The 72089-nt window shown below is 36.4% G+C and overlaps 1 protein-coding gene across 1 annotated transcript; it reads right to left on the reverse strand.

Annotated features, from left to right (window-relative positions):
- Positions 1–18490: 18490 nt before the first annotated feature.
- LOC149181626 (putative polygalacturonase At1g80170) lies at positions 18491–22034 on the reverse strand. Its single transcript, XM_089414270.1, has 5 exons — positions 22002–22034; positions 19381–19515; positions 19109–19273; positions 18955–18978; positions 18491–18565 (listed from the first exon to the last, which is right to left on the reverse strand). Exons 1-5 carry the CDS (start codon positions 22032–22034, stop codon positions 18491–18493), a joined length of 432 nt encoding a protein of 143 aa, XP_089270396.1.
- Between the last annotated feature and the right edge of the window lie 50055 nt (positions 22035–72089).

Below are 72089 nucleotides of genomic sequence, written 5' to 3' on the forward strand. Positions count from 1 at the left end.
GGAGGAAAGAAGAAAGATAGAGAGGGACAATGGTGGAGAGAGAGAGCAATTGACAAGGGAGAGATGCAGAGAGATTGAAGGAGAGAGTAGAGCATGAGGTAAGAGAGAGGGAAAGAAGGGGAAGAGAGAGAGAGGGTGTGAGGGCCTTGAATTGGTGAGTACCTAAGAGAGTAGAAAAACCGACGATCACAGTTAAAGGCATGCAAGCAAACTCAAGATGTACAATGGGTGCTCATGTTCGATTAAAGGCAACTCGGGTTGATGCATGCAGTTAAAGCCAAATTGAAGCTAGATGTCTGGTTATGCGTGGAAAAACGTCGATTAAAGTGACTCATTGTTAGTTAATGGTGACAGGCGAGCGTGCACGTTGTAGCAGACATGGTGGGTGATCGAATGTAAGTCACCGAGTATAGGCATGTCGGGTGACCTAAGTTAGGAGCCCGAGTGGGCAAGTGCCCAGGCGGATGAAGCGCCCAATTGTGTTAATGAGTTGCACGAGTCAAGTTGCAAAAGTGGACATGGTTGGCAAGTCATGTGGAAGTTTGATGGGAGAAACACAACAGACGACATGGCATGGGCATCAACGAGTTGATAGGAAACATGGGTGAGCTAACCTGTGACCCATTCAAGCAACACGATGGTCAGTGATGGGAGAATTACATGGAATTTTGGTTGCACATTATGGAGAGTTAACCAATGGAAGAAAGCAAACAGATGTGATGGTTCATGGGGAGATACCACACATAGGCATATAAATAAAACATGGCATGGATTGAGAGGCATCATCCAAGCCATACACAAAAACATAAATTTAGAGCGATCTAAAGGGCGAAGGTCGAGGCATAAAAGGCAGAGGTGTGACCAAGGGGAGCCAGACCGAAAGTGTTGTCGAAGGTGAATCTGGGGTTCTGCAGAGCGCTAAATGAGTGAACGAGCAAGTTGCAGTGTGATGGTAATCCCAAAATGAGAGCATAACTCGACTGTGTATTTTGGCAATTCAAGCGGGCATGATTGGGTGTCGTTGCATGCTACCACGCGACAAGGTTGAATGACGGTGTGGGTGAGTCACAGCGGCACTAAACGATAGTGTTGAGTAGTGTTGTGATATGGTAGTATGGGCATGGCCAAACGATAGAACTGGGTGGGTAGAGTACTCCCACATGGTAGGTAGGGTGGAGTGACAGTGTGGGTGACCCGCGCTACATAGAAGGCAGTGCCGAACAATGCACAAGGGTTGTGTAGAATGTGCAGGGCGTGCATGACAACAGTGGTAGGTTTGGGTAAGGCATGCAGGGGTACATGACGAGCTAGTAGAGGTGCACGAACCTTGAAGGAAGTGTGCAGGTCGATATTTTGAAGGTTACATGAACTTTGTAAAGTTATTTTGTACAATTGAATTACAGAATATTTATATTGGGCAGACTCAGATTAATTGGGAGTCGCTCCTCCCACATATAGTGCATATGTTTATGTTGTTGTGATGTTTTATTTATACTATTATTGAAGATTAAACTAATGAGATATAATTGAATGTTTTCCACTGCATAATAAACACTTGTGATAAAAATTGGCTAAGGTGTGGGTTAGGTGTAGTCTGAGTACTTGAGTATTGGTGAAAAGAAAAAGAACAGTGGTGTTGCACCCCCTATGCATGGTTGAAAGACTACCACAAGGGTAGGGGCATGATAGTTGGTATCATAGCTTGGCTCAAGGCATGCCCAGTTGATTTAAATTTGGAGAAATAAAGGAATATGGCAAGGAGTGGTTGGAGTTGGTATTGAAGCATGGGCACTATGTAGTTGCTCGTAGTGGAACATTAAGAAATTTGGCAGGGTAAAGGCTACAGGTTAGCGCTAAAGATGAACTAGGAAGTGTATGGTCATAAAATGTTCTAAGGCAAATATGATGGCGGACAAAATGGAGGAACCACAGGTTACATGCAAGTCAAGCATGAGTCCCAAGACAATCTTCATGAACAATATGTTGGATCACTTGGATGAGATAACTTCAAAGATGAGTGCATTGGAGGTCGAGAATTTCGAACTTAGATATAAGTTGACGAAGCAAGAAGAGTCTCGAGAACCTCAAGGTACGATATGAAGATATCACGAAGTTGCGGAAGAGTCTTGATGGGGATCTTAATTAGATAGCCATTTCGAAGAAAGCAGTTGGGCAGGGACCAATTGGAGGAGCTGCCCACATCAAAGTCAAGGAACTCGATTCTTATGATGGGGTGAGGAGCACGAAAACACTTGGTAATTTCTTATGGGATATGGAGAAATACTTGGAATGCTTGGGACTTACTAATGAGGAGGCCAAGGTGAAGGTAGCTACTCAATTCCTTACAAAGGATGCCAAGATGTGGTGGAGAAGGAAAGCAGACCAGATTGCACATGGTGAAGCTGAGGACATCTCTACTTGGGAAGAAATGAAGGAAGCATTGCAAACTCACTTTATCCCACAAGATGAGACTTGGGATGCAAGGATGAAGATTAAGTACATTAAGCAAACAGGGAGTCTGTAGGCATATCAACGAGAATTTGCGAGTGTGGTCTTGGAACTACCTGATATGGTGGAGAAAGACAAGGTGTTCAACTTCATCATTGGATTTAAACCTTGGGCACACAATGAAGTGAAGAGGAAAAATATTGAAACACGTGAGGAGGAATTTGTTGCGGTTGAGAGGATGGTAGACCATTATGATGAAGGGATTGAAGAGAAAAAGAATAATTCTGACAAATCGAAGGAGAAAACTACAAAGGAGGATCATTCAAAAGTAGGTGGCAAACAAAAAATGAAGAAACCTTTGAAGTGTTGGTTGTGCGGAGAAGAGCATACGGTGAAGAAATGTCCTTCAAGACTGACTATGGAAGCTTTGGAAAGATCTTCATAGAAAGAAGAAGGAAGAACCAACAGTTGTGATGATATAGATATTGGGTCTTGCAACAACAATAGAGGCTATCTCAAGGTGCGATCCTGAGAGGAAAAGGTTTGAGTGTGTTGACATGAAGGTTGGGGAAGGAAATTTACTCACTATGGTGGACAGTGATGCGAACCATAACTTTGTTAGAGAGGATGTTTCAAGGAAAATTGGGTTGAAATTTGCACCAACCCAAACTCATCTTAAGGTAGTGAACACTCCACCGAATAAGGTCATTGGCATTGCAAAGAATGTGGATGTACATATTGGTGAGTGGTCTGGGAAGATCGAGTTCACAATAGTGCTTATGGATGACTATGAGCAGTTCTAGGGATGGAATTCATAAATAAGTATGAAGCTATGATAGTTCCACATATGAAGAATATTTATATTTATGATGGATGGCAGGATGAACCATTGGGGATACCTACAATGGAAACTATGACAGCTAGGTGTAAATTGACAGCAATGAATGTGAAGGACATTAAGCGAGATGAAGAGGTCTATGAGAGGTTGAAACATGTGGAGGCAAAACTCATGGGATAGGGACATATTACGAAGACGTTGTCTGATAGTATTTTCAACTTGACAGGAAGACTAGAGGTAATGGAGGATAACATAGATGTGAAGTCAAAGACTCGGGAGGAGATTCAGGAAGCATACCTAGAGAGATTGGAAGAGGAAGATCCTTACAGGTGGATTGAGTTGTTAGAGAAGGAGGATGGAAAGCCTTCAGATTTTACATCTCCTCCCTCTTTCTAGACTGTCATGGGGATGAGGCTCATTGTCTTTTACTCAAGGAGGTGAGTCCTCTCTTCAACATGATGAGAAAACATTTGGTGCAAGATGGATGTGATTGATAACAGGATGCGATGATAGTCTTGATGATGTGAGATGCATGTGTTCTTGTGGAGTAGATACTACAGTTGGATTAGCTACCCAACTCATCATCATCAAAGGGGGATCCAACACATAATGTTCTTGTAGAGTAGGACAATATTTGGGCATAGTGTAGGTCATGGACAAAACTATCTACGTGCCGATATATGGATATATGTCTAAGTGATGGAGGTTGCTAAGATGGGGTTGTCAAAAACAACAACATTTTTAGAGTGGTGGAGGATGTTAGGACTTTGATTTGGCAAGCACCCGAGAGAGTCAAAAAACTAATTATTGAGGTTAAAGGCATGCAGGAATGCCTGAGATGCGAAATGGGAGCTTGTGTTCGATTAAGGGTGACTCCAGTTGAATCATTTGGTTAAAGATGACTTAGAGGTAGATGTTCAGTTATGTGTGACAAGTCGTCAGTTAAAGGTGACTCACCATCAGTAAAAGGCGACAAGTGGGCACGCACGTTGTAGCAAACATGATGGGAAAGCGCAGGTGAATCACTGGGTAGAGGCACATTGGGCGACCCAAGTTGGGCGCCTAGGTGGGCGAGTGCCTGTGCAGGCAAAGCTCCCATGTGTGAAGATGAGCTAGGCGAGTTGAGTTGCGATGGTGGACATGGTGGGCAAGTTGTGTGGAAGTACAATGGGAGAAATGTGACAGATGACACGACATGGGCATGGGTGAATCGACAGGCAGCATAGGCAGGCCGACCCATGACCCACCCAAGTGACACGCCGAGAAACAATGGGAGAATTACATGGTAGGTCAGCTACACGTTATGGAGGAGAGCCAACCCATGGAAGAAATTGAACAGGCATAATGGTTCGTGTTGAGGGACCACATGGAGGCATATAAATAAAACATGGCATGGATGGAGAATGCACCATCCAAGCCATCAAACATACACAAAAATGGAAATTCAGAGTGAGCTGGAGGGAAAAGGTTGAGGCAAACAAGGAGAAGGTGTGGCCAAGGGGAGTAGGATTGAAAGTGTTGATGAAGGTGAATCTAGGGTTTTTCATGGTGCTGAATGAGTGAATGGGCAGGTCACAATGCAATGACAGTCCTACACCAACAGTGTAACCTGAATGTGTATTTTGGCAATGCGGGCGGGCATGATTGGGTGTCGCTGCACGGTGTGACACGGTAAGGCTAAATGGCAATATGAGCGAGTCACAATGAGGATGAATGGAAGCACCTGGTAATGTTGCGATACGGTAGTGTGGGCATAGTCGAATAATAGAACCGAGCAGGCAGAGTACTGTGACACAGTAGGCACGGTGGACCAACAATGTGGGTAACCTACGGTACACGACAGGTATTGTCGAACACTGCACGACAACGGTGGTAGGTTCGAGTAAGGTGTTTAGGGTTGCACGACGAACCGGAAAAGGTGCATGACAGGTGCACAAAGTTTGAAGGAAGTGTTCAAGCTGATATTTTAAAGGTTGCACGAAGTTTGAAGGAAGTGTGCAAGCTAAGATATTGAGGGTTGCATGAATTTTGTAAAGTTATTTTGTACAATTGAATGACCTAATATTTATATTTGATAGACTAAGATTAATTGGGAGTTGCCCCTCCCACACATTGTGCATCTGTGTATGTTGTTGTGATGTTTTATTTCCACTACTATTGAAGATTAAACTAATGAAAGATAATTGAATTTTTTCCACTGCAAAATAAACACTTGTGATGAAAAATATCTAAGTGTTGGGTTAAGCATAGTCTGAGTATTTGAGTATTGGTGGAAAAAAAAAGTACAGCGGTGCCGCACCCACTTATGCATGGTTGAAGGACTACCACAAAGGTAGGGGCACAATAGAGGAAGAGGAGGGAGGGAGAGAGAGATAGATATATATGAGGAAAGGGTGTGTATGTTTGGGGGGTGAGATAAAGAGAGGGAATAAGAAGTAGACACATAGATACAAATATAAATATTATATAGTATTATATAATCATCCTTGATCCATCTTAATCTCGAATCTATCAAGCACTAACAGGGATCAGATATCTCAAGGTGCACCCTTTCATCAAGTTTTTCACTCCAAAAAGAAGTTTACACCTCGAGATATTTGATTCCTCTCGATGCTTGATACATCCAAATTTAAGATTGATCTAAACTGATAAATATTTTAACTAAAATGAAATTTCAATATCATGATTTGAGAAAAATATTAACTTTACTCCAAAATTATGGTCCTTTCTTAAGCATCCTTCTAATAATGGTTAGAATTGTAGAAAAGAAATTTAAATATTTTCTTAGAAAATATGTGTTTCAAGTGGAACTAATATATATACTCAAGTTTTATAAGTATTTATAAGATCATCAAATTTTGGGGCAAAAGTATATAACACTAAGATAATCTTCAATATCTTAATAATTAAGGCTTTCCGTTAACAAAACTTGGAAGCTAAAGGAAAAAATGAATTCTTATAAATCAGTTCTTTAGAGAAATGGGGGTTTAAGAAAACGGAGGTTGAGGAAGAAGACGCACTACTGCTTTAGATTTATTTTTTTAATTTCTTTTACGTGTTATGATAAATTTATTTTTTAATCTAAAAATTAACAAAATTTAATTGAGAAACAATTTCTCTTTCATTTCGGATTTAAAATATTAAAAATAAATTTAGATATTTATATTGTAATTGAAAAATTATTTAACTTAACCCATCACAATAGCTAACTTAATAAATGTGTAGGTTATTGATTCGTATCAATCATCTATTTTAAAGATGGTATCAACCGTGGATTTTGCATTAACATTGAATTCGTTTTTGTTAGCCCCAGCATTTAGATTAAAATTTAATTATTCTTTATTTAAAAAAAAATTGTCCTTGTAATTATTTATTATAATTTATTTATTTAAAATAAATTATTATATTCATTGCGTTGAGATAAAGTTCAATAGGAAGGAGGGGAAATTTGTGAACTTTGTGTTGAAGTCCATTCATTTTAAAATAAAATATTTTTTTTTTACAAAAAAAAAATAAGTTTTTTATTATTAAAAAAAATGAGTATATATAATTAGTTAAGATTTAGATATTTTAAATATTAGTAATTTTATTATACTTTGCTACCCAGGTGCATTGTTGATATTAAAATAATTATGAAGAGTATATAAAATCTAAAAATATCTCATTTTCATTCTGAGCTAAAAATTAAAATATTCGGATGTTTATGTGAAGAAATATAACTTATAAAATAATTAAAATGTATATATATATTTTTGAAGTATAAATAAAATGTATTATTTTTAAGCTTGCATATATATATCATGTTTTTCTAAATACAAAGTGGAAAAATAATTAAAAGTCAAAAAAATTAAATACTTTTTAACATGAGGAAGATGTATAATTCATTTAATTTTTAATATGAAATTAATATTTGAAACTAGAAAGTATTAATAATAATTAAAACATTAAATGTAGATTACAAATTATCTTTTTGGATATCAAAGGCAAAGTAATATTATTTTCTATTTAAAAATATATCGATAACAAAACAACATAAACATTTTTATGTGTACAATGTGAAACACAATTAAAATATCTCAACATCAGCCATGTATGTATTAAATATGGTTGAATAAAATATGTATACATCATACTTTTATTCAAATTAGGAACAAAATTACATTTTATAGATGTTGAAAGCATTCAATCATATGAGCATGTTGGCTCATTGGGAATAAACTGGAAAACTGTAAAAATTACATAAATAATGTTGAAGTGAAGTGTGATAAAAATCACTTAGCTTCTCCTTTTTTTCCTTTCTTATTTTGAATATCTTGTCGACCCTAAGGGATGGGATCAACTGTTATCATTGTTAACTCATTTCCATCTATTTGCAAGAGAACTTCTTTCTCTGAAACTGAGCTCTCAAAGACATGTGCTCCCTTTCTATCCCACATTCCCTTTTAGTTGTGTGTTTCCTCTTTTTCTTGCTCTAACTCTTGGATCTCTACTAATTTTGTGCCCTTCTAAATGTGGGTTTCTATTATGAATATATCCACAACACCCCCATTTTCTTTGTTACTGTGTTGAACCTATGCATTTGTATTTGGATGGTTCTTTGTGGTTTTTTCTCCTTCTTAATGATAAGGGTTGGATACGTATCATCCCTTTGGGTTGTGGTCTTGTTTCATTTTTTTTTTGGGATCTATTTTTTCGTGTGGGCATGTTTTCTGCAAGTGTCCTTTTTCAAAACAAATTTTATATTTAAATGTTGTGTTCTCGTAATCTAATACTTGGGTCCATTAAAAGATTTTATGTTTCTATTGAATGTATTAAAGAATACCATTGTTTAAGTCTATCTCTACCCAAATATGGAAAAAGTCAAAATATCATTTTTTGTTTTGTTAATGTCTATCTTTTTTAATTTTCCTAGACTATTTCCAGTATCCTTTAGAATCTTATGGTGGCAAAAAGGAAGAGTGAGATTGGGTAGTCTCATCAAAAATGGAATTGTTGAAACTACCATGCTTGTAGCATCAAAATATAGGAACCATGGAGTACTGAAGAGTCAAACTCTATCTGGAAACCATGACCCATCATTTAGGATATATTTCAAATATTTTTGTGTATCAAATTGAACAATGAAGAAACCTTTGGAACATAATTATATATCACATTTTGAGTCAAAGCAGATAAATCCCACAAGTTTAATTCATAATATATGGGTAAAATCCCATTGAATCTACATATAATGTCCCTAGATTGGAGATAGAAAGAAAGAGGAACTACCTCTTGAAGATTAACTTACATGTCTTATGTTTGTTCCATTTTCTCTACAATGTAGGATCCCGAGTTGTTTTGGATCTGATCTGATGGGATGTGAGCCTTCCCTTGCACTACATCCTTGAAAGAGAAATATCATCCACGGTTTCCAGAGCAAGAAACCTCCCTATGAAATATTATGTCTAGTTTCCTGGTACCCATAGCTGCACCACATAGCCTCACAACCATGACAGTGGTAGAGTTCATTAAAATACCATATATGTGCAACGAGATAAATCCATTAATTGCCTCACTTCACGTAATAGGCACTGCAAAGTCATAGGGGTGCCAATATGATGCTCTATTTGTTGTTTTACATTGACCACAAGATAAAATCTAGAAAACCTTAAAAGGATTGGGTTCTTACTAAGGGTCATAAAGAAAATATGAAAAATGCCTCTCCAAATCCATGTTTTTAATTTGGGATCCTTCAATATGAGGATAAACAAGGTTAAGGGAACAACAATGGATATAAAAGGCTCACTACATTAACCATGCACTCCTAAAATCCTACCCTGCAGAGACAAAAACCAAATCCCATAATACTGTGTAAGTGGGAAATCCCCAATCTGGTGGGTAAGGTGGTTTTGTAAAATAACCCTGAAAGGTTAGGCCCCCACCACAATGCTAATCAAAATTGTGCCACCACCAAAGATACATATTATAGATTCCTTTTTCTTTTAAGTGTTCATTGTTTCCTGGAATGTCAGGAACCTGTTTGCATGTGTGATCGGCAAAAGGGCCCAATCTCTTACCTTCAAAATATGATTGCGATAAGCAGCAGGATGCCTCATCATCTCCCATTGTTCATTGCCTAGACGGATGCAGTGGATTACATTTCTGCTCCATGTCTTACGATCGACAACGAGCCCAGAAACCATAGTGTGACTCATGTTCACCATCTCTCTCTCCTTCTATCAATTTTCAAACATAAAGAGTAAGCCAAAAATATGTATATATTATATATAATAACTGGCGAAAATATCTTACACTTGAAAATATTTCAAGTAGTCTTACTATTTCATATTTTGACTCTTTCTTTATTAGATTTTTTTGTTAGTCAATTTTGTTTGAAATATAACAATTTCTTTTTGAATTGTAGGCTTCATGTGTCTGGTTTATATAACGAAAATGTCCAAAAAAAAATTAAGGTGTTGAAACCATTTATAAATTTCAAAATGCAATTCAAACAACAAAAGATTACACATGATATATATATATATATATATATATATATATAATTGTTACAAAATTAACCAAATGTGATAATTAATCCAATTAAATCATTAAATTCATTTTAGCGAAGTATAAAAATTAATTTATCAATAAATGTTTAAAATTTATTTATTATAAATATATATTAAATTGAAATTTAATTTCTAAACATAACTAGATTTTATTGTTTTTTTTAAGAGGATAATAATAAATATTGGCTTAGTTTTAGTTTCATTTTATTAAATGTTAAAAGCGGTTTTTTTAAGGGGGTAAGCATAGATATCTTTGAATATAAAAGTTTGAGGAAAAAATTATTACTGAAAATAATTTAACTTTTAAAATGATAAATGAGTAGAACAATATTTCATATCTTTTTAACTAATAAAATAATTATATATTTTTAAAATATAAAAAAATTTCTTTCATGGGGTGATGAACGTCGAGATCTTCTAGACGCGCATGTTATAAATGAGAATATCTGGCAAATGGTAAGGAGGATAGTTACCCTATCTTCCCATTATGTATGGTGTACAGTGAAGTTAATGCTTTTGTGTGCGGAGTTTGATTCTTTCTCTTCAAGATTGAGTGCGGGAGACAGAAGTGGGTTTATGGTGCCCATCGGGTTTCAAGATTACTATTTTGTTGTGGTAGTTTGGTGGTTGGTTTGTCATGGTCCCAGCTCTGGTGGTCTCACGGGTTTCTATGGCCTTTGGTTAGTTTGGGAATGGTGGATATTTCGATGTCGTTGTCTCCTCCACCAAGTGTGGTTCACAAAAACATTAACATTTTCTCTCTTAGCATTGTTTCTTGCTTTTATTAGTGGCTTGAGTCATTTTGTATGGTAATTGGGTCAGACTTAGAGCCCACTCATGTGTTGCTTGCTAGCCCACTTCCTCGATGTTATCTATGCTTTGGAGGGTGTCTGAGTCTCCTCTCTGTAGGATATATTTTGGGTCCTCCAATCTCTTGGATTTTATGTGGATTCCTTATACCCGTTACTGGGTGAGCAACAATTGGGTTCGATGGTGGAAAAATAGTATGAAGACATCTGCGGTGACTCGTAATTGGCTTGGGTTCATATCTCGCCTGTTTGTGCCTAGGTGTCAAGTCTTTCTGTTAGTGAATTTTTTCCTAGCCGCTTCCTCTAGTAGAGGTGAAGGAAGGGTCTCATTTGGTTGGTGTGTTTCTTATAAATGGTTTCACGTGCAACTCCTCAGGCTGGAGAGAGGTGGTCTACAGTTATGAGAAGTAGGAGTCTCGTGGATAATTTAGGCTGCCTATTGCTCTGCTATGGTTCACGGTGTGTTAGAAGGTGTTGTTTTTTGTTGTTGATCCTCTATTAGACATGTATCCCTGAGCCTTCACCATGCGACCAGTGTCGCATAATTCCTGCTGCCAACCCATGCAGAATGGAGCTTCAACCAACTAGGGAGGGTGTAGATATGACTCGAAGATAGCGTTGGCGAGTTGGGTTACCGCACGTCCATTGTGGGGAAGTCGAACTATTGAAGGTATGATCTGGGCAGCGTCAAGACCCTGTGGTGGTAGGATGGGACGAGAGCAGTGCGAGGTAGTCATGTAGCTGGGAATGCAAAGAAGGGTTGTGTGGTGTGTGGGGTAGGAAAAGTGTGCGAGGTAGGAATCGATGGCCAGGTCGTGTATGGGTTGTTTTCCAGAAACGGTAATCGAAGGCTTGTTACGACCTCTTCTAGCCTTTTCTGGATCACCTAGAAGCATACGATAAGGTCAGGAAGGAAGAACACGAGGTTTTTATGGCTATGCTTAATCAACTGCATTACTTTTAATGTCAAGTCAGAGAAAGGATAGTGGTGGTTTGTCGTTGTCAAACTGCTATCTGAAAATGTGGAAATTCTAGAAACGTGGATGGCTCTCTCCGAGAAGCATGTTCAGTGTACCTATCATCCCCCTCCCCCTCCAGGGATTGGGCCATACCGCATGCCTATTAGTTCTGATGATTGAGCATGGTCATAGGTGTTTTTCTGGTTATATTTGTCTTTTGGTGCTTTTGGCGTGTCAAGCTGTGGATTGTTCCTTTTATTTTTCTACTGTTTATTTGTCATATAGTGCTAGCTTCATTCAACAATCCTGCTCGAGGTGAGAGTATTTGCATTTTGATATCTATATACTTTCATTTTGATAAATAAATAAAACTTTGATTTACGGAAAAAAAAAAAAAAATATATATATATATATATATATATATATATATATATATATATATATATATATATATATATATATATATTATTATATAACGCATGCATATGAACTAAATTTAGATACCCATATAGCAAAATTATATTATATTTTACACGCCTTAATATTGAATAAAGGCGATAATTCACGCAAAGAATTGAGCGAGATTTTTCTAATATTGAATCAAAAATATAATATAATGCTAATAAATAACTAATCATAATACCTTTAATTATCATTTTAAATTTTAATTTTAATTTTTAACTCTTTCTCTTATTAAAAATATTTAATAACAATGAATAATAAATCGTTGTTCTTGTCTTTTTTTTTTTTTCGAAGGTGGAAAAACCTATCAAACTCAGGTGTCAAACCAACAATGAGGACAACCATCTCTCGCTGCTATCCGCGAATGTCGGTTTGACTCATCACTGTTATCAAGGAAAACCACGCCACCTGTAATAACCCGCTGGTGGTCCGTAAGGGAGCAGGCTTTCACTCCTGCCAGATGCCTCTGGGTCTTGGGCCGTTAACCTGTTTCCTTACGTCCGAGGAAGACGAGCTCTTAGCCAAGCAGAAGCAGTTTTACGGCATACTCCAGGCCGATCGTTGTTCTTGTCTTATTCATTGACAAAGTTAACAAATATATGTTTTTTATTTAATCCACAAAACAACTTTCTAAGTTGATTTCTTAATCCGTACAGAAACGACTTTTATTTTTAAAATGTTTTCTTTATCTAATCTTAAGTCATTAGAACCATCACGCTTTTCTGAAATTAAATTAAAATACCATATTTAACTTTTATAAAAATGATTTCGTTCTAAAAACAAGTGCTACATGCAGCGGGTAGTCTCTGCCGTAAGCGAATGGCCTCCTTCAAGCACAAATGAAGCCCTTTTTTTATTTGTGCACCATTTCTCATGCTTTTGGCAAAGAAGCTAGCTGACATCATTCATGTGGGTGCTGCTCAGGACGATCATACTATCATAATGGTGCTTGAAAAAGTCTTGGATAATATTTTACAGGCGCTGTGGATTGTTTTGATTCTTTAATGATAGTTACACCAAGTATCAAATAAACAAATCTAACACAGTTGAATCCCAAAAATGATATCTAATATAATGCACTGCGTAAATCCCCCATATATAAACAAATCTAACCAGTGAATAGTTGAATGATATCATGCAGGACTTTTCGTTTCATCCAAGATGGGACGACGATGGTAAGAGGAAACATAATGCACAAGTCGATCACTCGAAGAAGGTTGGAATTTTAAATTTATGTTAATGTAAATTCGATAACAGTGATTATTTTTTAATACACTCGATTTTAAGTTTTGAATATTTTAGAAACTGTTAAATTTCTTTGTATTTATATATGTAATTTTTTTTATAATAATTTCTTTGTATTTAGATATGTAATTTTTTTATAATAATGGATTGAAAGCAGTTATTTTCAGAAGAAGAAAAATATGACATTCTATTTATTTTAAATTTTCATTTGCAATTAAAACGAAAACTATTCTATATTCAATATGACCTAAAATTTTTATTTACAATTAAAAAAAACTATTCTATATTCAATATGACCTAATATATGATAAAAATTAAGCTTGTTTAGGAAAATAATCAATTATTAACTAACTGAGATCATAAAAAATGTTATGTTTGGTTTTTATAATTATTTATTTCAGGAATCAGATATGATGTAAAAATCAGAAAGAAATAAAATTACTAACTTTTATATTAAAAATAGTTTTTTATATGAACCTCCATTATATACGTCATTTATTACAGATATAAAGACACCGAATATAAACACAAAATAGTCCACGACCCAAATTAAAATTTGAGTCTGTGGTTCCATCCCCGCTCAAAGCTCTGTTTTCGGCGCGGGGTGACTTTGATGGAAAGCTCATACACAAATCAAGATTGAAGTCACCATGCTCTTCATTTTCAGAAGCGGCGGGCTCGATCGGCGAGCTTTCCGACTGGTCATGTAAGGCCTCCAAGCTGCAGTGCGATGGGCGCCGGGCAAGGTCGTGCACGCGGGTGCGGGCTGGCATGCGGACAAGCGTGTGGGCGCGCTAAACGGCGGAAGTGTGACGAAGTTGCGATGGACTGCGGAAATAATGCGACAATAAAAGCGACGAAAGGAGAACAGTTCGCGACACTTAGGAGAACTACGTGGAACGTTTGGACAACTTATATGCGACTTGGAAAGGAGACTTGTATTGAGGCAAGCCAACTTGCAAACGATGCATATGGGCACGTATGATGGATGGTTTTGGGGTCGGCCATGGGGCTGCACACCCCATGTAAACCCATGTACATTGCATATATATAACATGTGAGGAGAGCTCATTTGGAACAAGACATTCGCTCATAACATCTTCGCAAGGAGGACAAGAGGAGTGCGCAGTTTGGTGAAGGAAATGCGCATATCTCATGCGCATTAGTCTTGGAGATTGCGCAGACTTGTATCTTGGTTGATGGTTGGCAAGTGTGCCATGTGATGGGTGAATTTTAGTGTACAGTTCTTGGTGTAATACTTGGCAAGGATTTTGGTGGCTCGGGTGAGCACCGTCCTTTATGCAAGAGGTGCACAAGATGTTGTAAAAGGCAGATTGCCTATCTATTGTAAAATTTGGTTAAGTGTGAGACTTGGTTCAGCCAAGACACACTGGTGTATTGTAATCTGATATTCTTAATAAAATTGTCAGGCAGACTCACGCTACGGGGAGTTGCCCCTCCCCTTTATACTTGTTGCAATTGTTGTTGTTCTCGGTATAATTGCATGATGGTATTGAATGAGTATGGGCTTCATTAAGTATAAAGGATAGTTGCTTTTACTTAGTTGCGAAACACAAGCTAAGTATGTTAATGTGAAAGTAGGCGTAGTCCACGAATGTTAGTATTGGTGAAATGAACGCGTTCGATGGTGCCGCACCTTGCTACAAGCGGTTGGAAGACTACCGCAGGTGTAGGTGCGTGACAGTTGGTATCAGAGCTCGGTCTAGAGCTGATGAGCAAGGTTTGCTCGTGAAGGTTTGAAGTTGATGACAGGTATTGAGACTTGAACAGGTTCAGGTGTTGAAGCATTTGAAGGTAGTTTCAAGACTCAGTTTGAGCAGGGTTGCTTGTGACAGTGGAAGCAGGTTTAACAGAGGTGAAGCTTAGTGCTTGGACCAAGCTGAACGACAAGGCATGGCAAGTTTGGGAGAAGGTGAAGGGAAGCTCTTGCTTACCTTATACAGGTTGAAGAGGTTGAAGGAAGAGAAGCCTCGGATCCGAAAGGAACTTGAAGTCTTGGAAAGGAATATTAAAGAAGAGCTTCTTCAACTTGGTTGGACAATGGAGCAAGGTGAAGTTGCAGATTGTGCTATCAAGGAAGAGGGAGTCGTGACAATTGAAGATGTTGCAGACATGACCATGATGGAGAATGAACTTGAGGATGATCAAGTTGGACCAAGATTGTGCAGTTTGTGAACATGGATGAATGAGGATACTCATATGGAGGAACCTCATGATGATGAAGTAAGTATTGATACTTGTGTTCTATTTGGGCATTTGGTGGATGGACCGTGTGCAGGGAAAGGCAAAGCCAGTTTGCCTATGCTAGGGAGGATCTTACCATGGATGATTATGATGGAACCTTGTATGTAGAAGCAAGGATTGTCGGTTGTTGCAGGACTTGTTGGGGTTATTTGTGACCTTATGGTAGAAGGTACAAAGGCCCTTGACAAGGGTGGACCTTGATGATCGTTGTGGATGATTGGGTCATGCTTTAGCCATATGGGAGAATTGGCTAAGTGCCCAGCATGACTCATGGACAGATTGGAGGGCACACATGAAGATGCTTGGGTGGACTTCTCATGGGCGAGACCAAGAGATAGTCTTGGTGGACACTTTGGTGGAGGAGCTATGATGGAAGGGACTCATGATGACATGATGATATGGTTGGGTGACTGAGTTCACTAAACCGAAGATTGAAGACTTGGATGAGGATGATCGATTGTTGTGATGAGTCTACTTGATTGGACTACATGGGCAACATAGTCATGGTCATCAGGTTGGAGGCATCGAGCATGGCAATCTTATGCAGGGACATTATGTGGAAGCACTTGTAGAGGTGTCATGGACATCTAATGAGGAGTGCCAAGGCAAGGATGTTGTGCAGATGGATTTTCTAGTGTGACATGGAGACTTATTACTTATGAGCCTATGGAGAGCTTGTACACTCTTGTACAACAAGGCCATGGACTTGGTTGGAATTGTGAGCAGACTATGGAGCATTCCTACTACATGGAGATGTTGGTTGGAGATGACTTATGGAGCTCATGATGACATGAGATTGTTGTGACTTTTAGGGACTTCATACATGGTGGACTTAGAGGATTCGATGCATTGAGGAGCTGAGGTTGAGGGACTTTGATGCAGTATGGGATGCATACTTTCAAAGTACATGTATGGTCATGGCTTGGAAGAGTGACGTGATGTGGAGGATCGATATGAGACACTTTGGAGTGATGAAGTTACAATGATGATGATGATGCCTTGGTGGCTGCACTTGGGCATGGGTTGAGCCGAGACTCAACTACTTTGACACATGGATAGATGAGACAAGTGCATACTTGTTTCTATGGCAGACTTGAGGGATGACACATTGTAGATATGATGGAGATTGCTTCATGGACCTAGATGTGGCACATCGAGAGTCGGTTTGAGGAGATGATCTCTTCATATGGAGGAGACACACACACATGATGATGTTGGGATAGATGTGGCTGATTTCATATAGCACATTGACACCAAACATCATGGACAGCATGTTGCAGATGAGGTGGATGGAGTTCCATGGACCTGAGCATGGATTGTGGAGATAGATTCTTGATGAGTCAAGGATGTGACAGGATGTTTTGAGAAACGACTAATGGTGGCATGGGGATGTTCACTCTCATGATTTGAGCGTGGCAGTTGGACTGGCCATCCGACTAGTTCAGACATGGGATCGCGAAGTGTGCAGAGATGTGTTAGCATTGTGTTGGAGTATCATGGCAGCAGTTCACATGAGGACACATGATGAAGATAGGGGGTTAGTAATCATGGATCGAGATGACATCTGATGAGGTGCATACCTTGGTATGGTGAGCTTGGTGGCAGTTGTTCACTAAGTCGAAGCATGATGGAGATGAGGCTCTACACATGTGCGAGGATGTTGCTTTGTGTGGAGGATTCGACATCATGGATGATGATGATCTTGGTGGATGGCTACCAGGATGGTATGTTGTCGAGGACGACAACGATTTCAGGTGGAGGAGGATGTAAGGCCTCCGAGCTGTAGTGTGACGGGCGGCGGGCAAGGTCGTGCACGGGGACGCGGGCAAGCGCGTGGGCACGCTGAACGGCAGAAGTGCGACGAAGTTGTGACGGACTGCGGAAATAATGCGACAATAAAAGCGACGAAAGGAGAACAGTTCGCGACACTTAGGAGAAGTGCGTGGAACGTTTGGACAACTTATATGCGACTTGGAAAGGAGACTTGTATTGAGGCAAGCCGACTTGCAAACGATGCATATGGGCACGTATGATGGATGGTTTTGGGGTCGGCCATGGGGCTGCACACCCCATGTAAACCCATGTACATTGCATATATATAACATGTGAGGAGAGCTCATTTGGAACAAGACATTCGCTCATAACATCTTCGCAAGGAGGACAAGAGGAGTGTGTAGTTTGGTGAAGGAAATGCGCATATCTCATGCACATTAGTCTTGGAGATTGCGCAGAATTGTATCTTGGTTAATGGTTGGCAAGTGTGCCATGTTATGGGTGAATTTTAGTGTACGGTTCTTGGTGTAATACTTGGCAAGGATTTTGGTGGCTCGGGTGAGCACCGTCCTTTGTGCAAGAGGTGCACAAGATGTTGTAAAAGGCAGATTGCCTATCTATTGTAAAATTTGGTTAAGTGTGAGACTTGGTTCGGCCAAGACACACTGGTGTATTGTAATATGATATTCTTAATAAAATTGTCGTGCAGACTCACGTTACGGGGAGTTGCCCCTCCCCTTTATACTTGTTGCAGTTGTTGTTGTTCTCGGTATAATTGCATGATGATAATGAATGAGTATGAGCTTCATTAAGTATAAAGGATAGTTTCTTTTACGTAGTTGCGAAACACAAGCTAAGTATGTTAATGTGAAAGTAGGCGTAGTCCACGAATGTTAGTATTGGTGAAAAGAACGCGTTCGGTGGTGCCGCACCTTGCTACAAGCAGTTGGAAGACTACCACAGGTGTAGGGGCGTGACAGGTCATGTTGGAAGAAGTCTGTTATCTCTGTCGTTCTCGAGCTCCGCGAAGCCGAGATTTCGTGGTCGTCAGCAAACGGAGAGGTGAGGGTAGTGTTGCCATTGTCAGGCAGCCATAGGGAGCGATGGGACTGGGGGTCGAGTTCTCTGCTCAATTTTCTTTTCTTAATGTGGGTATCCCAATAGATCTTTATCTCGTTTTCTGTCCGCCCCGGCAATCGACCTGCGATAAGAGACCACCTGCACAGTTTGACAGACAAATCAAGATAAAGTCGATCCATAACTGAAAATTCAATTCAAAATGAAGATCGGCATTTCAAGGAATCTGAAACATATGGGCCCAGTAGAGATCTAGGTTTAAGATGAATATCATTGGGAATTGATTGAAGCAATAATGATGATTTTGAAAATATGGATTAATGGTTAGGTGCGGAGATTTAGTTTTGTATATTTTTGAATAGATCTAAATCTTTCTTTTTCTATTAAAAAAAATAAAAACGATAAAATATCATACTTGTCACCCAAGAGGTTGTGGAGTTTGATTATGAGATCATCAGCCAAAAACTAAAAAATTGAGTTCATACTTTTAGTTTCATGGTCAATTGAAGCAAATTTTTGGCGGAGCTTACCAGTGGGGCTTTCCTCACGCAACTCTGTGCAGCAGAAAAATACATGGTTGTCAATAATAGTGGTGATAAATCAGCATCTTAAATGACTTTATTAGTTTATATGAAGATAAGAAGAATAAAAGTATTAATTTTTTTTCTATGAGAATTGTCTTACTTGGCTGTTAAAGTTGGCGCAAGAATATGCCCACCATTTCTGGCCTGACCCATCAACAATGCCTCCACCTTGGATTGTTGTTTCTTGCAGATAGGAGAATTGAAGCCATGCCCCTTGTTCTTCTGAGTTCCATAGGTCCGTTGGCGCAACTATTGTCCCTGATATCTGTTAGACATTCACCGATATGACATGAAAACTCTGATAAATTAGGCCTTGGACAATGCTATCAGAAAATAGATTTTGCAAAATGATAACATCTTGATTATACTTACAAGAACAGTCAAACCAGGAGCGCTGCAAGGACCCTTGAAGTTGATAGGATGAACAAGATACTTCTTTCCCTGTGGAACGAGGAAAACAGAAGGCAACGCACTCGTGCAAGCTCCTTGCCAAGCTGCCCAGAAGGCCTGATCAAAATAATTAATATAATTAGTATTCCATAAAGAAGTTTAATACATGCTTAGCAACCAGAAAGAAAGATGAAATTGTACTGCTGCTCAGATTAACATTAATAATGGACATAATGTGGGAACTCAGAATGACCACTTGCTGAAAGACTCCTCGCAGGGTTCTCTACTTGTGATATAAGCTTTGACAGGGTTCCATACGCTGACAGGTGGTCAACATGCAAATATCTCTATGAACAAATGTCTAAATTAGGTGCTGGCTTAACGTGGAATAGGCCCCAGAAAGAACTTAGGATAAGATGAGATTGCCTCAATATTTTTGCATCGGGCAACGTGAAGGCTGTAATAAGACCTCAATTGTTTTCCGAACCAAAAACTTTGGATAAAATTTTATCTTGTAATTCAGAAAATCTATGATTCCTTTACCAAAATCAAATTTCTACTTTAACAATTACTACATAGTAGATATTCTATGTTGTTAGTTTAAGTAAAAGTAAATTAAAATGAAAAACAATAAAAGAGTTATATGATATTGGTTATGCACATATATATTTAATTAAGATATACCTATTAATTAATATATGATTAATAAAAATTATGATATCTTTATGTGTAAAACAAAATTATTTTATTTAAGAATATTAATATATTATAGTTTCGTTTAAATGTCAACTTAAATTATATTTAACTAAAGTAAACATAATTGAGTTTAAAAACTAATCTAAACTAAATTATGTTAATAATAAAAGAAAATAGTAAAATTTGAACAATTACTTAAAATATCATAAAACCAAATATCACAAAATAATTTATATAATATAAAAAAATCAAATAATATTTAAACAAATAAATAAACATTATCCTCCTAATCAAATAAATAAATATAATAAATTTCATTCTAAAAATACACTCAATTTTACATTAATACATTTTTCACATAATTATTAAAATAATAATTATGTGAAATAGTAAAAAATAATTAAATATAATTAATAGCTTTAGCCCTCAGCCATCTGATAACTTTATGTTTACTTATGTCCATGTCTTTATGTCATTCAATATCAACGGTCTTGCATTACCACTGATTCACTAGTAAAGTAGAATGTATTATCAAAACATGGAAAAAATAATTTTTAGCCTACCACAGCGTACTTTGGATAACATAAGATTGCCTCAATATTTTTGCATCGGGCAACGTGAAAGCTGCAATAAGATCTCAATCGTTTGCCGAACCAAAAACTTTGGATAAAATTTTGTTGAATAAAATTGGGAGCATCAAACTTAGGTTAAAATGTGAAAACACCGAAAAAAAACCAGTTAAAGTATCAAGTAATGGCTATTAGTCCCAGACAGGAACTAATAATCAAACCAATCTATAATTTGGGAAATTATTTTTTAAAGAAAAATAAATCTTCCTTAATCTTATCTAAAATCAATATGGTATTTAAAATTATAAACTAATATCAAATATTCTTCTGACAATATTTTTCTCTCTTTAAAATTAATTAATACGAACGTTTTATATGGAAGATTAACAATCGATTTAAATGGAATAATAATTATTGTGATTTAAAGTAATAATAACGGTTAATTTTAAGTATTTTGATTGATAAATCAAGTAAAAATGTTATTTAAAAAGTGAAAATGTTTTTAGTTCCAGCTTCAAATTAAGTTGCCTTAAACATAATCAAATTTTACTAATTATAAAAAAAAAATATAATTGTAATTTATAATTAATAAAAAAAAATATTTGACTAAAACGATTCAATAAGTAAATTTGACTGATATTTTTTCATCAGTCATTTTTGTCTTTTAAAATTAAGGTTTTTAATATAATTAATAGATATAAATTATGGGATGATAAGGAGTTCTACTGGAAAAGAAAATTAAAGTATTATGAGAAGGTAATTAATTTTATTTTTACTAATGAGAATTATCTCTTTGTTTTGACTAGTGTTGATAAGAAAATGAATATTGTGAAGATAATAACTAATTCTGAGGAGGTTCAAGTGAAAGTGAGGGCTAGTCTATCCCAAAAACATTATTGGAAAAAAGAATCTATGAGTTGTATGATACTAAAAGAATTGAAGATGAAAAGCATTTTCTCCTAGATTGTTCACTCTCACTCACATCTATTTTTATTTCCAAAACATCTCATGATGATGGTGGTGGTTAACGTCCACTGGACCTATATTTTTCTTAGTTCTTAATTGTCTGGCTTCTTGTCTTTCTTGACAAGATTGGTGTTGTAGCTTACTTTTTTTTCTCTACGGTCTTCCAACTTCCTTTATCTTGCATCTTCTTCATCTCTTCTGGTTCTTGGGACATTGATGTCTTAGCTTCGCGATCTGTTGTGTTCATCCTTTTGAAGATAGTCAAAGAAGAAGTTTGGTCTGGGAGCTTTGCTTTGCTGTTAAATGAAGATTTATTTTGTGTGGTATTTGAATCTTCATAAATGTTGATGCTTGAGGCATTGTCGAGTTCACTTTTTTGCTATTGGGCGGGGCTTTTCCCGGCATTGTCGAGTTCACTTTTTTGCTATTGGGCGGGGCTTTTCCCTTGCTTGTCTTGAGAGTTGTTTCTTTCTTGCCCGATTTCTTGCGATTCAGAGGTTTCTAGAGTATTCTCCCTTGATGATAGTGTAATGTTCTTTTTGTGCTCCTTTCCACCATGTAGATATATGGTGATTCTTTCTAGCAGAATTTTTCTAGGAGGCTTTTGGTCAATCTTCAGCTAGATTGCATGTCTCAAAGTAGGATTGAAACCTAAAGAGGACACTTTCATAATCGAGTTTCTCGTTCCACACAGTCTTTTACCTGTTAGGTTTATTTCAGCTGGGAATTTGGCGCTGAAGTCCATTTCCACACAAATGCGTGCATAGGTGGTTCTCGCATATTCCTCTTTTTCTGGGCACCTGCAGTGAAATTTCGCAATTACATTTCCAATGGCTTTTAGTGAGGAGAAATTCCAGAGATGCAAGGGTAGGTTTGGCAATCTCACCCAAACTAGTGTTGAGGTTATGATTGTTATTGAGGGATCGAATGATGGGTTCCATGGCTTCATGAATAGGCCTGAGTTTTTCCAAAACCAAGGGCAGGGTTTTCAAAATATATTATAAAGAAACCCCTAGCACAGGGGTAGATATTAATTTCATCAGAAATGACAGGCTTCCATAGGTCCGAGATCCAATTGTGGAGAGCTGTTAGCCACGACAAAAAACCATTGAACAGACAGATTAGGGCATTTTCAGAAAACTTCAAAGCCTCATTGAGTGAGAACTGGAACACCTGGATAGTGGGAGTTGGGGCTTCACTGACGATATGGGTAGGAGCTTGCCCCTAGAGGTGGACAAAATTGAGCTAGTAGCTATCTTTGCGAAGATCGGAGCCATCTGGATCAAGGCCGATTGATGATTCCCAACCTTATGTATGCCCATGCAGAAGAATGAAAAATCCATGCGGAAGAATTCGAACCTGGAAGATAACCATGCGGAAGATAACCCTGTGGAGGATTCACTCGGGGTAAAGAGGAAATGCCTAAGTCAGGAGCGCAAAGCGATGGCGAGGTATAACTACTTTCCTTGCGTGATCGGTCTGTTTCAAACTACAGATCCATCACTCGTGTCCTCGCCAAGACCCGATCTCGCTGCTTGCGGATCTGATAAAGGAATTTTCAATAGCCTAAAACTCTGGTATCGAACTCTTGGATGGGGATGGAGAATGATAACCAAGACTTACCAGAGGATCAATCACCAGTGCATGAAGGCAGACTTTATGCCCTCCATGGAATTTTGCAAGGGTTCTATAGTGCCGCAAACATGATCGGAGCCTATCCCAGGAGCATGGTGGATCTAGCTCAGAAAACCTTATCTCTACCCGCTCATAGCCATGAGAGCTATATCAGTCAAATCTAAAGGAAAACTCTGCGTATGATAACCCTGCGGAAAATCCTGCAGAAGATAACCAAATCAAATCTTCTTATAAAATGGTAGTGAACGATGCAGAAAAAATAATGAGCAAAACAGGGAAGATAGTGAATCCATCTTAACACTCCACGACTCAGTCACTTCCAACCTTCCTGACTTGTTCACCCATAATAACTATATAACTATAATAACACTCCTCTCAACTTTCTTAAAGTCAGATACTCATGGGTCTCAGTGCATGTTTAATAATCATAATTAATATTACAAATTACATCAACAAAAATAAGAAAAATGGAAGATATCTTTCACTTATAGAAAACAGATTAATTAACGACTAATTCAACATCATAGGATGATGATTAGAAATTGGAGCGTTGAACTTTCGATACATTTTATTTCGAGTTACAGCATTATCACGTAGAAAACGTCGAAGCCAAAGAAGCCTACATTAAAAAATTTTCAAAGCAGGAGACGTCACAGCTATGAAATACCCCGAAATGGAATCAGGAACCAGTTGGAAGGGAAGAATATGCGGTAGGTTTGTAGGTGGAAGGGTTGACCAGGACTCATTATTTTCTTAAACAACTTGCCAAAATTGGCCGCCATTGTTAGAACAGATAAACGTTTTGGCACGTTTGTGGCCATGGGAAAAGGACATACAAATGATTCGGAAGTTGCAGGGTTGACATTTCATTCTTTTCGGTAATAATTTAATAATTTGATATACTTTGGGTGAATCAGCCGTGTTCATGTTTGAGATCGTTTTTTTTTCTTCTTGGTTCAAATCCTTCGTTTGTAGTTGAAAGAATCCATTTGGGACAAATTTAGTTTATTCTAGGCCGTGGAAATGTGTTTTCAGTGGTATTTTGATAATTTAGACGTTGTAGATGTAAACAAAGGCCACTGGCGAATCACAATCTGCGAAAGAAAATGGCTATGGAGGAAAGATCTGTCTGTTCGGCTGGAAGAAGAAAATGATGAAGAGGATGAAGGCCCTGTGTCAGATTTCAGGGAGAAGATTATATCACCCTTGGAGCAATATGAGTCTCCAAGGACGAGGAAGCAGAGGCTGCTGAGAACTCTAAAGAGATCCATGATAGTTATTATCATGATAAATTCGCTTACTTAAGGGTTTCTACAAACGTAAGTTCTACAATACATGGACAAATGAAGGTAATTTTCGTAGCTCTTCGTTGTTCCCTTCCTATTTGCAGCTATTAACTGGGCTTAGATCATTTTTATTATGTTTTCAAGCACAATACTATTCCGTTTTATGTGTTCGTGAGCTGTACACGGTCTTTGGGTCGCAGTCAAGATCTGCGTCCAAATATAGCACTACCAATTGGGTGAAACCCTAGAAGACTCGAAAAAGAATCTGAGTTACAAATTCCAGTGAAAGAGAGAATTATAATTTTTTAGGTGGAAATTAGAAATATTCAGTACCATTTACATGACAATTGTTCCTTCATGCATTGATAGAAAGGGTTCTCTGCTTTTTCTAAAAACATCTTTGGCAGAGCAATATTATTATGTAGAGCGCAGCCCTTAAAAACAGACATTTTAAAGTTCTAAGCATCTTTGGTACCGCGATCTTCCTGTCTCCACCTTTAATTCGGTGTTTTTAATTTACTTTCTCTAGCACAAGGTAATGCAATTACAGCACGACCACCTGACCTTGAAATTTTCCTTTCTGCGCCTAAAGCGAACTTAAGTTGGCTTTGAGTTTTTACAAAAAAATTTCATCCGAACGGTTACTTCTGCCTGCCCAGATTCGAATCTAATCCATCCTTCTCATTAAAATCACAAATCTCAACCAGAGGATAACGTGTGAATTGTTTACTCTGTATTTCAACAGTCTTAGCTTCTTGCGATATAGAGATTGTATGGGTGAATTATTTATTCGATCGTTTACGAACAGATTGAAACTTTGCTAACAGAAATGTGCCGACCCAAAGAGGAGAATGATAATGATATTTTGAGAAAGGATTTGTGTCGTTATTATTATTATTGAATTGATTCTTCCATAATATCATAATAGGTGATCAATAATAAGTTTATAAGAAAAGTTTTCTGTTATAATTATATCAAAATTTATTTGTGGACGAGTTTCGAAATAGCAAGTGTGGTTCATTGTGAAGACAAGATGAAGAACCAGACCATAGCCATAAATTAAATAGAGAGATCCTCATTCAAAAGGCTAGAAAAAAGCAACTAACTTTTACCACGGGTGAATTTTAATGTAATTATCACTGAAAACTTTTTCTTATAAATTATCATTATTTCAAGACGGATCTGTTGAGAGTTATGCAGCTAAAGAAAACTACCAAGTGACACAACAGGTGAGTTTCAAGACGGATCTGTTGAGAGTTATGCAGCTAAAGAAAACTACCAAGTGACACAACAGGTGAGTTTGACAAATACTCAGGGTTGTTGAGATTATAGTTACCAAGTTCCAATTCTAGTTCAGATTCCGAAAAAGTTGGACTATCTAAAATTCAATGCCCAAAAAATTCTGGAGTATCTTTCTTACCAAAAAAATATGTTTTTTTTTAACTTTTAAAAAATTTAAATTTACAATCTTGACATTCAATACCTCACTCGACAAATATTGTTTCTAATCAAATTATGGACGTTGCAAATAAAATTAGATATTGAAATCAATAGCAAAAAATCTTGTTGAAAAAATCTACCAGCTATATTATCTATTTTGTCAAATAAATTTTAGAAAAGAAAAAATTAAATTATAACCAATTTTATAATAAATCTTATTAAGATTAAACAATAAAACATTATTGATAATACTCATGCTTATTAATATTATATTAAAAACCTAACCTTAAAAATGACTATTCTAATTCATAAATTAATATCCACAAAATTGTTCACTTTAATATAATGACTTTTTAAATATTTGACTTAAGGACGAAAGTTTTAAATATTTCACTTTGACGTGAAAGTTTAAGTTGCTTGAATTTTACGTTCTTATATTCGCGTTTTGAATTTTTTTAATTAAAGTATTCGCTATGCCCTTTTTATTTCACTTCATTGTGAGGATGATTTATTTTAGGTTCTTACATTCAATTTTTCCAAATTTTTAATTTAAACACTCTTGGTCCCCGATTCATTTCACTTCATGATGTTTTTAATAAACATCTTGTTCCCGCTTTCTTCAATATTGTCCAACTCAACATAATGGGTAGCTGTAGCGGTCGATCATAACCTTACACACGCTTTAAAAAAAGGTCAAAGGCCACTATGACGGTATGTTACCGTCGTTGTGTGAGGGAAAACGGAGGTTGAGGAAGAAGACGCACTATTGCTTTAGAATTATTTTTCCCTCTTTCAAATCGGATTTAAAATATTAAAAATAAATTTAGATATTTATATTATAATTGAAAAATTATTTAACCCGTCACAATAGCTAACTTAATAAATGTGTAGGTTATTGATTCGTATCAATCATCTATCTTTTACTTTGTATTTAAATGGTTAATTTTAAAGATGGTATCAACCTTGGATTTTGCAGTAACATTGAATTTATTTTTGTTAGGCCCATCATTTAGAATTAAAATTTAATTATTCATCATTTAAAAAAATTGTACTTCTAATTATTTATTACAATTTATTTATTTAAAATAAATTAATATATTTATTGCGTTGAGATAAAGTTCAGTATGAAGGAGAGGAGAAATTTTTAAAATTTGTGTTGAAATTCATTCATTTTAATACAAAATAATTTTTGTTTAGAAATAAATAAATAAGATTTTTTACTATTAAAAAAAATCAGCATATATAATTAGTTAAGATTTAGAAATTTTCAATGTTAGTAATTTTATTATACTTTGTTGGGAAGGTTCATTGTTGATATTAAGATAATGATGAAGGATATGTAAAAATATCTCACTTTCATTTTCAGACCCAAAAAAAATTCCGATGTTTATGTGGAGAAACATAATTTGATAAAATAATTAAAAAAAATATATTTGTTTGTGTATGAAGAAAATGTACAATTTTTATGCCATTTTTTTGTTTCCGTGTAAATAAAATATACAATTTTTGAACTTTTTAATATATATATATATATATATATATATATATATATATATATAAATATAAAGTGGACAAATAATTAAAAGTAAAACCAATCAAATACTTCTAATATAACGAAGATGTATAACTCATTTAATATTTAATATAAAATTAATATTTGAAATTAGAAAGTATTAATAATAATTAAAACATTAAATGTAATTTTTTTTGGATATTAAAGGAAAAATAACACTATTTTATATTAAAAAATATATCAATAACAAAATTAAATTTTAATGTGGACAATGTGAAACACAATTAAAATATTTTAACATCAGCTATATATGTATTAGAGATAGTTGAATGAAATATGTATAAATCATAATTTTATTCAAATTAGGAACCAAATTACATTCTATAGATGTTGAAAGCATTCAATCATATAAGCATGTTGGTTCATTGGGAAGAAAATGGAAAACTGTAAAAGTTACATAAATAATATTGGAGTTAAATGATAAAAATCACTTAGCTTCTCCTTTTTTTCCAGATAATATTGAAGATAAGTGATAAAAATCACTTAGCTTCTCCTTTTTTTCCTTTCTTATTTAGAAGATTTTGTCGACCCTAACAGATGGGATCAACTGTTACCATTGTTAAGTTAACTCATTTCCATCTATTTGCAAGAGGAATTTTTTCTCTGAGACTGACCTCTCAAAGACATGTGTTCTCTTTGTATCCCACATTCCCTTTCAGTTGTGTGTTTCCTCTTTCTCTTGCTCTAACTCTTGTATCTCTACTAATTTTGTACCCTTCTAAATGTGGGTTTCTGTTCTGAATATATCCACAACACCCCCATTTTCTTTGTTATTGTGTTGAACCATCCATAACACACCCATTTTCTTTGTTACTATGTTGAACCTATGCACTGTGTTGCACCTGTGCACCTGTATTTGGATGGCTCTTTATCATTTTTTCTCCTTCTTCTTAATGGTGAGGGTCGGATACCTATCATCCCTTTGGGTTATGGTTTTGTTTAATTTGTTTTTGGGATCTATGTTTTCGTCTGGGCATGTGTTCTCCAAGTATCCTTTTTCAAAAAAAAAATTACATCTAAATGTTGTGTTCTCTAATCTTATACCTAGGTCCACTCAAAGATTTTATGTTTCTATTGAATGTAGGAAAGAATAACATTGTTGAAGTCGATCTCTACACAAATATGGAAAAAGTTAAAATACCATTTTTTATTTTGTTAATGTCCATATTTTTGAATTTTCATAGACCATTTCTAGTGTCCTCTAAAATCTTATGGTGCCCCAGAGGAAGAGAGAGATTGGGTAGTCTCATTGAAAAAGGAATTTTTGAAACTACCATGCTTGTAGCATCAAAATATAGGAACCATGGAGTAATGAAGAGTCAAAATCTGTCTCAAAACCATGACCCATCATTTAGGATGTATTTCAAATATTTTTGTGTATCAAATTGAACAATGAAGAAACCCTTGGAACATAAATATATATCACATTTGGGGTCCAAGTAGATAAATACCACAAGTGTAATGCATAATATATGAGTAAAAAACCATTGAGTCGACATATAATAGCCCTAGATTGGAGATAGAAAGATGAATTACCTCTCGAAGATTAACTTGCATAGCTTATGCTTGTTCCATTTTCTCTACAATGTATGATCCCGAGTTGTTATCAATCTGATCTGATGAGATGTGAGCCCTCCCTTGCACTACATCCTTGAAAGAGAAATATCAACTATGGTTTCTAGAGCAAGGAACTTCCCTATAAAATATTAAGATGTCTAGTTCCCTGGTACCCATAGCTCCACCACATAGCCTCACAACCATGACAGTGGTAGAGTTCATTGAAATACCATATATGTGCAATAAGATAAATCCATTAATTTCCTCCCTTCGCGTAATAGGCACTGCAATGTCATACAGTTGCCAATTTGATGCTCTATTTGTTGTTTTACATTGACCACAAGATAAAATCTAGAAAACCTTAAAAGAATTGCATTCTTACTAAGAGTCATAACGAAAATCTGAAAATGCTCCTCCAAGTCCATGTTTTTAATTTGGAACCCTTCAATATGAGGATAAACAAGATTAAGGGAACAACAATGGATATAAAAGGCTCACTACATAAACCATGTGAACTCCTAAAAACATATCCTGTAGAGACAAAAACCAAATCCATAATACTGTGTAAGTGGGAAATCCCCAATCTGGTCGGTAAGGTGGTTTGTAAAATAACCTTGAAGGGTTAGTCGCCCACCACAACGCTAATAAGATTGTGCCACCACCAAAGATACATATTATGGATTCCTTTTCTTAAGTGTTCCTTGTTTCCTAGAATGTCAGGAACTCATTTTCATGTGTGATCTGCAAAAGGGCCCAATCTCTTACCCCCAAAAAATGATTGCGATGAGTAGCACGATGCCTCATCATCTCCGATTGTTCATTGTCTCAATGGATGCAGTGGATTTTATTTATTTTTCCATGTCTTGCGATCAACAACAAGCCCAGAAACTATAGTGCAACTCATGTTCACCATCTATCTCTCCTTCTATCAAGTTTCAAACATAAAGTTTAAGACAAAAATATGTATATATCAATATAATAATTGGTAAAAATATCGTTCACTTGAAAATATTTCATGTAGCCTTACTATTCCATATTTTGATTATTTCTTTATTAGATTTTTTAGTTAATTTTGTTTGAAATATAACGATTTCTTTTAGAATGGTAGGTTTCATGTGTTTGGTTTATTTCATGAAAATGTCTAAAAAGTATTTTTTTAAGGTGCTAAATCCATTTATAAATTTCAAAATGAAATTCAAACAATAAAAAATACACATTATTTTACATATATATAACTAGTACAAAATTAACCAAATGTAATAATTAATCCAATTAAATCATTAAATTCATTTTAGTGTAGTATAAAAATGAATTTATTAATAAAGGTTTAGAATTTATTTTATAGTTTTTTTTAAAGATGATAATAATAAATATCGGTTTAGTTTTAGTTTCAATTTATTAAATGTTAAAGTGATTTTTTTAACGGGGCTGAGCATAGATATCTTTCAATATAAAAGTCTGAGAAAAAATTATTACTCAAAATAATTTAAATTTTAAAATGATAAATGATTAAAAATATATTTCATATTTTCTTAAATAATAAAATAATTTTATATTTTTTAAAATATAAAATTTTTATATTTGGTGGGGTCATGAATATCGAGATCTTCCATACGCATGTGCTGTGAATGAGAATATGTGAGAGATGGTAAGGAGGATAGTTATCCTGTCTTTTTATTATCTATGGTGTACAGTGAAGTTAGCGATTTTGTGCGCTGAGTTTTATTCTTTCTCTTTGGGATTGAGTGAGGGAGAGGGAAGTGGGTTTATGGTGTCCATCAGGTTTCAATTCAAAGATATCTATTCTGCCGTGGTATTTTGGTTGCTGGTTTTTTGTGGTCCAAGCTCTGGTAGTCTCACATGTTTCTATGGCCTTTGGTTAGTGTGGGAATGGTGGATGTTTCATCGTCGTCATCTCGTCCACCAAGTCTGGTTCACAAAAACGTTAACTTCTTCTCCCTTACCATGGTTTCTTGCTTTTATTAGTGGCTTGAGTGAATTTTGTAAGGTAATTGGTTCAGAGCTAGAGCCCACTCCCGTGTTTCTTGCTATCTCTCTTCCTAGATGTTATATGTGTTTGGGAGGGTGTCTGAGTCTCCTCTCAGTAGGATATTTTTTGGTCCTCCTATATCTTGGGTTTTATGTGGATTCCTACGACCCACAGCTGGGTGAGAAACAATTGGGTTCAATGGTGGAAAAATAGTATGAAGACATCTGTGGTGACTCGTAATTGGCTTGAGTTCGTATCTCACCTGTTTGTGCCTGGGTGTCAATTTTTTTTTATCAGTGACTTTTTCCCTAGATGCTTCTTCTAGTAGAGGTGAAGGAACGGTCTCAATTTGGTTGGCGTGTTTCTTATCTATGGTTTCACTTGCAACTCCTCAGGCTGGAGAGAAGTCATTGATAGTTTTGAGAAGTAGGAGGCTCCTAGATAATTTAGGGTTTCCTATTGCTATGTTATGGTTCACGGTGTGTCGGGAGGTGTTGTTGGTTGTTGTTGATCCTGTATTAGAGGTGTATTCCTTAGCCCTCACCATGTGACCAGTGTTGCATAATTCCTGCTCCCAGCCCATGCGAAGTTGAGCTTTGACCAACTAGAGAGGGTGTAGCAATGAGTCGAAGATAGCATTGGCAGGTTGGAGGTGTTGTTGTTTGTTGCTGATCTTGTATTAGATGTGTATCCCGGAGCACTCACCATGTGACCAGTGTTGCATAATTCTTGCTCCTAGCCGACGCGAAGTTGAGCTTCGACCAACTAGGTAGGGTGTAGCAATGAGTCGAAGATAGCGTTGGCAGGTTGGGTTACTACACGTCTATTGCAGGCAATCGAACTATTGAAGGTATGATCCGGGCAGCGTCAGGAGCCCATGGTGGTAGGGGTGGGGTGAGAGCAGTGTTGGGTGGTCATGTAGATGGGACTCTAAAGAATGGTTGTGTGGTGCATGGGGTAGGAGTAGGTGTGCGGGGTAGGAATCGTTGGCTAGGGCATGCATGGGTTGTTTGCTGGCAACGGTACTCGGTGACCTGTCACGACCATTTCTAGTCTTTTCTGGATCACATGGAAGCATAGCGTAAGGCTAGGAAGGAAAAACATGAGTTTTTTATGGCTATGCTTAAGCCACTGCATTACTTTTAATGTCATGTCAGAGAAAGGATAGTGGTGGGTTGGTGTGGTCAAAATCTGCTATCTGGAAAGGTGGAAAAGCTAGAAATGTGGATGGCTCTCTTTAAGCAACATGTTCACTATACCTATCGTTCCCCTCCACCTCTAGGGATTGGGCCACTACTCGTGCCTATTAGTTCTGATGATTGAGCATGGTCATAGGTTTTTCCTTATTATGTTTCTCTTTTGGTATTTTGGGCATGTCAATTTGTGGATTGTTCCTTTTATTTTTCTATTATTTATCCATCATATAGTGCTAGCTTTATCCAACAATCCTTCTGGAAGTGAGACTATTTGCATTTTAATATCTATTTACGCTCTTTTTAATCAATAAATAAAACTTCAATTTAATATATATATATATAAAATATTGTAACCAATGCATATAAATTAATTAAATTTAGATACCCATATAATAAAATTAAATTATATTTTACACACCTTACTATTGAATAAAGGCCATAATACATGCAAAGAATCGAGGGAGTTTTTCTAATATTAAACTAAAATATAATATAATGTTAATTAGAATTTTAATTTTAATTTTTAACTCTTTCTCTTATTAAAAATATTTAATAACAATGATAATAAATCGTTGTTCGCGTCGTATTCATTGACAAAATTAATAAATATATGTTTTTTATTTAATCCAGAAAACAACTTTCTAAGTTTTTTCCTTAATCCCTACAGAAACGACTTTTATTTTTAAAATGTTTCCTTTGTCTAATCCTAAGTGATTAGAAACGTCACGCTTTTCTGAAATTAAATTAAAATACAATATTTAACTTTTCTAAAAATGATTTCGTTCTAAAAATAATCAAAACAATCTATAATTTGGGAAATTATTTTTTAAAATAAAGTAAATCTTCCTTAATCGTATCTAAAGTCAATATGCTATTTAAAATTATAAACTAATATCAAATATTCTTCTGACAATATTTTTCTCTCTTCAAAATTAAATTAATACGGACGTTTTATATGGAAGATTAACAATAGACTTAAATGGAATAATAATTATTGTGATTTAAAGTAATAATAATGGTTAATTTTAAGTATTTTGATGGATAAATTAAGTAAAAATGTTATTTAAAAGTGAAAATGTTTTTAGTTCAATCTTTAAATTAATTTGTCTTAAAAATAATCCAATTTCACTAATTATAAAAAAACTATAATTCTTGTGTAATTTATAATTAATAAATATTAAAAAAAAGAGTATAATAAAAAATACAGGACTAAAACGATTAAATTAGTAAATTTGATTGATATTTTTTCATCAATTTCACTAATTATAAAAAAAAAATATAATTCTTGTGTGATTTATAATTAATAAATATTAAAAAAAAGAGTATAATAAAAAATACAGGACTAAAACGATTAAATTAGTAAATTTGATTGATATTTTTTCATCAGTGTCATTTTTCTCATTTAAAATTAATGTTTCTAATATAATTAATAGATAAATGAAATTATGGAAAAGAAAACTAAAGTAATATAAGAAGGTAAATAATTTTATCTTCACTAATCAGAATTATTTCTTTGTTTTGACTAGTGTTAATAAAAAAGAAATAAACATTTTGAAGATAGTAATTAACTCCTACCAGGTTCAAGTGAAACTGAGGGCTGGTCTATTCCCATAACACTATTAGAAAAAAAAAATCTATGGGTTATATGATACTAAAAAATGAAAATAAAACACATTTTCTCTTAGATTGTCCAACTCTCACTCACATTTAAGTTATATGATACTAAAAAAATGAAAATAAAAAGTATTTTCTCCTAAATTGTCCAACTCTCATTCACATTTATTTTCATTTCCAAAACATCTCCCAAATTTCCAAACCTAGTGAATTATTCAGCCATAATCACTATATAACTCTAATAATTTTTAAACACTCAGGTCAACTTTCTTAAAGTCAGATAGTCATGGGTCTCAGTGGATATTTAATCATCATCATTAATATTACAAATTACATCAGCAAAAATAAGAAAAATGGCAGCTATCTTTCACTTATAGAAAACAGATTAACCAACCACACAGAGTAATTAAATATCATAGGGTGAAGATTAAAAATTGGAGCGTTGAACTTTCGATACATTTTCTTTTGAGTTACAGGGTTATCACGTAGAAACTGTTGAAGCCAAAGAAGCCTACATTAAAAAATTCACATTAAAAAATTCTTAAAGGAGGAGACGTAACAGCTATGAAAGACCCCTAAATGGAATCAGGAACCAGTTGCAAGAGAAGACTATGCGGTAGGTTTGTAGGTGGAAGTGTTGACCACGATTCATTGTTTTTTAAAACAACTTGCCAAATTGGTCGCCATTGTTAGAACAGGTAAACGTTTTGGCACGTTTGTGACCATGGGAAAAGGACATACAAATGATTTCGGAAGTTTGCAGGGTCGACATTTCATTCTTTTCCGTAATAATTTAATAATTTGATATACTTTGTGTCACATACTCTGGTAACCTCGCAGGTAAAAGTAGGGAGTTAGAATTAATTTATACAATTACCACAAGTAATTAATCAATTAACAACTCCACAAATCATCACTAACCATTAGATATAACATTCACTAATACATCAAGTAAATTGCAGTGAAAGACAATAAGTTATATATCCATTTTCATAACCGTTAACCATCCATGTGGTAGTGTTCTGACATAAGCTGTCTCATGAATCCCTGCATCCATTACTTGATATCCTTAACCATATTAAATAATCATGCACTAAGACATTATGATTGTCACAGCAAATAAAGAACCATCATCATCAAGGACCCATTATCAACAACGGACACATAAGGCAATCACATCAATCACACCATTGAACACGGATATACCCTGGAAACCCCGTAGGGTGAAAACCAGCAAACGTTTAATCTTCTTATTAAACGCTCGTGAGGGTTTTCACCCCTCACTCAATGGTTTATAAGGGATTCCATCCCTTAACCATTGTCTTAAAATCTTTACAATGAATTATTATTAAGCTATCACATAACTAGCTAACAGCTAATACAGCTTACATGTAATCTCTTATTTACATACCGCCACATGCAATAATCCTTGTGGCATAATTGTTCTAGCAAAGGACAATACTGCAATTTGGACTCCTCTGCATGGACAAATAATCCTTATCCTGCCAATATTAAACATCACGTTCCTTTGGCACCAACCGCCATCGTTTCCTGTCCATGCTGTTGACAACAAGCTTGGCAACAATATTAGATACATTATCAATAATTCATTAAACAACCTTTAAAAAGGATCTTTTATCGTCTACTCATTTGCATGAGCAAGCATGTCATAATAACAATCTTGGCAACAAGATTAGCTACAATCTTATTCAATCAATAATCAACATCTAAAGAAATCTTTTCATTAGTTTTTGCCAGTCCATATTTCCTTTTTTAAACATATAACACATTGCTTATGTTTACATACCAGGTAATAACTATTGTACTGCTCCCTTGCGCATGTATTTCCTTCACAAAGTTATATCTCAACAGTTTCACATAGTTTTGCTATCATGCAGACAACATGCATAGAACACAAACCTGAAGTATGCACTCTATAACGAGATTTTCCAAACATAAAACGCTGCCTGCTGCAGTAATAATAGACATCCGAGGGATTGAAGGGCTGGAAATCTTGTACCAGCGGTTCATTTCAAAGTCAAAGGTGCATGAGAACTTACCTGTTTTGCAGAGGAAGAACCACGCAGGTCTCTTCTTGATCTTGATTTTCACCCATCCGGTATCTTCTTCTCCAATACTGGACGGTGCTGGCCAGAGGCAAACACAACAAGATCCTTTCTATTACGTTCTTTTGGAAGCCCACTCCATGGCTCTGCGTTTCTAATGTTCAGGTAAACTGCCGAGAGAAGCTACTTCTCATTTGGGTTTGGACTCCGCAGTATTTGTCTGGTTTGGAATCTTAAAAGCTCCTATGGCCCGTGGAAGGATGAAGCCGGAAAAACCTCAACCAAAGTCTCATCGAACCTCAAGGAGATGCTCGCTGCGTTTCCGAGGATGTAAGTAGAGGAAAGCAACCCCAGGATGCGTCCATGTTGCAGAAATCGGCATGGCTCACAAGGGTAACAAACCCAACTCTGCTAACATCTATTCCTTACCATTACGTTGCAGTCATAAGTAATGGATAACAGAATCGGAAGTGGCGACCTAATGTTCAGGAAAGTAGAGTTTCCAGATTAACTGGCCCTTTTGCAACTCGTAAACAAGGATATCGTTCCGCCAATCGTTGCACCACATGAATCTGAGCACTCCCTTCCGATGCTAATCCCCCCAATCTCCTATTGCAATACGCTTTCTGCCTTTTTCCTCCCATCCCCTTGCGGCCACCTTCTCGTTCCGTTTTACCATCCGAGAATCGGTTCCCATGCCAAGAATCAGTTATTACGCCTGGCACCGTCGTTAAAGGTGGGTACATGGTTATTATCGTTACATGGGTTGCGGGTTCAAACCTGCGGTCGCACGTGGTTTTGCTTTGACATATAATCATCACGTTGATTGTCAGGTTTATCACCTCTTACCCACCGTCGGAAATCATCAACTATTATAGTTATCGCATTGTTCCATTTCTCGTGAAGTTTGGCTACCCGCCACTCTACATTGGTCTATTCACATGTAACCGTTCGGTTCTGACCGCTTGACCCACCACGAGTTTGGTGTTTGTCAGTCATGATATAGTTTGCCAAAATTCCCCTCAATTAGTTTTCCGCACATCGTGATGACATCCACGACACGTTTCCTTTTATCACGATCCTCTGTCTATTATTTCAATTCCGATATCCAAATTCAAGAATTAGTTCCGAGTGTTAAGGATCAGCTCCGATACTAAGTAATTATTCATAACTGTTAGTTATGATGAGTTACCCGGTAGGGATGTTACATACTCCCCCCCTTAACAGGAACACCGTCCTCGGTGTTCATCTTTCATTGGAACTTTAGACTTTACTCATGGTATTATCATCTAAACCACACCAAATGTGATCCTTTCTCTTTGAAATCAACGATTCCATTCCAAGAAAAGACGACAAACAAAATAGTAACGATATAGACATAAGAAATATCATCAGTTATAAGCATCAATAGTTGCAAAAATATGCAACTTCTAATCGCCACCACTTCCCTTATTCATTTATGATAACAATTCTCTGTGTTAACTTACCATTACTTACCATCTATTCTTGAAAATCATGAATACCTTCATGTAAACATTTAATAGTGGTTGGACAACTCTTCAACCTTCCATGGTAAGTAACTCCTGTAATATATGACTAACAATTCAATCACATTAGTCACTATATTTTGAGTCAAATGAGATACTTTTGACTAGCAATCAATTGTGCAATGTTAGATGCTTCTAAATCACAGTACTTTTACAAGTACTTAAAGAGCACTAATACTAATCATCAAATGATAAATTACTGTTCCACGTGCATACTGAACGAATTCTCACTAAAGACATCCGCAAAGTACTTCGAGAAGTACCAAAAGAGCACCTAGCTCTCTAAACATCAAAATAGTCAATCACTACATTAAGCAAAAATTGTCTTAGCTCTCACTAAGATGTTCACAAAATTAATAATACAATAAAGGAATTAAAATTCCCAATTACTCCTTATTGAGCACTAAGCTCGTTTCTTGTTAAATGTGCATAACATATTTTACACAACCATATGTAAAATTCATTTTTAACGTAACATATAGCTGATTAGTTAATTCCTTTAGCCATGAAACCACAATGGACTAAAGAATTCCCAACCCATGGGAACTGGTTTCCATAACCAAACCGAGTCATTTTCACATCCAGACAGTTTCTTCGATAGAGACCTTACCAGGTCTAACATAGAATCCCACTGGCCAACCAGCTCAAAAATTCTAGGGAGAGGAGATCTGGGCAGACAAGTACCATCAACCCTTCCGGGCAGGTAGCTGCCATCAACCCAACTCCGGGCAGACAAGTACCATCAACCCCTCCGGGCAGGTAATTTCCATCAACCCAACTCCGGGCAGACAAGTACCATCAACCCCTCCGGGCAGGTATTGCCATCAACCCAAGCACTTGCAGGTCCTACTCGACCGCAATTACACTGGTCTCGCCAGTAAACGCTATCTGATCCTAACCAGACATAGCGTACACAGGAAAATTCTTTTCCTCTTATGCCATCTGATCCTAACCAGACATAGCATGAATATTTTCTCTTTTAATACTCTTTCTCAAAGTAATTTACACAATGAACCATATGAACATTATCATTAGCACAACAGACATGCATGTATACCATGCATTTACACTTAACCCCAACATGGGTCCACAACATCAAGATTGATGGGAAACATATACATCATTCACGTTGTATGCATGCAAATTTTCCAAATAACATAATTCATGCATTTCATATAACATCATTCTTTCTCATTTATAATTGTATTTCACATTGCAGCAATTTATGTGATGAGTTTTCTTGTTGCCGTTAAGCTACCACTACTTAATCTCATCAGCAACGTTAGTTATAAATATGCATCAGTTAACACGTATTCCATTTCCAAGAATGTTCATGCATACAATATTGTCATGTATAAAAGCATATGCAAATACTCATTAATGTATAAATGTCAACAACAGTTGAGTTAATACTCTCAGCATTCCCAATTTTGCCATAGTCTGTTGTTCCAATTCAAATCATCATTAATGGAGTATTATCTTACGTTTACTATGGCTAGCTTTAGTCATGCATTGTTAGTGTAATTAAACATAATCTCTCTAACATACAAAGATCATAACTCTATATCATAATGACTAATCTTTGTGCATACCATTGCTTATCATATAAGCCTTTCACTAGCATACTACCATCATCACATACAACAAACCACACACCTCTTTCTTAAAGGAAGTCATTTTAATCCTCATTTCTCTATCCTCAGATGTGAGGGTTTCTCAAGATTCCCTTTCCAGAAATTATTAAAGATATCTTTCTTTAGGCATAAAAATCAAGATACAAAAACAAGGATTAATTATCCTTTATGCATCAAAATCAAGCAACCAACACAGCTCATCCAACAAGACAATCTCTCCAAGAGATTATTAATTTCAAAGAAGCTAACATGACCACTTTCTCTAAGTACACACCGACTTACAATTCCAAAGTCACAATAGCTATCAATATGCAACATGTGTTCTCCTAACACAACTACCTTACTTCAATGCTCATAGTTCTTTTCATGAAACAAGTAAGGATTTTGGTTCTTGCATGAACACTATTCTAATGTGTCTTTAAAGAAAAGAACCTCTATATTCCATTTTCAAGAACTCTCATAAAATCCTGCATCTTCATACATGAAATATGCATACTCTTTCCTCAAGAAATTAGGGATAAATATCTATGTGCCTAGAAGCACATCCTTAGTTATCTTTTATCATGCATGTAATGCATAATCATTTCACTAGAACTTAGAAACTAACTAGAATCATAATGCAATTAGCATATAAAATAACCAATTCTTTTACTGCAAGTATTATCATATTTTCTCTACCAAGAAAACATATAAACAATCAATCTTTAACTGCATGCCTTAACCCATTTTCTTTACCACGAAAATCTATAAAAGAACCATTCTTTTATTGTATGCATTCAAATACTTCCTCTACTAAGAAATCATATAAAACATTCATACGTGTTCTTCAAGTAAGTGAACAAGACACTTATCTTATCCTTGGGTCAACATGCATAACTTAACAAGTTAAACTACCCTTACCGGAAGCAATTGCTCTGCTTATGCAATTAGAAGCATAATCTCCTAAGTGTCACACACGCACCAGAGTTACCACTTGATGCTAGATGCAACAACTATCATAACAGTACTATGTATCCATTTCAGAATAATGACTTCAAGGAGACATTACGAAAATCATTAACAGCAACACACTATAGTTATCATTTTCCAACTCCTTAAGCATGGTCAAGGGAATACTCACATGCACATCAAGCGCTATCTAGTCATTCCCAGACTCTTTTTCCCATCTCCGTCTGTCCCTACAGCACGGTCTTCTTCCTTCTCCTTGCTTCCTTTTCCTTTGGAAGCATCTATAGTTGGGGAAGGTAGTTAGAGTTCACTGACAACTGTATTAACACAGGTAGTCTATTAATGAATAATTATCACATGTAGTTATACCATGAATGGGTCCTAGAAATGTTACCCACTGAACATGCCTCTACAATTAACTTTACCCTGGAATGCAACATGCATAAGAAATCCATCATTCCCATAGTAGAGATAAATTCAACCATCATTAAATCGAGGCTCCAATGGTTTTTATCTCCCAACAAGTAATGATTAACATAAACAGATACCATGCTAATGGATTTCAATTAATTAGAGGGCAATCATCTTTAAATCTATTAGGACATAAGCATATACTATTCATCATGCATTCCCATGGTGAATAAAATTAAGAACTCTTCTCATAAACAACTAGAACTATAGCACAGAGAGAGTAAGAATCTTCACACACACATTCCATGCATGCGACATCAATCAACTTCACTTGTTTACGGATTGTAGCAATCTTAGTCCAATTCAATTAATGCATATAAGTTCTATGGGTTAGTCATACAACACTAACCAATCTCAACTACCAATCATCTTCATGCATCCATGACAAGACTGAATCAAAGTTAGTTATGACAATCAAATCTCGCTGCTTGACTCATGGCATGTTTTCAATATCTAAGGGGTTCTTCTAATGTCCTTTTTAAAACAATTTTTCATCCTATTCAAGGATGTTCCCCCTGATTTATATTCATGCATTGGCTTATTAAGTTTCGTTCATTGTAATTTCAATCTAGTTCAATTTATGCATGGTTGTTATGGCCATATGTGCAAATCAAAAGTTGGTAGTTGGTTGTCACTTCCTCAATGAGTGTTCAATATTGTTCTTAAGTGTAATGAGTGTTCAAATTTTGTTTGTAAGTGCGACAAAAGTTTTCATTGTCTTTTCCTCATCAGGAATCCAATGTTATGAATGTAGTTATGCAACAACTTATTACCTACTTCTCAAAGAAGTTATAAACATGAATCACACCCGTCATGCCAAAAGTAGTGTACGACATAAATGAATATGCGAATGATTAAACTCATACCTGAGTTAATGCCTACTGATGGCGTACCTCAATATCCTTTCCGCTTACCAATTCCCAAAGGCGCCAGTGCTGCAACCTTTAGCTTTGATACCACTTGTCACATACCCCGGTAACCTCGCAGGTAAAAGTAGGGAGTTAGAATTAATTTATACAATTACCACAAGTAATTAATCAATTAACAACTCCACAAATCATCACTAACCATTAGATATAACATTCACTAATACATCAAGTAAATTGCAGTGAAAGACAATAAGTTATATATCCATTTTCATAACCGTTAACCATCCATGTGGTAGTGTTCTGACATAAGCTGTCTCATGAATCCCTGCATCCATTACTTGATATCCTTAACCATATTAAATAATCATGCACTAAGACATTATGATTGTCACAGCAAATAAAGAACCATCATCATCAAGGACCCATTATCAACAACGGACACATAAGGCAATCACACCATTGAACACGGATATACCCTGGAAACCCCGTAGGGTGAAAACCAGCAAACGTTTAATCTTCTTATTAAACGCTCGTGAGGGTTTTCACCCCTCACTCAATGGTTTATAAGGGATTCCATCCCTTACCATTGTCTTAAAATCTTTACAATGAATTATTATTAAGCTATCACATAACTAGCTAACAGCTAATACAGCTTACATGTAATCTCTTATTTACACACCGCCACATGCAATAATCCTTGTGGCATAATTGTTCTACCAAAGGACAATACTGCAATTTGGACTCCTCTGCATGGACAAAATAATCCTTATCCTGCCAATATTAAACATCACGTTCCTTTGGCACCAACCGCCATCGTTTCCTATCCATGTTGTTGACAACAAGCTTGGCAACAATATTAGATACATTATCAATAATTCATTAAACAACCTTTAAAAAATATCTTTTATCGTCTACTCATTTGCATGAGCAAGCATGTCATAATAACAATCTTGGCAACAAGATTAGCTACAATCTTATTCAATCAATAATCAACATCTAAAGAAATCTTTTCATTAGTTTTTGCCAGTCCATATTTCCTTTTTTAAACATATAACACATTGCTTATGTTTACATACCAGGTAATAACTATTGTACTGCTCCCTTGTGCATGTATTTCCTTCACAAAGTTATATCTCAACAGTTTCACATAGTTTTGCTAACATGCAGACAACATGCATAGAACACAAACCTGAAGTATGCACTCTATAACGAGATTTTCCAAACATAAAACGTTGCCTGCTGCAGTAATAATAGACATCCGAGGGATTGAAGGGCTGGAAATCTTGTACCAGCGGTTCATTTCAAAGTCAAAGGTGCATGAGAACTTACCTGTTTTGCAGAGGAAGAACCACGCAGGTCTCTTCTTGATCTTGATTTTCACCCATCCGGTATCTTCTTCTCCAATACTGGACGGTGCTGGCCAGAGGCAAACACAACAAGATCCTTTCTATTACGTTCTTTTGGAAGCCCACTCCATGGCTCTGCGTTTCTAATGTTCAGGTAAACTGCCGAGAGAAGCTACTTCTCATTTGGGTTTGGACTCCGCAGTATTTGTCTGGTTTGGAATCTTAAAAGCTCCTATGGCCCATGGAAGGATGAAGCCGGAAAAACCTCAACCAAAGTCTCATCGAACCTCAAGGAGATGCTCGCTGCGTTTCCGAGGATGTTAGTAGAGGAAAGCAACCCCAGGATGCGTCCATGTTGCAGAAATCGGCATGGCTCACAAGGGTAACAAACCCAACTCTGCTAACATCTATTCCTTACCATTACGTTGCAGTTATAAGTAATGGATAACAGAATCGGAAGTGGCGACCTAATGTTCAGGAAAGTAGAGTTTCCAGATTAACTGGCCCTTCTGCAACTCGTAAACAAGGATATCGTTCCGCCAATCGTTGCACCACATGAATCTGAGCACTCCCTTCCGATGCTAATCCCCCCCAATCTCCTACTGCAATACGCTTTCTGCCTTTTTCCTCCCATCCCCTTGCGGCCACCTTCTCGTTCCGTTGTACCATCCGAGAATCGGTTCCCATGCCAAGAATCAGTTATTACGCCTGGCACCGTCGTTAAAGGTGGGTACATGGTTATTATCGTTACATGGGTTGCGGGTTCAAACCTGCGGTCGCACGTGGTTTTGCTTTGACATATAATCATCACGTTGATTGTCAGGTTTATCACCTCTTACCCACCGTCGGAAATCATCAACTATTATAGTTATTGCATTGTTCCATTTCTCGTGAAGTTTGGCTACCCGCCACTCTACATTGGTCTATTCACATGTAACCGTTCGGTTCTGACCGCTTGACCCACCACGAGTTTGGTGTTTGTCAGTCATGATATAATTTGCCAAAATTCCCCTCAATTAGTTTTCCGCACATCGTGATGCCATCCACGACACGTTTCCTTTTATCACGATCCTCTGCCTATTATTTCAATTCCGATATCCAAATTCAAGAATTAGTTCCGAGTGTTAAGGATCAGCTCCGATACTAAGTAATTATTCATAATTGTTAGTTATGATGAGTTACCCGGTAGGGATGTTACACTTTGTTTGAGATCTGTAAGTTGCAGGGTTGACATTTCATTCATTTCAGTAATAATTTAATAATTTGATATACTTTGGTTGAATCAGCGGTGTTCATGTTTGAGGTCGGTTTTTTCCTTCTTGGTTCAAATTCTTCGTTTGTAGTTGAAAGAATCCATCTGGGACAAATTTAGTTATTCTAGGCCGTGAAAATGTGTTAGTAGTGTTACTTTGAGAATTTAGACGTAAATGTAAATAAAGGTGTTAAGTGTGAAGCCAAATTTACGGAGGATTCTAGATCAGATATTTCTAGATCTTCAGGATTCTAGATCTTTCTACACCATCATTAGTTTCTAGAATCACATGTAAGATTCTAGATTCTCCTACACCGTTAGTGGTTTCTAGGTCATTCCAGATCTCCATCCGAATCACACACAGGATTCTAGATCTTTCTTCTTCCTCTATAAATTTGTAATTTCTTTGGCCAAGGAAAGCAAGCCAAGGCCCAAGCCTGTTATGTAATGCAAAGTGATTTCTGTTCCCCAGTGATTGTTTTATCTATTCCATTGTTTGTGACTAAATAATTTTGTTGTTTCTCAAGTTGTCTGTCTCTGTGAATTATTCTCTGCTATTGCTGTCTAATTCTCTGAGTATAAATCTTGTGTTTTATGTATGCTCTGGTCTAACAACTGGTATCAAATCTAGGTTTGAATATCCACTGTGCAAGCCGCTTAGTGCCATTGCCTTGCTCTCTGTTGAAGGACTTGTCCAGGAAATAGTTGAGGAATGAGTTTTTTTTTTACATAAAGCTTGCATGTATATATCAAGTTTTTTTTTAAAACGAACATATGTATGTGTGAAATGTGAAAAGTTAAAACATTATATATGTTTTTATATTTATTATGAAACATATATAATTATATGTTGGAATTTTGAAAAGTATATTTTTAAAAAGAACAGGAATTTTGAAAAGGATATTTTAAAAGGAGGAAGGTCATTATTACTAAATTTTAAAAAGTAATAATTAAAGTTTTATTTCTAAGTGGAGTTTTTTTGTGTTTTGGGGTATGAATTGATTGAAAATGGAGACAATAGTTACAGATATGGAGAAATTGAGTGGGGCTAAGTTTTCCCTATGGAAATCACAGATGAAGGATATATTGATTTTAAAGGATCAGTATTTGCCGATTGAGAGCACAAAAAAAAACCCTCATCGATGACAAATGAAGAGTGGAATAAACTAGATAGAAAGGCGATTGCAACAATTCACCAATATTTAGCAAAGAATGTTTATTTCAATGTGTCTGGAGAAAAGATGGCTAAAGGATTATGGAAGAAGCTCCATGATCTATATGAGAAGAATACGGCATCAAACAAAGTGTTCTTGATGAAGAAGCTTTATAATCTCAAAATGAACGAGGGTTCTTTAGTTCTTGAGCACTTGAATGCATTTAATATTATTACTAATCAACTTGCCTTTGTTAAAATCATTTTAGATGATCAAAACAGAGCTATTTTGCTAATGTGTTCTATGCCAGACAACTCGGAAAATTTAATTGTAGCTATGAGAACTTCAACAACTACAGGGACCTTGATGTTTGATAATGTCAGTAGCAATTTAATGAATGAGGAACTGCGACGCAAGTCAATTGCGGAAAACCATGGAGGAGAGGCTCTAGCTGTAGTTGATCATGGTAGGAGAATGGATCGAGGCTGGCAAGGGCGATCAAGATCGAGAGGCCAATCAAAATCAAGGAGAGGAAGGATCATCTGCTTTCATTGTGGCAAACCTGGGCACATGAAGAAAGAATGTCAATTCTGGAAGAAAGGACAAAAGGATCAGAGACCATCTAGTACAAATCACAAGTCATCCAACACAAATGAAGGTGAGACTACTGCTGTAGCCACAGATGGTGATGTGTTGTTTACTGTTTTAGTAGAGGATGCATGTGTATATACATCTAGAAGTAGCTTTGATTGGATCCTTGACTCTGAGGCATCTCACCATGTAATCCGATGCAAAGATAGTTTTGTTTCATATAATCCTGGTGATTATGGTAGAGTGCATTTGGGGAATAATCGTTTTTGCAATATTGTTGGAGTGGGAGATGTCCAGATTAAGATGAAAGATAGACATGATATATTGTTGAAATAGGTCAGACATGTACCAGAAATGCGCATGAGTTTAATCTCTATGGGACGACTGGATGATGAAGGTTGTTCGACAAGATTTGGAAAAGGACGCTGGAAAATTAGCAAAGGTGCATCGGTCGTTGCCAAAGGACCCAAGACAGGAACATTATACACATTGAAGACACTGATAGGAAAATCAAATTTGGCTGCTGTCACAAAAGAAGGAAATTTAGCAGATTTGTGGCATAAGTGTTTGGGTCACATAAGCGAGAAGGGCTTAAAAATCCTTGTTGGTAAAAATTTATTTCCAGGTTTGAAATCCTACAATCTTGATCTTTGTGAGCATTGTATATATGGTGTACAAAGAAGGGTTTCATTCCTTAGAGGTGGCCATGACAAAAAGAAAAATGTGTTAGAATTGGTACACTCGGATGTGTTTGGGCCTATTAACATCAAATCATTCGAAGGAGCATCATATTTTGTAACATTTATAGATGATGCATCCAGGAAAGTTTGGGCATATCTTATGAAAAATAAAATTGAAGTGTTTGGAATATTTAAAAAATTCCATGTTGCTGTTGAAAGAGAGACTAACAAATTGCTGAAGTGTTAAAGAACAAATAATGGTGGAGAATATTGCTAAAATGCATTTAAGGAATATTGTGACAGGTTTGGCATAAAGCATGAGAAGACTGTGCCTGGTACTCCTCAACAAAATGTTGTCGCAGAAAGGATGAATCACATCATTATGGAAAAGGTGTGAAGTATGTTGTTTAATTCCGGTTTGGAGAAGAATTTTTGGGCTGAAGCAGTCAGGACCGCTTGCTACCTCATAAATAGATCTCCAACTACAGCCTTGGATTGCGGTATCCCTGAAGAAGTTTGGATTGGTAAAAATTTGAATTATTCTCACTTGAAAATCTTTGGATGTGAAGCATTCATACATATTCCCAAAGAAAATAGAACTAAGCTAGATGATAAATCTATGAAATGCATTTTTTTGGGATATGTGGATGAAGATCTTGGTTATCGTCTATGGGATCCAGTCAAACATAAAATTATTAGAAGCAGGGATGTTATATTTAATAAGTAATAAATGTTCATGAGGACTGTGGAGGTCAAGAAGGTTATTGACAGGTTTGAAAAGCAGCAGGAAAACATACCACCAATACAAGAAAATGAACACCAAATTTAGGAGCATGAAGAACAACAAGTGGAAAATAATGAACACCAAGAAGAAGGAAACTTGCAGGAACCTTTACAGTAGATTCAACCTGATAATGCACCACCACATTTGGTTCGCAGATCTTCTAGGCCTCATAGGCCTTCACAAAGGTATCCGCCTTCAAACTATATTTTGTTGACTAATGAAGGTGAACCTAATTGTTTTCAAGAAGCTTGTAAAGTCAAGCACACTAAAGAATGGAAAAAAAACAATGGAAGAAGAAATGAACTCTTTGCAAGAAAATAAAATTTGGGAGTTGGTAAACCTCACAAAAGGTAGAAAGGCTCTACAAAACGAATGGGTGTACTGGATTAAGCATGAAGGTGACGAAAAGAAGGAGGGGTATAAAGCAAGACTGGTGGTGAAAGGTTTTGCCCAAAAAGAAGGTATTGACTTCACTGAAATTTTCTCACATATTGTTAAAATGTCATCCATTAGAGTCATTGTTCGTCTAGTTGCTACTTTAGACCTAGAATGTGAACAGTTAGATGTAAAAATTGCTTTCCTTCATGGTGAATTTGAGGAAGAAATTTACATGGAGCAGCCAAAAGGCTTCATAGAAAAAGGCAAAGAAGGCCTTGTTTGTAGGTAGAAGAAGAGTCTCTATGGGTTGAAACAGGCACCTCGACAATGGTACAAGAAATTTGATTCATTCATGTTGGGACATGTTTTTTAGAGGTTGGAAGCTGACCATTGTGTCTATATTAAGTGGTATGATCAAGGAAAGTATATCATATTATTGTTGTATGTGGATGACATGTTGATTGTTGGGCATGATAAGAATAAAATCAATAGGTTGAAGAAAGATTTGGGTAGCAAATTTGTAATGAAAGATTTGGGACCAGTGCAACAGATATTGGGCATGCGGATTATGCGTGACAGGAAAAACAAAAGGTTGTGGCTGTCACAAGAAAAATATATCAAGAAGATGCTTGACAGGTTTAATATGAAGGATTCCAAGCCAGTTGGTACACCCCTTGTAGCCCACTTCAAGCTGAGTACTGAATTATGTCCTAGTAATGACAAAGAGAAAGAAGAGATGAGCATAATTCCTTATGCTTCAACAGTTGGTAGTTTGATGTATGCCATGGTATGCACATGACCAAACATTACATATTCAATGGGAGTAGTGAGCAGGTTCCTTACCAATCCAGGCAAACAACATTGGCATGCAGTAAAATGGATTTTGAGGTATCTGAAGGGTACTAGTCTTTATTTTTTATGTTTTGGTCATGATGAGACTGTTCTTGAAGGATTTACAAATGCGTATATGTCTGGAGATATGGACACTAGAATGTCCACTACAGGTTATTTGTATACATTTGCAGGTGCAGCAGTATCTTGGGTGTCAAGGCTACAAAGAATAGTAGCCCTCTCTACAACAGAAGTAGAGTACATAGCTGCAACAAAAGCTTGTAAAGAGATGTTGTGAATGCAACAATTCCTAGGAGAGATAGGGATAACGCAGGACAATTATGTGTTATATTGTGATAGTCAGAGTGCCATTCAGTTGGCGAAAAACCCAACATTTCATTCAAAAACCAAGCACATTGAAGTAAGGTACCATTGGATCCGGCATGTGTTGGAGGAAGAACAATTATCCTTGGAAAAGATCCGTACAGATAGGAACCCTACTGATATGCTCACTGAGATTCTACCACGAAATAAACATGAGTTATGTAGAGGCATGGTAGGACTCGGTGTGACTTGATGACTCTTATTTGGCTTCAAGTGGGAGAATGTTAAGTGTGAAGCCAAATTCACGGAGGATTCTAGATCAGATCTTTCTAGATCTCCAGGATTCTAGATCTTTCTACACCGCCATTAGTTTCTAGAATCACATGCAAGATTCTAGATTCTCCTACACCGCCAATGGTTTCTAGGTCATTTTAGATCTCCATCACACAGGATTCTAGATCTTTCTTCTACCTCTATAAATTTGTAATTTCTCTGGCCAAGGAAAGAAAGCCAAGGCCCAAGCCTGTTATGTAATGCAACGTGATTTCTGTTCTCCAGTGATTGTTTTATCTATTCCGTTGTTTGTGACAAAGTAATCTTGTTGTTTATCCATTTGTCTGTCTCTGTGAATTATTCTCTGCTATTTCCGTCTAAGTCTCTAAGTATAAATCTGATGTGTATCATGTATGTTTTGATCTAACAAAAAGCCAGGGTTCACTCCCTCCAAGTGATTCAAGGATTAGCCAACTTCTTTATGTCCGTACGGACCTCAACAATAATAACGGATTTATTCGATTTTGCTTGTATTGCTTTCATGTTTTTTAAGGGGAAACCGCTTGATACAATTCCCCTTCTCCGCTAGATTGGCTTTAATTGGATGTTATAAAAGCCTCTGGGTTGGTTTGATTATGGCTACGGAAAGAGATTGATAAGGCTTCGATATCTGTGTTACCACTGTGCAGGATGCTAGTCACAATCTGCGAAGGAAAATGGCTAGAGAGGGAAGATTAGATAGAGTTATAGAGATTGATCTGTGTGTTCGGCTGAAAGAAGAAGATGCAGACCCTGTGTCAGATTTCAGGGAGAAGATTATATCGTCCTTGGAACAATATGAGGACGAGGAAGCAGAGGCTGTTGAGAATTCTAAAGAGATCCATGATAGTTATTATCGTGATAAATTCTCTTACTTACGGGTTTCTACACATGTAAGTTCTCCAATAGATGGACAAATGAAGGTATTTGTCGTAGCTCTTTGTTTTTCCTTTCCTATTTGCAGCTATTAACTGGAGGTATTTGTCGTAGCTGTTTGTTTTTCCTTTCCTATTTGCAGCTATTAACTGGGCTTAGATCATTTTTATTATGGTTTCAAGCACAATATTATTTCGTTTTCCTATTTGCAGCTATTTACTGGGCTTAGATCATTTTTATTATGGTTTCAAGCACAATATTATTTCGTTTTATGTGTTCATGGACTGTACATGGTCTTTGGGTCGCAGTCAAGATCTGCGTCGAAATATAGCACTACCAATTGGGTGAAACCCTAGAAGACTCGAAAAAGAATCTGAGTTACAAATTCCCCGGTGAAAGAGAGAATTATAATTTTTTAGGTGGAAATTAGAAATTAGAAATATTAGGTACCGTTTACATGACAATTGTTCTTTCATGCATTGATAGAAAGGGTTTTCTTTCTTTTTCTAAAAAAATCTTCGGTAGAGCAATATTATTGTGTAGAGCGCAGCCCTTAAAAACAGACATTTTAAAGTTCTAAGCAGCAGACATTTCAAAGTTCTAAGCATCCTTGGTACAGCGATCTTCCTGTCTCCACCTTTAATTCGGTGCTTTTAATTTACTTTCTCTAGCACAAGATAATGCAATTGCCGCACGACCACCTGACATTGAAATTTTCCTTTCTGCTAAAGCAAACTTAAGTTGGCTTTGAGTTTTTACAGTTTTTTTCATCCGAACGGTTAATTCTGGCTGCTCAGATTCGAATCTAATCCATCGTTCTCATTAGCATGACAAATCTCAACTAGAGGATAACGTGTAAATTGTTTACTCTGTATTTCAACCGTCTTAGCTTGCGATATAGAGATTGTATGGGTCAATTATTTATTTGATCCTTTACGAACAGATTGAAACTTTGCTAACAGAAATGTGTCGACTCAGAGAGGAGAATGATAACGATAATTTGAGAAAGGATTTGTGTAATTATCATTATTATTGAATTGAGGTTTTTGTGATTGATAATAAGTTTATAAGAAAAGTTTTTTTGTGATAATTACATCAAAATTTATTTGTCGACACATTTCGAACTAGCTAGTGTGGTTCATTATGTACAAGATGAAGAACCAGACCATAGGGATAAATTAAATAGAGAGACCCCTCATTCAAATCGCTAGAAAAAAGCAACAAATTTTGACCACAACAATGATAAATTAAATAGAGACATCCTCACTCAAACTGCTAAAATAAACAACTAATTTTGACGACAGAAATGAGTTTGAATGTAATTATTAGTAAAGACTTTTATTAAATTATCATTGTTTCAAGATGGATCTGTTACGAGTTATGCAACTAAAGCAAACTACCAACTCACACAACATGTCAATTTGACAAACACTCAGGGCTGTTGAGATTATAGTTACCAATAGTTACGAAGTTCCCATTCGAGTTTAGATTCCGAAAAAGTTAACCTATGTAGAATTCAATGCCTCTGGAGTATCTTTCTTACCATTATTGGAAAAATATGTTTTCTCTTAACTTTTAAAAATTTTAAATTTACAATATTGATGTTCAATATCTCACTTCTCAAATATGGTTTCTAATCAAATTATGCAAATTTCAAATAAAATTAGATATTGAAATTAATAGAAAAAAATGGTTGAAAAAAAAATGAATGAAATGGAATAAAGAGAATGAACTTTTTGCTTAAAAAAATAACTTTCCAAAAAATCTACAAACTTTATTATCTATTTTCTCAAGTAAATTTAAAAAAATAAAATAAATTATAACCAATTTTATAATAAATCTTATTACAAATAAACAATTAAACAACATTAATAATACTCATGCTCATTAATATTATATTAAAAACCTAACTTTATAAATGACTATTCTAATTCTTAAATTAATATCCACAAAATTCTTCACTTTAATATAATGACTTTTTAAATATTTGACTTAGAGACGAAAGTTTTAAATATTTCACTTCGACGTGAACGTTTAAGTTCCATGAATTTTACGTTCTTATATTCGGGTTTTGAAATTTTTTAATTGAACTATTCATTATGCCCAAAGTTTTCACTTCAATATAATGAATTTTTAAATATTTGACTTAGAGACGAAGGTTTTAAATATTTCACTTTGACGTGAAAGTTTAAGTTGCTTGAATTTTACGTTCTTATGTTCGGGTTTTGAATTTTTTAATTAAAGTATTTGTCATGCCCTTTTTATTCGGCTTCATTGTGAGGATGATTTATTTTACGTTCTTACATTCAATTTTTCCAAATTTTTAATTTAAACACTCTTGTCCCCTATTCATTTCACTTCATGGTGTTTTTAAATAAACTTCTTGTTCCGCTTTCTTCAATATTGTCCAACTCAATATTTTGGGTAGCTGTAGCGGTCGACATTTTAAAAAGGAGATATTTTAAATGGATTTGTTTAAGAGGCTTGGTCCATATTCCAAGGTTTAGCTTCTCTTTAAATTTGTTGGTTTAAAAACGGTTTATTAAAAAAAAAAATTACATTTTTTAAGGAGGGTGCATATTTATATTAAAAAATGGTTTTTTTTTGAGGTCTTGCCTAAGACCTTGACTATGCTTGGTAAAACTTACGAGTTTTGGTATGTAAGAATGAAGGCATTTCTGCAAGCCCAAAAATGTTGGGATATCATGTTAATGGTTATGTAGCGCTGACCCAAGAACAATTAGTACGCAGGAATAATAATCAAATGAATGTTGCTGCAAAACTAAGAAAGAAGGAGCACAGAGCTAAATGTTGGATACAATACTCAATCGTTGGCTCAACCTTCGACAAGATAACTTCTGCATCCACAACAAAATAAGCTTGGAAAATATTGAGAGTTGTGTATCAAGGTAATGATACAATGAAGATTGATAAATCGTAGACTTTGAGAGCTCAGTCCAAAAGCATGAAAATGACTAGTATAAAGAATGTGGACCTTCTCATGACCAAAGTAATGGGAATAGTCAATGAGATCAAACTCATTGGTGAAACCATTATAGATTAGAAGATTGTTGAGAAAATCCTTCGAAGGCTACCCAAGAATATGACATGATTGTAACAACCATTCTGGATTCCAAATAGTTTACAACTTTCTCAGTAGAATAGTTGATTGGATCACTATTTTCACATGAAACAAGACTTAACCTGGCAGAAGATTCCATGGAATAATCTTTCAAAGCACAACTCCCTTTTCGCAGAGGCAGAGGATATATAGGAAGAAGTAAGTGAGGAAAAGGCAAAGGCAGAAGCTGATCATAACATTATCATTTAGCAGAGTAGTGGAGACCTCCACAAAACCAAACTCAGAGAAACATAACATATATAAAATCTAATGTCCAATGCTATTACCGCAAGAAATTTGCGGATTATGAACATTAATGCAGAAAGAAATAGTTAGATCAACAAAGAGGGAGTGTCCATCTCTCCAAAAATGAAGGAGAATCCTCTGAAACAATGTTTCTTTCTTGCCATCTTTCTGAAGACACTCACAACAACGACCTTTGGTTGTTGGACAATGGCTGCAATAATCATATGACACGTAACACAAATCTTCTTTCTTATATTGATGTTTCCATAACATCATAAATTACTCTTCGAGATCATTCTTGTATTAGAGCTGAAGGGAAAGGTATTGCCCAACAACCACTCTTTAAGATACGGTACCTTAAGATGTATGGGATAGTAAAAAGGTAAATATATCAAACTTTAGAATTTTTGGATCAATATCATTTTCACATGTTCCCGAGAAGCTAAGAAAGAATCTTGATGATAGGAGTGAAATATGTATTTTCGTAGGCTATAGTGAGCAGCTAAAGACCTATATAACTTACAATACAGTTACCAAGAAGTATGTTTTAAGTAAAGAAGTTTAACTTTTTCAAATAAATCTTGGTTTGATCATGTTGATGAAGCTTCAAATTAGCCTTTTTATCCACCACATCTACCAACATTTTAGGTTCAAGAATAGCTATATCATTATGAAAATGGTACATCTTCAAGTAGTGAATAACGAGTGATTCAACATCTTTAGAAAATAATCATAAAACAAGAAGCATCAGAGAAATATATGAGTAGGAGCATGAGTTTAACTAGTAGGATATGTTTGCATTTATTTCATCTCAACTAACCCATTTTGAAGAAGCAGTTAAAGAAAAGCATTGTGTTGATGTAATGGACCAAAAAATTATTCCTACAAAGAACCATACTTGGGAATTAACTGATCTCCTAGAGAAAAAACCAGAATTGGTGTAAAATGTGTATATAAAACCAAGCTAAATAAAGGAGAGATTGAGAAACATATGGCAAGGTTGGTTGCTAAAGGATTCTCACAACAGTTTGGTGTTGACTATGGTGAAATTTTTGCTCTAGTAACAAGGTTAAACATGGTCAGGACCATTTTGTCCACAACAAATCAACACAAATTAAAAGTCTATCATCTTGATGTAAAATATGCCTTCCCAAATGGTATATTGCAAGAAGAAGTATATGTAGAGTAGCCTCCGGCTTTTGAAGTTCCTATACAAGACCATAAGTTATACAGATTGAATAAGCCCTTGTATTGCTTGAAACAAGCTCCAAGAGCTTAGGATAATCACATCAACACCTATCTCATCAAAAGTGGCTTTTACAGAAGTAGTCAGGAGTCAACTTTATATGTCAAACCTCACAAAGGTAAAATTCTTATTGTATGCTTTTACGTATATGTTCTTACTTATATAGGAAATATGATGTTAGAATATTTCAAAGAAGGAATGCAAAAAAAGTTTGATATGACTGATCTATGAGTCATGAAATACTTCTTAGGCATTAAAATTCAGCAATATGTTAATGGAATTTTTGTTGGTCAACATAAATATGCCACTAACATAATCAAAATGTTTAGAATGACCAATTGAAAACCATCTGATACTCCAATTTCTCAAGGCACCAAAATGAGCAAAGAAGGTGTACAACCACAAGTTGATCCCACATTGTATAAAAGTCTAGTTGGTAGTTTGTTTTATCTCACTGCAACTAGACCTGATATCATGTGTTGCAGCAAGTTTTGTCCCCCGATTTATGATATCAACAAAGATTTCTCATTGGAAGGTTGAAAAAAGGATATTAAGGTATATTGCAAGGACGATAGACCATGGTTTTTCTATATACATTCTAGAAATTGTTCACTTTCAAGTTATACAGAAAACAATTATGTAGGGAGTTTAGATGGTAAAAAACCAACCTTAGTGTATGCTTTGAATCTTGGAACAAATATAATTTCATCAACATCCCATATCTAGTCAATTGTTTCAATATCTTCTGCAGAGGCAGAATATGTAGCAACAAATTCAGCAACTTGTCAAGCAGTGTGGTTGAGAAGATTATTGAAATGTCTATCAAATGTTCAAAAGGAGCAAACTCCTATTTACTGTGACAACAATTAATCAATTTATTTATTAAAAAATCATGATTTCCACACAAAGATCAAGCACATTAAAACACATTTTCATTTCATCTGTGAGCTTGTCAATGATTGGGACATAGTACTTTCTTTTCGTGCTTCCAAAGATTAGCTTGCATATATTTTCACAAATCCATTGGGAAAAAATGTATTTGATTTTCAAGGAAAGAAATTAGGAATTGTAAGTTTCTCTACTTGTAATAGTTGAGATTAGGAGGGGATGTTGAGATATTAATATCACTCTCTGCTAGGTGTCATCACATTTTCTTCTGTTGTCCACGAGGTGTCAGAGGTAGTTCAAAATTAGTTCAGTTTAGTTGAGTTCCACTACAGTCATTTATTTTTTTATGTTTTCTATGTAATCTATTTATCCATTGTGAATATTGAGAAGATCAATCTCTTATCTATGATTTATTTTAATTCTTTGTCAAGTGCGAGTATGAACAATTAAGATCAATACATGAGATTCTTATTATTATATATAGATTGTAAACCCATTGTATTCTACCTATCAGTGCTTACTCTTAACTGGCATGACAATTGTGTTGAGACAATTAATCTCACTATTTGCTAGGTGTCATAAATTATTTTGATTCTCTTAAGTTTAGTTGAGTTTAGTAGCATCCTTTTACAGTCATTTATTGTTGTTTATTTCCTTGTCTTCTATGTAGTCTTATTTAAACTAATTCTCTTATGTAATTTTATTTAAATTGATTTGAATGATGAGAAGAGTTGTTCGCTCCACTCTAGTTTAAAGTTACTTTTTTTGTGTATACTCTACCTCTTCATTCTTTGCCAAGAAAATTGCTCTGATACGATAACAAAGAATGCAGACGTGGAATACATGGAGAAAGAACCTGAAACTGGAATGGAGCCGACATCTCTTCTCATCATTCAAAATAAATTAAATAAAGTTAGATAACAGACAAGAAAACAAACAATAATAAATAACTAGAGAAAGTTCCAAGTAAACTCAACTAAACTCAAAAGAATCGAAACCTAGTATGACACCTAGTAGACAGTGAGATTAGTTATCACAAAAAAAGAATTTTCCATTGTAATTCAGGATTTGCAACTCCACGGAGATGAAGCACGACTTGTGGCATTCTCTCTCTCTCTTCCCAAATCTATAAGCTAAAGGGAGTAAAGAGGAAACTACAACTTATGTAGAAACAAGAAAATTAGGGTAAGGAAACTCTGGACAATGAGAGACATGAGGCAAGTGTAGAGATGGAAAAGAACTAGAAGTAAACCAACAAATATACTTGAGAAGATTTCTAGAAGAAGTGAGGAATAAAGCTCTCAATATGATAAGAACCGAACACAAGAAACTCTAAAAATCTATCCAAACCACATGAGGAAGGTGTGCTCTTAACGAAATAACAACTACAAATAAAATGGAAGTGATCAACTTTGTTGCAACACCATGGAACTAAGGGTGAGGTGGACTCCTTAGATTGGAAATTTTCTAGTTGAGATGGATAATTTTTATCTATATTGAGTGTGATAGAATGTAGTTGTAGAGATAAATAGGAAAATATACTTCCTGTCATTGGCAGTTTAATTACCAAGTTATATTGACTACAAATTTTAGGTGGGTTAAGCTTATAATGAGATTGGGTGCTTGGAGCCTTAGGTAAAATATCTACTAGCTAAAAAAATGCATGAGTGAAGGCCCAATTGAAATATATAATGCATGGGATATACTTAAGATTTTAGCACATTATGGTCGGCATGTTATAATATGAGGGAAATTAAATTCCTAACATGGGTGTACTACCACATTCCCTAGTCCTTTGGTCATGTGGGACAGTGGCATTCGACCATCCCCTATGCATTGGTAAGAACCCTATCTAGGGATGTGTTGTAGCCACTACCACCACCCTATAAAAACCTGCCTTGGTAGCAATTTTCAATGGGTCCCCTAAAAGTTGATCTTTCACCTTTCCAAATGATCTGTTTTATCCCAGAGACTTTAAGTTGTTGCCGAGTCAAACCTTCAATTCCTAATGGTTAAGCCCCCCTCTTTAAATATCTTCCACATGATTCATCTCTAGCCCTGCCTAACCCCCCATTCATTTCCTCCATCAGAACCTTTCCAACCCTCAAAAACCTTCTATCACACCTCATTACCATTATAACCCCTTACAAGGGAAACTCTTTGCAAATATGCATAAATCACCCCTTCTTGGCCTATCGCAATCAACACTGTGCACTGCTCTCCTCCGGACCTGACGACATTATTAACCATATTTTATATATATCGGGTTCAGAGCTATATCACCTATCGCTATCGGCGGGGTCTGACGCTTAATATATATATATATGGAACGCCACTATACTCCGTACCTGACGACATTATCAACCATATTACATATATATATCGGGTCTGGAGCTATATCGCATGTCGCTATCGGCCAGGTCCAATGCTTATATATATAGCGTGCCACTGTTTACTGGACCCGATGGCTTTATTAAACACGATATATATGTTTCAGGTCTGGAACCCCATCGCTTATCACAATCGGCGGGGTATGGTGCCTATATATAAGGCACATTGCTATCACTCAGACCCACCAATGATTATAGATCTGGGCATATAATATTTCAAGTCTGGCCTAATGGCTGGATGCGGCTTTTCCCGTATATTCTTGTGTTTTTCGGAAAAAATTGAAGTTGTGGTATTTCAAAGGGAAGACTTATGTTGTGGATCTGAAAGGATTATTAACCATAGCTCATATGTATATTGGGTCCGACTCCCTAATCGCTTATCACAATTGGAAAATTGTGTTGTTTATACATATAGCGATTTGCGATATGGCAGACCTGATAGGGTATAGGTTCCCATATATAATATTTCAATTCCAGATTTTGGATCCAGGTATGTGGTATGCAACAATTTTCAATGTAAATTGGATTCATGACTGCAGGACTTAATGAATGCATGGATTGAAAACCAGCGATCAATTCTTTCGTGTTTGTTCCTTTTGATGTTATAAACGCTTAATGAAGGCAAGATTTGCATTTTTTAAGCATCTTTTTATCATATTTACATAAGTATGGCTGATGTTGGTTATCTCTGTAGACGAGGACCGAGAGAAGGCAAGCAAGGTCAAAGAATGGGCGCATAAGCATCAAGTATGGCTCCAGACAAAAGATGCATGAGCGGATCCTACGAGTCCATATATGTGGATGTGTTCTATTTAAAGAGGTAGCCTTAAGCGATTTTGGTCGGGTTCCATGCATTTCTTGTGTATCCTGAAAGCAAAATTGCCCTAGATTTCATCATGAAGAGATGACACACAGTGAACCTCTTCTAATCAACATCTATTCATTTCCTCAGGAAATGAGGTGCTCTAGGGATAGTAAATTCCCTATACGTGTTAGTAGTGACACAAATTGTTCTACATATGTGTATCTTGATTTGTATATTGAAGAGAATAGGGGGAAGGAGAAAAGGTGAAGGGAAGACCGAGAGTCATTTCCAACTTCATAAGTATTACCTCCGGATAGGAGATGAGGGCTCTTTTTTTTTGGAGAAAATAGTTTTGATTTATTATGAATAAAGGAGATTGTTTGGTTCAATGAGGAGCTTTTTGTGTTAGATTTAAGATCCTTTGCTTTTTGTGTTTTGAGACAAGGCGTTGTTGTTGGCATAAATACACACGTGTTTTGTTTTTTGTGAATATTGACAACGATACAACTTATAATTAGCCTTGTTTGTTTGAATGTAATTCTTTATCACAGTTAATTCATAAGTAGTCCCTGATTTGAAACTATGTTAGACATCAGTTGCAAGCTTTACTTCCATAAAAAGGAATGTGTATTCGTGTATGAATGATTGGATTGCAGTTAAGAATTGATGCAGCGTTGTTCTTATGTGAACCATTAATTGATTCACTTAGGCTTGGAATTTATATATGATGTTTAACCTCTCTTTTGTTATTCTCTTGCAACATAGATTAGGATAGTCAGGATTAGACTAGAGTAGCTAGAAGTAGTGTAGATAGGATCTGATACATAAAGGTAAACTATTTTTATTTTGTTGATTTAATTGAAGTCTTCCTTCCAAAAGCAATCTTTCAACACATTTAACAGTTTACGGGATCCTTTAAAACCCATTAGAGCTAGCCATCCCAAATGAAAACAGATCTAATTGGGGTCTGTGATCAGGTTAGTTCCCCTTGTTGGTATAGCAAAAATTTGCCATGTCAATAAATTAGTGCTAGAAGGAGGGCCTGAACTGTTGTCCACAACTTTTGAAGATTTCATCTATAAATGCCACGCATGGATTCAAAAGGATTAATGCATGGATCATAGAGGCTGAAAAGATCATTCCACCCATTTGAAAGAGCCTCATTTTGAGGCAACATAAACCCTTCTAAGTCCCATGTTTGGGTCACCCAAGGAAGAGAGACTGTGGGAGCATCCTGTCACTTAGGAACAACCCATCATAAGACTTATTCAGGCTTACGCTCATTCCCTATCACAGCTCCCTATATTTCAGTCTCTACCTCCAACAACAAAAATAAAGCCAAGGGTCATCACATAAACAAAGAGACATCTGTAGCCCCTTCTCTTAAAGATATTGTGCTAGATTCTTTGCAAAGTATCAACTCTCCTTGGGAAGAAACTCCTGAGGATTCCCCTTCTAAAGGCAATCCCTGTCCAAATTTGGAAAATCCTAACAAAGAAACCCTCAACCAGAACCTCCATATTCATAACATGGCTAACATTCCTCCTCCGGGTGGGAATCAACCTCTACTTCCCCCTCTGGGTGGGAATTAACCTCCACCACCTCCTCTAGGTGGTAATCAACCTCCACCTCCTCCAAGAGCACTCCGTGCCTGGCTTGAAAAGGATGTTGTAGCAGTACCTGGGTAGCAACATCCCTTACCCAAGAATGCAAAAATAGTATTGCCTAAATTTGACCTTGAGAGGGGAGACACCACTGATAACCATTTTCACACTTTCTTCCTAGCTGTGCACATGTTGGGGGTAGCCAATGAGGATGTGGTATGTTACTTGTTCCCTTTTACTTTGATTGGTTCAGCTTCCACATGGTACTTTAGCTTGAGAATAGGATTGATCACCTCATGGGGTGCTTTTCAGCAGGCCTTCTTAGACAAGTTCGGCGATGAAAAAACACCTGCGACCTTAGTTTTAAAGCTATCCCATTTGAAAATGGACACCAAAGAAAGGGTCAGTAACATCTGGTTCAATAATTTGTTCAACAGAATCTTTGCTACATCTAGACCTAATCATGAGGTGCTCATGAAATTCTACATCTCTGCTCTCCCTGTCCCTACTGCGATGTGGGTCAAGAGAAGTAACACACAAAACTTACAAGGTGTTATCGATGAAGCAATAAAAGTTGAGAATGAGATGATTAGTCTCACAACATGTCATCATACGACTAAAGGAAAGAAAGCCTGTCAGTCACCCAAGAAGAGTAGTGGGAATGATAATAAAGTTGTTGAGAGAAAAGAAAGGGACACTGCGGATGTGGAAGGTTTGCATCAGATCATTAAGAAATTGAAAAACACAGTCATAGATATGAAAAGGAATTGTGGAGAGAGTGGAGGAGAGTATAACAATAGAAAACCCTTCAAACCTTTCTTTCGCAAGAAGACAGAAGGTGGTCATGGTCAACTTGCGTTGCCTGCTCCACCCAATGAAGGGAATCTAAATATGGAGGAGTTGGCTCTTATTGGATCACTCCTTAACAAAGAAGAACCTATAGTGGAGTTGGAGCCAGACTAAGAAAATGAGGAAGAATACCAAGTAGAAGAGCCCGTGGACGAAGAATCTTAGAGCAACATACTGTGGGATTTCTATACAAATGAAAATGATGATGACAATGAAGATAGCATGATAGAAATCCACACTAATGAAATCCACACATGAAGTAAAGGGCCACTTCTAGGTGCGATGAAGCTTGTTGACCAGACAAAGAAAGATGTTTGCCCTGTGAAAGCATCTGTTCCCAAATTTTCTGTTGAGAAGGGTAGACCTAGTGGTGGGTCCAAGAATACTCTAGTTGCAAACTATCCAGAGAAAAGGAACACATCTCTGACTATAACAAAAGCAACTCAAAATGGTAAAATCCCACCTAAGAATGGAAAACCCGGTATGTTTACTCTACCCTACCATGTTTATAACATTGATTACAACATTGTGGATGATCTTAAAAAATCTAGGGCTAATATCACATACTTTGATTTGCTAAAATTAACGCAGCAAAGAGATTTGCTCCTGAAAGCTATGAATGAGTGGAACTACAAAACTCCCACCATCCCAAGTAGCCAAACCAAGGACTCAGTGTCCACGCCTATCAGTACCTCCAGTACAACCCAAATACCATCAGCTATGGAAGCCACTCTGTCTAAAATGAATCAAAACACCCAAGATGTCAGTGCAGCCATGAAAGGGAGGAAATCAAAATCCATGACCCCACCTTTCCTTATCACATTTGAGATCCTCAACATGAACGTACACAATTTCCTGGTAGATTCTGGTGCCTTGTCCACTGTGATGCCTTATGCTATTTCCAAAATATTCCATGCGATACCCGAGAAAACTGGGACTTGAATTATGCAATTAGACATGAAAAATGTGAAAGTGATTTGGGAATTGAAAGATGTGTTGATTCAGATGGTTGTTAAACCACAATAGACAAAAGTCATTGATATAGTGGTGGTCGATATACCCAAGGCTTATGGAACGCTGCTTAGTAGGGACTAGTCAACAAAACTGAATGGATATTTCTCAACTGATTGGTCCCATCTCTTGCTGCCTCAGAAGGGAAAATCTAATACGCTGAGAGTTGATCGAGAAAGATACATGAAATATGTGGTAACGGAACTAAATGGTCCCAATGAACCTGTAATGTTTACGCCACGGAAACTTATTTTGGAGAATTCCATGCAGAAAAAATTGAAGAAACTGCCATAAACACATAGTTGGAAGCTCTCCCCTGTAGTCCAACTAATGAACCACCTTGTAATATAGTAGGTGATAGAACTAATTTTGTAGGAATCAATTTAATTAATGTAAAATTAGACTCTATATTTTGGACACTTTATTTTGATGGCTCTAACTGCCTTGAAGGTGCAGGTGCTAGGAGCATTCTCATTGACCCACAAGGGAACCAACAGTTGATGGCCAGTCGGTTGGAGTTTTCATGCACCAACAATACAACAGAATATGAAGGCTTGTTGTAGGGCTTGAAGAAATCCATTGATATGAAGGTGAAAAATCTTAATGCTTTTGGTGACTCACAGATAATCATTGATCAAGTAAGGAAAAGGGTACACTACAACTCGCCACACCTGATGAGCTGCCAGCATGAGGTATGGAGCTTAATTGATAGTTTTGATTCCTTTAATATCAGATACATACCTCAAGGGAAAAACCAAGATGTTGATCTGATGGCTAGTATGGCTGTTAAACTTTTGCCTAATTTTAGATTGAAGAAGAATAAATGCTATGTTGAATTTATTTTCAGACCATCCGTGCCTGATAAGATCTCAAATTGGTAGGTGTTTGAAGATGATGAGCAAATCCTTGAGTTCTTGCACTGCGAGAAGACATTCAAGAATGCAGTCATTGATGAAAAAGAACATGACAGGCTTATGAATGAGAGGGAAGATGAGGAAAAGGATCAGCCCAATGTGATTCCCAAGTCAGTTGTTAAGATGGAGCACTTGTATGACTTGCATGATAAATTCAAGAAGTCGAATAACTGCAAAACACATAGCTCATCCATGAAGTATGAATCAGTCAACCTGGGAACCAAAGAAGACCCAAAAAATGTCAATTTGGGCTTGGGGTGCTCTCCACAAGAAAAGGCTGCATTTGTCAAGCTATTTAAAGAATACAAGGACGTCTTTGCATGGACATATGGAGACCTAAAAACCTTTGATACCAACGTTATGCAACATGTAATTCTTTTGGAGAAGGAGGCTAGGCCCTACGAACAAAAGCTTCGTAAGATGCATCCAAGTCTAGAACCGTTGATGAAGAAAGAATTAAACAAAATGATGGACGCTAAAATCATATTTCTTGTCGGACACACACGCTGGGTAGCCAATCTGGTGCCAGTAAGAAGGAAAAATGGAGATATCAAGCTGTGTATTTATTTCAGAAACATGAACAAAGCATCACAAAAGGATAACTATCCTGTCCCTTCTATGGAGCACATTCTTTAGTGTGTTTTTGGGTTTGAAATGTTGTCCCTATTAGATGGGTTTTCAGGATATAATCAAGTGTTGGTATCTAATGGGGATCAACTTAAGACAACATTCAACACTAAATGGGGCACTTACGCATATTGTAAAATTCCTTTTCGACTTATTAATGTGAGCGCCACATTCCAGAGAGCTATGGATATAGCTTTTCGAGGATTGATTAACAGATCAGTAGTGGTTTACATGGATTACATCACTGTATATTCATATCACAGAAGGGATCATATTTATCACCTGAAACAAATTTTTGAAAGATGCCGAAGGTATGGAATATCGTTTAATCCCAAGAAGAGAATCTTCACAGTCACAGAGGAGAAACTACTGGGTCATATCCTCTCTAAAGAAGGGATTGTTATTGATCTTGAAAGAGTAAAGACCATCATGAGAATACAATCCCCTGCAAATAAAAGGGCAATGCGATATTTCTTCAGGAAGATCAATTTCATTAGGAAATTTGTCTCAGGTTTCATGGAAATAGTGCACCCCATGTAGCTAATGATGAAGAAATACGTCATGTATAAGTGGAGTGATGAAGCCAAGAAAGCGTTTTAGCGAATCAGGGAAGCTGTCGTTGAAGCTCCTGCATTGGTCAGCCCCAATTTCGGCAAGGAATTTTTCTTGTACGCTTCTTCTTCTGATGTTCCATATGCCACCATACTCACTCAAGAAAATGATGAGGGAAACGAAGTCCCTATTTCTTATATGAGCTCTAATCTTCAAGGGGCAGAACTGAACTACCTAGATGTGGAGAAACAAGGCTTCATGGATTTTAAAGTCGTAAAACACTTTCACCCTTATTTATTAAAGGCTAGGACTAAAGTAATCATTCCCCACCATGTTGTGAGTGCCCTCTTCATGTAGAAAGAAATGGGTGAACGGAGAGGAAATTGGATAACCGCACTTCAAGAGTTCGACTTCGAGATTAAGCCAGCAAAGATAGTTCGAGGGCAGGGACTATGCAGACTAGCAGTAGAAGCCTTGGTGGATAAAGAAGGAGCGTCCGAAGAACCGGAAGCACAGAGAATGCAATATGCACAAGTGGAATTTAGGGAGGAGCCCCTATGGATTAATGAAGCACTGATGTGTGAGCATGAAACATCAAAAGCCCTTTTGGATCCTGAGTCGTGGTATTACGACATACGCTTCTATCTCACATGGGGAGCATGCCCTGAGCACATGGATGCATCACAAAGGAGAGCGCTCAGATTGAAATCTAATCAGTATCACTTGGTCAATGACACATTATACAAGAAAAATTATGATGGAATCTGGTTGAGGTGTTTGGAAAAGGGTGATGCTGACCATGTCTTGGAAGAAATGCACAATGGCCCAATAGGTGGTCACTATGGCGGAGAGACCACTCCTCGCAAAATATTAAGAGCTGGATATTATTGACACATTGTGTTTAGAGACTCACATACCTATGCTTGGAAATGCAAGGTGTTTCAAACCGCCATAGGACGAGAAAGAAAGCCAGTTGTTCCTCTTAGGCCCGTTATGATTTATATATCCCATTCCAGCAATGGGGCCTGGATATCATAAGCGAGATCACTCCAAACCCTTCACAGCAGCATAAGTATATACTCACAACAACTGACTACTTCACCAGATGGACCGAAGCCATCCCGCTTCATAAGGTAAACGAAGACGAGGTAATATCATTTATTGAGAAATTCATTATCAACAGGTATGGCATCCCCGATGCTCTCATATTTGATAATGCTTCTTACTTTTCACCACTCAAACTGACTGAATTTGCTATTGATAAATCCATTCACATAAGGTATGCATCAAACTATTACCTCGAGGGAAATGGAGTTGCAGAGTCCTCAAATAAGAACCTCATATGCATAATCCATAAATCTGTCACTGATAACGAGAGGAACTAGACAATGCTCTAATAAATGCCCTTTGGGCTGATAGGGTCACCCTAAAAGTGGCCTTAGGTAACTCCCCATATATCCTTGTCTACGTATAAGAAGCCATCTTGCCTCCCAACACTACCCTTCCCTCTTTATAGTTCTCCCAAGCCACAAGAGGGACCCCTTTAGCCTTACTTCAAGAAAGGATCAACCAATTAGTCAGGTTGGAGGAATTGAGAGATAAAGCCAGAAATAAACTTAGAAATCACCAAATGATTGTGAATAGGTAGTTTGGTAACCATCTAGTAGGAGATAAAGATTACCAAATAGGATAGCCAGTCTTGAAATGGGAAAAGTTGAATGAGCCAAAAGGCAAGCACATGAAATTCCAACACTTATGGTTGGGCCCATTCCAAGTTGTGGAAAAAATTTGTCAAGGAACTTATAGATTGAAAACTTTATAGTGAGAGACTAACAAAATCCCTGTTAATGGCCAATATCTCAAGAGATACTTCCAGTAGCCACCACATGGTGGTTACCTCCTGAGTAGATTAGAATTTATTTTATTTTGTTGTTAGTTTAGTTACATTTCTGTCTTTTCCTTTCTTGTTTTGCTGCATATTTCATTTTCCTTCTATTTTGAATTGCAGTCCTTTTAACCAACTGATTTTAGTCCTCCAATCTTGTTTTTTTTCCTTTTTTAGATTGCCCACATTCGCCACCTTCAGCGTTTGCCTCCTTCATTAACCTATTGATGGGTCTGCTGATCCTAAATCCATCATTGCAGTGCAAATCAAACAAATTTCCAATGAGCCCATGAGAACTTGAAAGTTAGCTGTGGAATTCAAATTGAAGTCATTCATTAGCATCTGTTGGGAACTAGGTAAAATCTGTTGATAATCTAGATACCTGGAGCATGTAGGGGCATCTTTATAAAACAAAAAATGTGTAACTACAGCTGGACTGGCATGGAGGAACGTTGCATTTTAAAATCCCACTCAGACCTAGCCTATACTTGCTTGTAAGGTTTGCAGTCATTCTCCATTGGTCCCATCCACCACACTAAGTTTTCCAATACCTGTCATCTAAAAGTAAACCTCATTTCATGGGCTAAACTCACTGTCATATACCTGTGGCAAATCCAATTGTGCTCTAGTCCCTGTGCCTGAAACTGGAAGGACTTATTTAAAAGAAAATGAAATGTCAAGTCCTTGTGCCAAATTGGAAGGACAGGTTGTTTGGGAAGCTGGTTAGAGTAGGGACTGTTGTTGGGCTCAGAGTACCGATTGACACAACAAGCCCAACCTTGCTTAAGCGGTTTAAAAGTATGGCAAGATCCATGTCTGCGCCACATTCAATCATATGAAAATATGGCATTGAAATTATTGTTTAAAGTGCAGATAAACATATCTACATCAAGTTTGATGAGCAATAAAGAGCTGAGGTACACACCTAAACAGCTATTGATAGACCAGTGATGGCCCAAAAGGATTTTTGAAAGTGGGAAACAAGTAAAGTAAGGTAAATAAATTCCATAACACTACCATTGGAGAATTCCTGTCAAAACCCTATCTGTAAATAGAAGCTATTTGCCTTTATCCCACCTGAAGCAATTAATGTTGAAGTGGAACCCATGCCTGTCCATCTATATAGTTTTCATTTCGAGTTTATCTTAACACCCTAATGTTCCACTAATCCAAGGTTTATTTTGAAATAGAGACAACTGATTTTCCGAGTGGTTTGTCTTTGTTGTCGCCACAACCACCACCCTATCAAAACCCACCTTGGTAGCAATTTTGAATGGGTCCCCTAAAAGTTGATCTTTCACCTTTCGGAATGATCTATTTTATCCCAGAGACTTTAACTCGTTGCCGAGTCAAACCTTCAATTCCTAATGGTTGAGACCCCCTCTTTAAATATCTACTGCATGATTCATCTCTAGCCCTACCTAACCCCCCATTCACTTCCTCCATCAGGACCTTTCCAACCCTCAAAAACCTTCTATTGCATCTCATTCCCATTATAACCCTTTACAAGGGAAACACTTCACAAATATGCATAAGTCACCCCTTTTTGGCCTATCGCAATCAACACTGCGCACTACTCTACTCTAAACCCGATGACATTATTAACCATATTTTATATATATCGGGTCCGGAGCCATATGACATATCGCAATCAGCGGAGTTTGGGGCTTATATATATATATGGCGCGCCACTATACTCCAGACCTGATGTCATTATCAACCATATTACATATAAATATCAGGTTCAGAGCTATATCGCATGTCGCTATCGGCTAGGTCCAATGCTTATATATATATATAGCGTGCCACTGTTTACCGGACCCGATGGATTTTCTAAACATGACATATATGTTTTGGGTCTGGAACCCCATTGCTTATCGCAATCAGCGGGCTCTGGGGCCTATATCTAAGGCACATCGCTATCACTCGAACTCGCTGATGATTATAGATCCGGGCATATAATATTTCAAGTCCAGCCTAATGGCTGGATGCGGGTTTTCCCGTATATTCTTGTGTTTTTCGAAAAACATTGAAGTCGGGGTTTTTCAAAGGGAAGGCTTATGTTGCAGATCCGAAAGGATTATTAACCATAGCTCATATGTATATCAGGTCCACCTCCCTAATCACTTATCGCAATCGACAAAGTTTGTTGTTTATATATATTGCGATTTGCGATATGGCGAACCTGATAGGGTATAGGTTCCTGTATATAATATTTCAAGTCTAGATTTTGGATCTAGTTATGTGTTATGCAACAATTTTCAATGTAAATCGGATTCATGACTGTGGGACTTAATCAATGCATGGATTAAAAACCAGGGGCCGATTCTTTCGCGTTTGTTCATTTTGATGTTATAAATTCTTAATGAAGGCAAGATTTGCATTTTTTAAGCATTTTTTTATCATATTGGTTGATGTTGGTTATCTTTGCAGACGAGGACCGAGAGAAGGCAAGCAAGGTCAAAGAACGGGTGCATAAGCATCAAGTATGGCTCCAGATAAAAGATGCATGAGTGGATCCGACGAGTCCATATATGTGGATGTGTTTCATTTAAAGAGGTAGCCTTAGGTGTTTTCGGTTGGTTTCCATGCATTGCCTGTGTATTCAGAAAGTGAAATTTCCATAGATTTCATCATGAAGAGATGACACATAGTCAGCCTCTTCTAATCCACATCTATTCACTTCCCCAGGAAATGAAGTGCTCTAGGGGCAAGAAATTCCCTCTACGTTTCAGCAGTGACACCAATTGTTCTACATTTGTGTATTCTGATCTGTATATTGAAGAGAACAAGGGGAAGGCGAAAAGGCGAAGGGAAGACCAATAATCATTTCCAGCTGCATAAGTATTACCTCCGGATAGGAGATGAGGACCTTTTTTTGTAGAAAACAATTTTGATTTATTATGAATAAAGGAGACTGTTTGGTTCAATGAGGAGCCTTTTGTTTTAGATTTAAGATCCTTTGCTTTCTGTATTTTGAGACAGGGCGTTGTTGCCGGCATAAATACAAATGTGTTTTGTTTTTTGTGCATATTGACAATGATACAACTTATAATTAGCCTTGGTTGTTTGAATGTAATTCTTCATCATAGTTAATTCATAAGTAGTCCCTGATTTGAAACTATGTTAGACATCAGTTGCAAGCTTTACTTCCATAAAAAGGAATGTGTATTCCTATATGAATGACTGGATTGCAATTAAGAATTGATGCAGCCTTGTTCTTATATGAACCAATAACTGATTCACTTAGGCTTGGAATTTATATATGATGTTTAACCTCTCTTTTGTTATGCTCCTGCAGGATAGATTAGAATAGTTAGGATTAGACTAGAGTAGCTAGAAGTAGTGTAGATAGGATTTGATACATAGAGGTTAACTATTTTTATTTTATTGATTTAATTGAAGTCTTCCTCCCAGAAGCAATCTTTCAACACATTTAAGAGTTTAAGAGATCCTTTAAAAACCATTAGTGCTAGCCATCCCAAACGAAAATAGATCTAATTGGGGTCTGTGATCGGGTTAGTTCCCCTTGTTGGTATAGCGAAAATTCGTCATGTCAACAGGATGGAAGGTATTTTTGAATGTATTTCTAACATAGGAACTTCATAGGGGAGTCCAATAGAGCGCTCCAAGTGGAGGATACATTAGATGAGGAGTGTAGGGGTCCACATTGGTTAATATGTATGTTATTTTATTTCCTATTCACTGAAAATGTGTTGGAATCATAATTGGGATGTTGAAAATGAGGGAGGAAGTGTCATTGAGGAGTGCCTCTAGACACCAACTCATCGATAGTTTGCGTATCGATGTACCATTATAAATTTTTTAGAGCATGTTTACAACATGTTTAAAGACTCCTTCCATAAGGACATTGGTAATTCTTTGGAATTGAGAAATTTCCAACCCATATATGAGAGCCATAAGTTCAACAATGCTGTTAGTGTTTGTACTAGTGTTCCAAGCCACATGTATATTTGTATTTTTTCATGATTGCGGATGATGCCACAATAACATGTTAGGCCATGATTTCCTTTGGATGCCCCATCAAAATTAATTTTAAGGATTGAAGTTGGGGGAGGAGTGAGGCCGATGGGATAGGTAAGGTGACAGGGCCAGGAGGAGAGGAAAATCAAGAAAGGGGGGGAGGGGGAGGAAAATTAACAATGATGGAACTAGCCTTGTAGCTAGATTCCTTCTAATCCTACGAGGACTAGAAAAGAGGAAGAATAGATTCCTTGATATGAAAGATAAAAGACTTCCATAGGCAGTTTGAAGGGATAGGAGAGCCCTTGCAAATTATTTGGTTGTGTTTTCTTCAGATTACCTAGAGGAGGAGGTTAGGAGAAAGGGTATGGACAATTTAGAATGGGATTACAAATTCTTGAGAATGTTAGCTAGCAATATTGTTGAGAAGATTGGTGGGGTCATCGTCAAAGAAAGTGAGGCATTTTGTGAAATAGGTCCATATATCCATAGATAAATGACATGTTAAAGAAATGATCCATATTTTTAGGACGTAGAACAGAAAATGGACACTGCAATGACCCCTAGTTGTTGCACTTTCGAATGTCTTCCCATCTTGTAGAATTACTCTACACCAAGAACCATAGAAAATGGATATCTTAGGCCAAAAAATTTGTTTCCATGTTTTAGACTATAACTCTTATGTTTGTAGCACTTAATGACCTGATTCCAAGTAGTAGGCTTCATGAGTAGAAAATTTTCCTTTAGGAATGCAATGAAAACTAAATTTTCCTTATTGGGATGAATATGGAATGTGCATCTTTTTTTAGGTTTCTCCAATTTTTTTTAATTATTTGGAATCCTATTTAGGTTTCTACGCCTCTTGTGGGAGCCATTCATGCCATTGTGAGGTCAAGTCAATGTTTACCTAGTAGTCTAAAAGTTTATTTAGGCCTTGAGTATACATCTATGGTCTTTTCATGTTTGGATTTTGTTGATAACACAATTTAGGAAGCTTCTTCCATGAATCATCTTAGAAGAAGACAATATGGCCATCTTTGTTACTGAATCAAATACATACCTTTTTTAGCAAGGGTCCATTTTAAGGAGCCAAGGGCTATGGTGTGCATTCAAATAAGAAGTTGTGGAGGTTTTTGAGGAGCATAATTTTTATTCAAAATACTTTCCCAAATATATGTACCTTATTGGATCCATCACCACCAACATTTTGCTCTGAGGATGATTGTGACGATCGAGGGGGGCTGTAGCCCAAGTTCTCCATTTAGATTTTTCCTACCAAGTTTCAACCGTGCCATGAAGCATCATTTTATTTTCTAGGTGAGAGTCACCCAAAAGGAATGTTCACTATACTTTGCATAGTTCCTATAGAATTGAGGATGAATCCATCATTATAAAACATAAATATAAAGGTAATGCCTAAAAAGACGCTTTTAGTGGTATAAATATTGCAGCAATTTTGAGAGAATGGAAGGCACGACCTAACAATTTGCTATTAAAATTGGACAATAATTACTCCCATTGACTCCAATTGAGAGATCTAGTAGCCAATGGATAACCTAAATATTTGAGGGGATCTTGCATTATTGAAAACCCAAAATACAAGAAATGCATTTCTAGACAGAAAATTTGGTTGTTAAAGAAGAATACTTGTGATTTATACTTGTTTATATCCATACCTAAGGCAAAGCAAAAGTAATCCAATATATTTGTAAGTTTTTGAGCTTCATCAATGGTTGAGGTGTTCATGCCCATAGTTTCATCAACAAATTGTTAGTGGTTCATTGGGAGATCACTTCTGAATAGGGCAAGGCCCTTGAATCATTTCATTGTAGTTGCAACTTTTAGAGAGTCCTAGTCCTTCCACGACTAGTGTGAATAGGAATGGCGATAACAAGTCCGCTTGTTGGATTCCATGGGTTGAAGTAAAACATGGAGAGGGTGATTCATTTATAGGAATGGAGAAGGAAGTTGACGAGATAGGATT

This window comes from Pinus tabuliformis, chromosome 3_2 (assembly GCF_031772625.1).
Source record: "Pinus tabuliformis cultivar Carrire ecotype Pingquan chromosome 3_2, CPIR1, whole genome shotgun sequence".
NCBI lineage: Eukaryota > Viridiplantae > Streptophyta > Pinopsida > Pinales > Pinaceae > Pinus > Pinus tabuliformis.

What these genes read in the sequence shown, in the direction of transcription:
- LOC149181626 (XM_089414270.1), bottom strand. Translation starts at nt 22,034, where the DNA reads ATGCCGGGAAAAGCCCCGCCCAATAGCAAAAAA. An exon ending in CCCCGCCCAATAGCAAAAAA is followed by an intron (nt 19,516 to 22,001) that starts GTGAACTCGACA and finishes TATTTTGATCAG; the next exon opens with GCCTTCTGGGCAGCTTGGCA. An exon ending in CTCCTGGTTTGACTGTTCTT is followed by an intron (nt 19,274 to 19,380) that starts GTAAGTATAATC and finishes AATGTCTAACAG; the next exon opens with ATATCAGGGACAATAGTTGC.